The sequence below is a fragment of the Pleurodeles waltl genome, chromosome 4_2, assembly GCF_031143425.1.
Source record: "Pleurodeles waltl isolate 20211129_DDA chromosome 4_2, aPleWal1.hap1.20221129, whole genome shotgun sequence".
NCBI classification, from domain to species: domain Eukaryota; kingdom Metazoa; phylum Chordata; class Amphibia; order Caudata; family Salamandridae; genus Pleurodeles; species Pleurodeles waltl.
Genome location: NC_090443.1, coordinates 1,054,799,491 through 1,054,871,208, shown reverse-complemented (window position 1 = coordinate 1,054,871,208; position 71,718 = coordinate 1,054,799,491). Strand labels below are relative to the sequence as shown.

The 71,718-nt window shown below is 49.5% G+C and overlaps 1 protein-coding gene across 1 annotated transcript; it reads right to left on the bottom strand.

Moving 5' to 3' along the window:
• Nucleotides 1-32,289: 32,289 nt before the first annotated feature.
• Nucleotides 32,290-67,113, bottom strand: TMX2 (thioredoxin related transmembrane protein 2). The gene is made up of 8 exons (XM_069233066.1): nucleotides 66,853-67,113; nucleotides 60,539-60,599; nucleotides 52,437-52,550; nucleotides 49,805-49,881; nucleotides 42,639-42,745; nucleotides 40,764-40,829; nucleotides 39,705-39,834; nucleotides 32,290-33,786 (listed from the first exon to the last, which is right to left on the bottom strand). Exons 1-8 carry the CDS (start codon nucleotides 67,039-67,041, stop codon nucleotides 33,643-33,645), a joined length of 888 nt encoding a protein of 295 aa, XP_069089167.1. The 5' UTR covers nucleotides 67,042-67,113; the 3' UTR covers nucleotides 32,290-33,642.
• Between the last annotated feature and the right edge of the window lie 4,605 nt (nucleotides 67,114-71,718).

Here is a 71,718-nt window from a genome sequence, read left to right as displayed (position 1 = left end):
CTGTCTCCTGTTCCTCAGCCTATCCCATCCACACCATCTGACCAGCCTGCACACACCTCAACACCCAAGGGCAGCTCATCCAGACAAAAGCACCACAGATCCCACAAACACTCACCCAAGCAATACCCAGATGCAGACATTCCAACAGTCACTACCACCCCTGTGTCCCCCTCCTCCTCGTCTCCCTCCTCCCTCCCTGTGACGTCTACACTCACACCTGCATGCACACCAACATCAGCCAGTGCTTCCATCACCACCACACCCTCCTGTACAGTCCGCACGCGTGCAGTCACCACCCCCACTGCCATTTACACGTCCCCTGTGTCCTCTCCCACTGTGTCTGTCACCACCTCTTCCAAGACACACAAACGCAGGCAGCCACCCACCCAACAGACATCCACCTCATGACAGCCTACAGCACCTGCACCTTCACCCAATGACAGCACACCTGACTCTCCTACAACCACATCCTCTTCCTCCACTCCCATCACCACTTCTCCTACCCTTTACCTTGGCCCTAAAAAACTTTTCCTGGCTAATCTTGACCTCTTTCCCTCCGATGACCTACCCCCTCCATCTGCAAAGAGTCCCAAGAGCACCACAGCCACCACCAGCCCAGCTTCGGGTGTCACTGTTGTGCATGGGTTCTGGAGTCCACCCTTTGCCAGCAGTGACACCTCCAACAGCAGCAAGGACACATCCAGACCCCCCCCGGCAAGAGGACCAGGAAACACAAGGGCCGCCGTGCGAGGACTGACACGGCTGCCCCCAAGGAGCAGAGTTCGCCCACTTCACCAGCCACAACATCTAGGGGAGGCAAGGGCCCGAGAACCCCATCTAAGGAGCGTAAGGGCAGCAGGGCGGAGAAGTCAGCCAGCAGGAGCGCGGAGCAGGTGGGCCCCACATGCCACATCCCAGCTGTAGAGGAGGACACCAAAGGGCCCAGGACTCCGTCACCGAAGGGTCCAAAAACATCACGGTCGGAGGGCGACTGAGCAGGGAGTCCAGCCCAGGTCTGGCTCCCTTGAACCTACTGGATGTGCACCGCTGAACAGGGCCCGCCGTGCAGAAGAGCACCGCTGAACAGGGCCCCGCCGAGAAGATAGGCACCGCTGAACAGGGCCCGCCGTGCAGAAGAGCACCGCTGAACAGGGCCCGCCGTGCAGAAGAGCACCGCTGAACAGGGCCCCGCCGTGCAGAAGAGCACCTCTGAACAGGGCCCCGCCGTGAAGATAGGCACCGCTGAACAGGGCCCGCCGTGCAGAAGAGCACCGCTCCACTGGGCCCAGCCTTCTCAAGCACCGCTCCGCTGGGCCCTTCCTGTCATGCACCGCTCCGCTGGGCCCCGCCGTCTCAAGCACCGCTCCTCTGGGCCCCGCCGTCTCAAGCACCGCTCCGCTGGGCCCTTCCTGTCATGCACCGCTCCGCTGGGCCCTTCCTGTCAAGCACCGCTCCGCTGGGCCCCGCCGTCTCAAGCACCGCTCCGCTGGGCCCCGCCGTCTCAAGCACCGCTCTGCTGGGCCCTTCCTGTCATGCACCGCTCTGCTGGGCCCTTCCTGTCATGCACCGCTCCGCTGGGCCCCGCCGTCTCATGCACCGCTCCGCTGGGCCCTTCCTGTCATGCACCGCTCCGCTGGGCCCTTCCTGTCAAGCACCGCTCCGCTGGGCCCCGCCGTCTCAAGCACCGCTCCGCTGGGCCCCGCCGTCTCAAGCACCGCTCCGCTGGGCCCTTCCTGTCAAGCACCGCTCCGCTGGGCCCGTCCTGTCAAGCACTGTTTATGGTTCACTGTGCCCACCATGCCTCCTCCTTGACCAGTGGAGACTGTCATCCACCTGATGGACTGTGGCTTTGCACTCCCCAGGATGGCAGAGTGGGCAACCCACCCACTGTAGAGACTTGAGAGACTGTGGCTTTGCACTCCCCAGGATGGCAGAGTGGGCAACCTACCCACTGTAGAGACTTGAGAGACTGTGGCTTTGCACTCCCCAGGATGGCAGGGTGGGCAACCCACCCACTGTAGAGACTTGAGAGACTGTGGCTTTGCACTCCCCAGGATGGCAGAGTGGGCAACCCACCCACTGTATAGACTTGAGAGACTGTGGCTTTGCACTCCCCAGGATGGCAGAGTGGGAAACCCACCCACTGTAGAGACTTCAGAGACTGTGGCTTTGCACTCCCCAGGATGGCACAGTGGGCATGGTGGCCCCTTCGTGGATCTGGCGTCGTGGACTCATGTGGCTGTGGTGCCCCCCCCTTCCCTTCCCCCTGAGGTGCCTGTAGTTTTTTCATCAGATGCCCCTGCAGTGTTCTCTCCAAAGGACTCAGGTCTCCTGTGTGGGCTTTGCCCTTGTGTCGCTACACTGTAACCCACGGACTGTTCTATTTAACTTTGATGTAGAGGACTAATTGCCTCGGTTCTCCATGGCAGTGTGTATAGTATTATTTTGTTATGGATATTTTGCATAGTTGACCGATACATATCAGAGTCTATTTTTTATATAAATTTTTCTTCACAATTTAATTATGTCTTTGCATTTTTCAGGGGGGTTTGGGTGGTGTCACTGTGCATTGTTGCTCTGCATTGGTGTGTACATAGTTTGGGGGGGTGGGGGTCGCATATGTGTGTGCCCGTAACCTTTCCTCCTCCCCCCTCCCGTGTGTCGTAGGTGCAGTACTCACCGTTGTCGTCTGCGCCAGCGTTCGTACTCGTGGTAGATGAGAAGGTAGACGAGAGCAGGTAGGATGTTTAATTCGGGTTCCATGCTGTCCTCCGTACTCGTGGAGTGTGTTTTGGTGAGCGTTTTCCCGTCCGTAGTCTGTTTCCGCCGTGTTTTTATCGGCGGGGCTCCCGCCCCGGAAAAGGTGGCGGATTGGTGAGTTGTAATACTGTGGGCGGTACATTGTCTGCCGCCTGGCTGTTGGCGGTGACCGCCGCGCTGTTTGTACCGCCGTGGCGGTCGGAGTGTTAATGTGGCGGGCTGTGTTGGCGGTTCCCGCCAGGGTCAGAATTCCATTTTTTGGACCGCCGGCCTGTTGGTGGGTTGGCCGCTGCTTTATCACCGACCGCCAGGGTTAGAATCACCCCCTTAGTCTTCTGGTGGTTCTTCTTTTGCACCTTCATCCACGTTAGCTGGGGCTCCTGTTCTCCCTGGACTCTTCAGTGCTTCTTGGAGTTGGTCCCCTTCTTCCACAGGTCTTCAGGTCTGGAAATCCATTGTTGGTATCTTGCAGTCTCTTCTGGTTCTTGCATTATCTTCTATCGCGACTTCTTGTGTGTTTCAGGAAACTTACTGGGATTTACTCCTGTATTCCTGGGCTCTGGGGTGGGTTCTATTACTTACCTTTGGTTACACAGTTCACTTGTCGAGGTAGGAGAGCAACTTTCGCATTCCAATATTTTAGTATATGGTTTGTGTTCCCCCTAGGCCCATTGCAACCTATTGCGATTTTCACAATTTGCACTGTTTTCTGTTTACTTACCTGTTTTTGGATTCTAGTGTATATACTGTGTATATTACGTACCTCCTAAAGGAGTATAGTCTCTAAGGTATTTTTGGCATTTGTGTCACCAAAATAAAGTACCTTTATTTTTGGTAACATTGAGTATTGTCTTTCTTGTGTGTGAGTACTGTGTGACTGAAGTGATATTGCATGAGCTTTGCATGTCTCCTAGTTAGGCCTTGGCTGCTCATCCACACTACCTCTAGAGAGCCTGGCTTCTAGACACGGACTACATAAACTAATAAGGGATAACTGGACCTGGTATAAGTTGTAAGTACCTTTGGTACCTACTACAAACCAGGCCAGCCTCCTACAGCACCCCTCTCAGGGTGCCATGCCCACCAACCACTGCCTGTGGTATAGGTAAGTCTCCCCTCTAGCAAGCCCTCAAGTCCTAAGGCAGGGTGCACTATACCACAGGTAAGGGCACTGCTGCATGAGCAATATACTCCTACAGTGTCTAGGTCCACTGTTAGACATTGTAGGTGCAGGGTAGCCATAAAGAGTACATGGGCTGGGAGTTTGTATGAACTCCACAGCTCCATAATGCCTTCACTGAATACTGGGAAGTTTGGTCTCAAACGTATCAGCACAATAAACCCACACTGATGCCAGTGTTGGAATTATTGGAAAATGCACCCAGAGGGCATCTTAGAGATGCCCCCTGTATGTTGGCCAAACTGCTAGTGGAGGACTGACCAGTCTGTGCCAGCCTGCCACTCCCAGACCAGTTTCTGACAACATGGGGTGAGAGCCTTTGTGCTCTCTGTGGCCTGAAACAAAGCCTGCACTGGGTGGAGGAGCTTCACACCTCCCCCCTGCAGGAACCGTAACCCCTGTCGGTGAGCCTCAAAGGCTCAGGCCTCTTGTTACAGTGTCCCAGGACACTCCAGCTAGTGGAGTTGCCCACGCCCCTGCCAAAGCCCCACTTTTGGCGGCAGGTCTGGCGGGAAAATTAGGGAAAGCAAGGAAGAGTGACCACCTCAGCTGGGGCCACCCCTAAGGTGTCCAGAGCTGAGGTGACCCCCATCCCTGCACAATCCTCCATCTTGGTTTGGAGGACAGGGGCCAATAGGAATAGGTCTTTGTCCCCATCCCCAAAGAGAGTGGACACAGGAAGAGTGTAGCCACCCTCAGATCCAGTAACCATCGGCTACAGCCCGTGACCCCTGTAATGCCCCTAAATCCACGATTTAGGGCTCCCCTGAACCTAACATGTCGGATTCCTGGCGACCTCACAAGAAGAAAGAAGAAGGACTGCTAAGCTGAACCCAAGCAGAGAAGACGGAAGACGCAAAATGACTTGGCCCCAGCTCTACCGTCCTGCCTCCAGTTTCTAAAGCCCTCCTAAAAGAAGGCAATGTATCCTGCAGGACCAGCGACCTCTGAAAAGCCTCCAGAGGACTGCTGCATCACAGAGGACCAAGAACTCCTGTTGACAGCGGCTCTGTCCAAGAAGAAACTCCATCCAAGGACTCCAGAACCGCCCCAGATCCACAAGTCCTGCCCACTGTGCACCCGACGCCCCTGGCCGTGTCCAGGTGGCCCAACTGCCTAGAGATGGTCCCCAGGCGATTCTGAGCAGGTGCCCACCCTGGGTTGACCCTTCCTGTCCAACACAACGATACCTGCAGCCTGAATCCGGAGGAACCCCTGACCGCAACAGAACCGGACGAAGATGCCAAAAGGTACCCCTGCACCAACAGACCCCTGGCCTTTTGGAATTCAACCTTTGGTGCAGTAACGTCCAGCAGGCAGCCCTGCTCCTTGCCCAGCCTTTGGTTTCCTGGAACCGACCCCCTGGACTTCACCTGCAGCATCTTTGCGACCTCCCGGGGTCTCCCTATAGGAAAGCAATGGGAGCCTAATACTGTGTTTGCACCCTGCATCCGGCCGCCCCCGCCCTGCTGAGGGTGTGTGTTTGGTGCTGACCTGTGCCCCCTCACACCCCCTCTGGTGCTCCTCTAAACACCCCAGGTCTGCCCTCCGAAGACGCGGGTACTTACCTGCAAGCAGGCCTGATTCTGAGTGCCCCCAGTGTCCATTGGAGCCCACGTTAAATCAACCTCATCTTTGACCTCTACACCTGGCCGGCCCATGTTGCTGGTGGTGGGTGTTTGGGGTTAACTTGAACCCCAACCTGTGGACTTCCTAACACCCGGAGACTGGAACGGTAAGTCTTGTACTTACCTCGAAACTGTGCTAACTTTTCTTCCCACCTAGAACTGTTTCTGAAAATTGCACTGTCAACTTTTAAAACAGATTATTACTATCTATTTGTAACCCGTATAACTTGCCAATTCTAAACAAAGTGGTATTGATACATATGTTGGATACTTACTTGCACATGTACTTACCTGCAACTTGAATCTTGTGGTTCTCGAAGTAAAGTAATACAATATATGTTTGCTATATAAAAAACATTGGCCTGGAATTAGTCATTGAGTGTGTGCTTCACTTATTGCCTTTGTGTGTACAACAAATGCTTTGCACTACACTCTGATAAGCCTCTGGGGAACCCCTGGACTCTGTGCACACTATATCTCATTTTGATATAGTATATGCAGAGCCAGCTTCCTCCAGAGCACCCCACGAGTGACACACAGGTGCTGGACACAGAGTCACAAAGAGGCCTTACCAGCACAACAAAACCGAAGTCCCATGTCGCAGGAGCTGCAGGACAAAGGCTGATCTTCACATTGCAGAGTGCTGGAGGCGAGGGCTTCTGGGAGCCTGAAGGTCTCCCATAGGAAGAGTCAAAAAGTCTTGGCAAGTGCAACAGTAGCGGTGCATAGGGGTGTCAGCCCAGTGGCAGGAGACGGGGCAGACAGTCTCCCAATTTGGATAGAAGACAAGCAGGACCCAGTGGAGGCCACAGACTTACTACCTCTGTTGCAGGATGTTCGGATGTCCATGGACATCCGACCCCGCCAGCTCGGTCGACGTTGTCTTGAGGTGCCTGCGGTTGCAGGGGAGTGAATAGTTCACTGTAAGGGAGATTCCTTCATGCTTCCTGGTGCAAACAAAGCCCTTGTGACCCTGGAGGATGCACAGCCTTGGATGTTGCAGAATCCGGAGAAACAATGTTGCAGTGGGTGCCTTCCCACCAGAAGCAGACTTGTTCGGTTCCAACGAAGACCAGCAACGGTTCCAGAGGCGAGGCGCACAGTATGTCTTGAAGAGTCTTGCTCGAAGAATCTGGGCACCGACCTGCGAGGGAGCCCTTAAGTAACCCTAAAAGGGGGTTGGACACTCTCTGCAGTGACCCACCTATCAGAGGGGTCAGGGATATAATCTACCTGGCCTGACAAGTCAAATACTCCCAGGGGCCTCTGCACATCCTATTTTCAAGATGGTAGAATCTAGTGGCCACCTGGCAGAGCTCTGTGCAACTCCTTAAGGGAGGAGCTGGGCAGGGGGGTGGTCACTCCACTGTGCTTTGTGTAGTTTCGTGCCATAGTGGGAACCGGGGGTTCCTTAACTGCTGCAAATCGGTTTATGCAAGGAGGGCACCAAATGTGTCCTTCAAAGCAGTCTGGTGGTGCTCAGAGGTCATCCCACCCCAGCTCTTAGACACCTAGGGCTTGATTTATACTTTTTTAGCGCTGCATTTGCATCATTTTCTGATGCTTAAATGACGCAAAAGCGGTGCAAACTTACAAAATTCTATTATTTTTTGTAAATTTGCACTGCTTTCGCGTTAAAAAATTACACAAATGCGGCGCTAAAAAAGTATAAATCAGGCTCCTAATACACACGGAGAGGTAGTCACATCTCTTCCTTGCAGGAAATCCTTTGTTCTGCTCCTCCGGCCTGAGCCTGGTTCACCAGCAGGAGGGCAGAACAGTGTCTGTGGTCAGCAGCAGCGTGGGCTAAAAGCTAGACCCCTAAGGAACCTCCAGAATACATGGTATCATGCAACTAACATTGGAATTGGTGTAGTTGCATGATTCCAACATTTTTGATACCAAACATGCCTAGGTTCAGAGAAGCTATCATGTAGTTGGCCACTGTCCACTAAATACCTTAAGATGGCTTCCCCGCTCTTACAGAGTCCAGGAATTGGCCTGGAGTCTGTAGGGGCACCCTGCTCAAGCAGCGGTACCCTCACACTTAGAGACACGCACCCTGCCCTTGGGCTGAAGGACCTACTAAAGGGTTACTTATAATGTCTAAGTGCAGGGGTCAGGTTTGGCAGTGGAAGGGTGCATGCACCCTATCACGCAGGCTGTCATGGCAGGCCTGCAGTCACAGTTTGCATGGGCTCCCATGGGTGGCATAATATATGCTGCAGCTCATGGGGGACCCCTGGTGTACCAAGGCCCTGTGTACCTAGATACCATCTACTAGGGACTTACAGTATGTGAATTGTGGGTGTGTAAAGTTACCAACAACCTACATTTAGGGAAGAGAGCACTGGCACTGGAGTCCTGGTTAGCAGGATCCCTGTGCACTACAGTCCAAAACATACTAACACCAGGCAAGAAAGTGGGGGTACGACAACCAGAACCCAGCTTACTACACTGAGCATAAAAAGGGCACCCCTGGCACCCAGAACTCAGATCTCGATTGACTTAGAAGAAAGACTGAAGAAGGACTGCCCTGCGGCATCTTAGGACCAGCAAACAGAGGATGCACCGACGAGGACTGCACCTGGTGGCTAGCGGAGAGGGACTGTGCCTGCCGTGTCCTGCTCAAGGAGAAGCTGTCTCCAGAGCCCAGTCAAGCCAAGAGACTCCAAGGGCCAGCTGACTGGCCTCTTGTTCGCAGCAGAGGAATAACAACTGAAGAAGCCTGCTGGGGCAAGTTGGCCACCCAAAGTCTTCAACCCCCTACCACCGCGCAGCACCAAGGGCCAAGCCCCGACGTAGAGTTGCACCAGAGTTTGTTGAACCCAGGAGTGCTGTCGGAGAGTTGCTGGGACCCTCCAAAAGGAGGTAATTGACCCAAGAATGATTTGCCTGTGACTGTGACAACCGGCGACTGGACTTCGGCCAGACCAGACAGGACGGCGTCAACCCTTCAACCAGGACCCCCTCACCCTCTTCGTGGACCAAGGTATCTCTGCAGGAAGAACCCCATCAACTGCGTTACATCCACAGCATCCTTGGAGCATCTTCAGCATCCTTCATCCCTTGCATCAGGACCACTCCATAGGAATCTATTGCAACATGGATAAAGTGCCTGAAACTGCTGAAGGACTGTTTCATTTTTGAATGAACTTGCTGGTTCTCTTGGCTCATCGGAGATGGTTGCCCCAAGTGCTTCCAACCAACTGCATTGACACTTACATTTTCTTGGAAACATTTTCTAAGCATCCAATTCGTTGACTCTACCAAGGCTTGTTCACTTTTGAGTAAAATTGCTTTAGTATTGCTAGTAAAATCAATATCTATGGAACCTCCTGGTGGATCTTTTTTGTTCTAGTGTCTAAATTCGTATAAAAATACAGTCTCTTTTTATAAATTGGTGTTGGAATTCTTGAGTGTTGTGTCAATTTCTTCAAATGCGTTGGTGTTGTTTAAATGCTTAACTCTTATTCCTCTGTGTAAGCGTTGCTGCTCGGAGCCACAGCTACCTAGGATTGAGCTGAGAGTTTTACAGACAAAGCCTACTAGACCTAAAGGGGTTGTACAGCCAGATCATGTAATACACCCCATTTCTTCACAATACAAAATATTCTGGTCTTTACATACATGTGCCCAAGCTCTTTTGGGAGGTATGTCTGCAAACTCAGAAAGAAAAACGGGTTTCCACAGACATAGCTGTATCTCATGCATTCCTGATCCTTTCTTTTTATAAGGCTATTCACTATCTCTCCAATTCTTATTCTTTTCCTGCCTTTCGTGTTCCCTTTTTCTCTTTCCCTTCTTGTTTCTTCTTCGGTCGATTCCTCCATTCTCCTTTCCTCTTGTTCCTTGCAAGCTTATCTCAACTTCTCCCTCTTTATCTCCCATGTCTTCTTTCCTCAGCCCTAGCTTTTAGCTTTCTGTAGTGCTAACTGCATGTTCAAGGTCTCAGTCAGACTTATCCCTCCTGAGAGAATGATTCCAGTAGTTGGAGACATTGGTACTCTTGAAATCCAAGAGGGAATCGTCTTGGGGAAATACTGGAAAGCTGATGTGGGGACACACTTTGGGTGAGTCTGGGGAAACCCGAGCTAAGGGGCTAAGAAAGCCTCACCCCACAGAACTCCCATACTTGGGTTCCTATGAGGTACACTCGCCAGAATGGATCAATTTCTTTGCTACCATCCACTCTCTCCAAACACAGATGCCCCAACTGTTCCAAAGATAGGGTGTCAAGGTTTACTCCCACCAGTCTAATATTTGCCATTCAGCTGTGAAGATAATGATGCTTTTACGATGAGCTTGTTGTTCTGTGCTAGATAGCTGAAACTGGCACTTCCAGATCTCCCTCCGCTTGCTGCAGCTGTCCAACCCTATTGGGGTCAACAAGACATAAAGGGGCTGCAGGCCCCCAACCATGCGAACAGAGATCCTTTGCCCCTGTTCCTGTAGCCTATCCGTCTATGTCTTTGCAAAATTTGCAAAGCACACGTTTTCTGCTCGTGACTCTCGAAATAGCACAGGCGAGCAGCCAAAGACTTCATATGGGGTAGTGCGTGGAATAAAAACACACTTTAACAGTAGTGTTACACAGTACAATTAGGGGAACACAACATAGAGTTAAAATCCACCACTGGCTGGAGCTCGCTCAATCATCCTCAAGGCACATGTGCCTTGTTAAGTGGCTTTTAACTGAGATAGTCATAGAGAAAGGCCTAGTTAATGCAGCCGGCATCAGCGTGCAATTCAGTCTTTCTTCTCACACAGTTCTCAAGCCCCCACAGTTGCCCGCATCAGGACGTTGCAGTCTGCAGGGGAAGGGGTGCGGGATGGGTGAATGCAGCGGTCCTCTTCCTGTCGCAGCAGCTTCTCAGCCATCACGGCTGCGGACGCTCTTGGGACTTGAAGACTTTGGGTATTTCCGTTGAACAGCTCCCTCTAGTAGCTTTTGTCCTCAGCAGTTGTGGACCATCCTAGGCCAGGTCCAGATGAGACACAGATATGACAGGAGCATTCTCCAGGCCGCTCTCGACCACGTGGATGGGTTCGGCAGGTATGGCCTCCTGGCCGACCAGGGCACTCATCTCAGCGTTGAAGCATTCGGGCTCCAATGTAGGCAACAGCAGTACCAGTCACCCAGCCATCGCAGGTCGCGATCTTGCTCAATTTCTGTGGGTGGCTTAATGAGGTCAGAGTAAAGAACAATTTAGGCAGACAGGGGAACCCTTGTACACATGTATCACCACTCGGCAGTCCCTCAGCCTGGTGATTCACCACATCAGAAGCACACTGGATTCTCCTCTTTGACAGTTTCTCCTCCTGTAAAGCCATGCAGAATCCTCTCTCTCAGCAGGCAGGCAGCGTCTATGCGGTAGGCAGACCCTTACCCACTCCAGCTGTAAATGCAGACTTCAGGTGATGTCCTCTCAAATGTGGTAGACTGTGTCAGGTGCTAGCCGGCGCCTACAGGGCCGATTGGGAGATTGTAGTCATTAAGGACTACACTTCCCATGAAGCCCAGCGCGGTAGAGATCGCGTAAAAGTCGGCGCACCCTGGAAAGGGTGTGCGTTATTTGTGCTAATGAGGCAGGTCGGAGCCTCAACGAAGTAGGAGCGGACGGCGTTCCCCAGGGGGGAATTCATCGGCGGCCCGAAAAGAGGAATGAGATTCAGCATGGCCCCCTCCTGGAAACTGACCTTTTACCGGCAGAAGGAGTTCCGAGCTGCTCCTCCTTTCGAATTCCAAGTACTAAGAAGGTGGTAAGCGGCAAGCTTGCTACTTGCCGGAGGCTATCGCCTTTCTTTATTTCTGCATTCCTTACGGCCAGGTTGGGGGTGACTGTCATAAATTGGAACACTTTACTTTTTGAGGTACCATAATAAAGGAACGGCGATCTTATGAGACATAATCTTTTGGCTTTTTGTTGGCGGCGATTCAGAATGAGATTTACTGTTTGCAGGATTCCAAACAGCCGGGACAAATAATTATTGTCAACATTCACTGAGATATGAACGAAGTACTTCTTCAAAGATACGTGACATTAACGAAAGGCTTAGTGGGTTAACTGAATCATAGGAAGAAGTACAAAATAGATTTTCTTCACCTTATTCTTTCTCCTCATGTTCGTTTCGTTATACGTACTGTAGTATTGTTTAGGAGGAAGGGCGGTGAGACCCTTAGGTGATTATTCGTGGCCGTAGGTGGCTTGGGGCATCCATTGGTGATGCTGATGGAACATAGTCAGGCTTTGGACTAGTTCTGCCCTTATGAGTTATGGGCAGTCCAGGTCGTTTTGGTTTTAGTGAGACCTTATGAGAATAGACAGACAATGTGATAATTAACACTGTGTATTTTTCTTTACAGTTATCCCGTCCCTGCTGATCCTTCCCCTTCCTTCCCTCGCTTGATTACTCCAATGCACTGTGGTTTTTTATCAGTGACTTGGTGGTGTCAGGAGGTGGACCTTGTTTGCATCACACCGAGTCTGAGGAGTACCTACACCGTGACAGAATAACGCACCCACGAATAATACTCCTCCTGCTCGGTGTAATGCAAAGATGGCATCTATGGATGATGTATTACAGGCGTTAGTGTTAGTGCAGCAAGAGTTGGCAGATTCTAGGGTGGAGGCAGCGGCACTAAGGGACAAGGTAGAAAGGCTTACTAGGAATCCCTTCGATGCCTCAGCATCTACACCGCAGATAACCGTGAACGTCTCCCCTCCAATTCCTTTGGCCAGTCCGGAACGGTTTTCAGGGGACCCCAGGAAAGTTCAGGCTTTTTTAACGCAGTTGTCTCTTCAATTCTCATGTAGACCGGCGTCTTTTCCCTCTAACCTTTCCAGGGTAATGTTCGCTATTTCTTATCTCTCGGGAGATGCAGCCAACTGGGCAGTGCCGTTAGTTAGAAACGATGACCCATTATTATCGGATTGGAATGCCTTTCGGTCGGCCTTTGAGAAGGTGTTTGATCACAGAACAACCACCTTTAGTGCTGATAGAGAACTGCTGGAACTGAGACAGGGGAGGTCTGACCTGGTTACTTATCTTACCACCTTCAATAGACTGGTAGCGGAATCAGAGTGGCCAGAGGAGAAGAGAATGTCTCTCTATTATCAAGGATTAAGAGACGACATGAAGGATATCCTAGCCCAAATAGATCCACAGCCTTCCACGTGTACTGAACTTGTGAACCTTACCTTGAGATTGAATCATCGGCTAGCAGAGAGAAGGGGAGAGCGTAGAGCGGGTGATAGGCGGCCGGTCATTCCAGAAAGAGAGGGGCGACCAGTTCCTAATTCCCCTGATTTATGCGGGGAACCTATGGAAGTGGGAGCCGTTAGGGCACCTCTGTCAAAGGCCGAAAAAGAGAGTAGGAGGGTACAGGGGTTGTGCATGTATTGTGGCAGGAAGGGTCATTATGTGAGAGAATGTCCCCAAAAACCAAGAAAAAGGTTCTCCTACTCCCCCACTCAAAAGGCCGCGGTGACGTCAGGGAAGATATCAGAGAAAGAGGATTTGCCCTTTATAGAACCCCTATCGGGGTTCCGGTTGACTTCTTTAACCCTCTTGCCACCAGAAGAAAAGGCGTCACACCTGTTGTTATCCGTAGAGCTGGTGTCCCAAGATCGAAACCATCCTGTATGGGCAATGATAGACTCAGGAGCCACGGGAAATTTCATAGATGAAGGGGTGGTTAAGAGACTGGGACTTCTGAGAATTCCAAGAAAGAACCCCGAAATTGTGTTGGCAGTTGACGGTACACCACTGAAGTCTGGACCCCTTACTGAACAAACTGAGGATGTGGGGTTGGTTTTCAGTGGAGTATCTCCGGCACGCAGAGAAATAATCAGGCTAGATATAATAGAGGCTCCTCAGTATGAAATAATTTTGGGAAAGCCCTGGCTAAGAAAGAGCAATCCTGTTATCGATTGGCAAGCCAAGACGGTTAGTTTTCAGTCCGTGAGGAGTGAGAAAGTCGGTTCCTTATATGATAACCCCCCCGCGTTAGCGTTGGCTCAAGGGTTACAGTTGGCCACAGTGGTGGAGAAAGCGGTGATATTGCCCTCTGTTTACGCCAAGTTCAAGGATTTGTTCGACGAAGGTCAGGCGGAGACATTGCCACCCCATCGTATATACGATTGCAAGATAGATCTGATTCCGGAAGCACTCCTTCCTTCTTGTAGGGTATATGCTCTATCAGACCCAGAAACCAAACATTTGCGAAGATATCTGGACCGTTTCCTGGAAATCGGGTTCATTAGACCATCTTGTTCTCCGGCAGCTTCTCCACTCTTTTTCATAGCTAAAGCGAATAAAGAGTTGAGAACCTGTATCGATTATAGAATGCTGAACAAGAACACGATAAGGAATAGATACCCTCTTCCCCTCATTCCTGTATTATTGGAACAGGTGAAAGAGGCAACTATCTATACAAGGTTGGATCTGAAGGGGGCTTACCATCTGGTCAGAATCCGTGAAGGGGATGAATGGAAGACGGCGTTTAAGACCCGTTATGGCCTGTTTGAATACTTGGTAATGCCGTTCGGGTTGTGTAACGCCCCGGCGGCTTTCCAATACTTTCTGAACGATGTTCTCAAAGAATACGTAGACCACTTTGTGATCGTTTATATAGATGACATATTGGTGTATTCTACCTCCTTAGAGCGGCACATGGAACATGTTTCCCTAGTACTCCAAGCATTGCAACAGCACCATCTTTATTGCAAACTGAGCAAATGCGAGTTCCATGTACAGAAGGTTGAGTTCTTGGGGGTGGATTTAAGCCCGGAAGGGTTCTGCATGTCGACAAGAAAAATACAGGCGGTTCAAGAGTGGCCAGTGCCCACTAGTGTGAGAGACGTGCAATGCTTCCTGGGGTTTTCCAATTACTATAGAAGATTCATCTGTCATTTTTCCCACATTGTGTCACCTATAACAAGGTTGCTAAGAAAGGGAGTGTCTTTTGTTTGGTCAGAGGAGGCAGAGGAGGCCTTCTGCTTCTTAAAACAGGCCTTCTGCTCAGCGCCTATACTTCAGCATCCACAGCCAGAAGTACCTTTTATAGTCGAAGCAGATGCCTCGGATATAGCCATTGGGGCTGTGTTATCCCAAAGAAACAAGACCTCAGGACAGCTTCATCCGGTGGCGTTTTTATCTAAGAAGCTATCTGCTGCGGAACTCAATTATACGGTGGCAGAAAAAGAACTACTAGCCATCAAGAAGGCATTTCAGGAATGGAGACACTATCTCTGGGGGGCCCAACACCCGGTCACGGTATATACTGATCACCGAAACCTGCAGTATATGAAGGAGGCTAGACAGCTTACCCAGCGGCAAATGAGGTGGATGCTGTTCTTTTCAGAATATGAGTTTGTAGTAACCTTCCGTCCTGGGGTCGACAATCGCAAGGCAGATTCACTGTCTAGACAAAGGGACGCGAGGAACGTCACTTCAAGACCTGATGAAGCAATCATCCAACCGGAAAAAGTGCTTTGTGCCCTTCATATATCTCACTTCCTAGAAAAGGTCTCTAAGCATAAGTCTGCTGCTCAGTGGAAGGAGTGGGCCGAAGTAAGTCAGGACCGTACCCTTAAGCACGGAATACCGTTGCAAGGTAATCGTTTGTATTTACCAACACCTGAACTTCGAATGCAAGCCTTCAATTGGTGTCATGATGCGGTAACAGCTGGTCATCCGGGGTACACCAAAACTGCGCAAATAGTTCAACGACATTTCAGGTGGAAAGGTTGGGCTAAGGACGTTGCGACATGGGTAGCTCGGTGTGAGATATGTGCTCGATCCAAGGGAGAAAACGCGAAGAGCCAGGGCAAGCTGATGCCTTTGCCCACTCCGGAAAAACCATGGCAAACCATCAGCGTGGATTTTGTGGTAGGATTGCCAATGGATCAGGGGTACAATGCTATCATGGTGGTAATTGATAGTCTTACCAAGATGGGTCACTTTCTCCCTTGTAGAAACCTACCTACAGCAAGTCAGACCGCCCATCTAATTCTGTCTCAAGTGGTGCGGTTACATGGTTTACCAAGAACCATTATTTCAGACAGAGGCCCCCAGTTCGTTGCTAGGTTTTGGCGCATGTGGTGCAAGGTTCTGCGCATTGAATCCGCCCTATCCACCAGTTTTCACCCACAAACCGATGGCCAGACGGAGCGTCTCAACCAAACCCTGAAGAAATATCTGAGGTGCTATGCAAAAGACGCGCAGGAATCGTGGGTGTCATTGCTATGGCTGGCCGAACTATCGTACAACAATGCTTGGCATAGCTCGATAAGGGAGTCTCCTTTTCGTGCTAACACAGGGTTCCACGCGGAGATGTTGCCCATAATCATACCTCGGGATGTCACGGATCAACCTACTGTCCATGCTATGGTTAAGAACCTACAATCCATGCAAAAGAAAATACGACTTAATTTGGATAAAGCCAAGGAACAGTATAAGAAATGGGGTGATGTACATCGGCGTGAGGGGCCGGTGTACCAGCCAGGGGACCGAGTGTGGCTTTCCACCAAGTATATACGTTTTAAGATGCGTAGCATCTTTCATCCTCGTTACATTGGTCCTTATGAGGTGGTACGCAAGATAAACCCTGTGGCTTACCGTCTCAACTTACCTGCTTCCTTAAGAATCCATCCGGTGTTTCATTGCAGCCTTTTGAAGCCAGCTCTGTCCGCGACCCGGCGGGCGGTGCCTCCGGTGGTTAGAGACGGACAGCTGGAGTATGAGGTGCGCAAAGTGTTGGATTCCAAACTACGGGGGGGTAAGTTATGGTACTTGGTGTCGTGGAAAGGGTATGAGGCCGAGGAGGATTCATGGGAGCCGGAAGGCAATGTTCATGCCCCTAGGGCGGTGCAACGGTTTCATGCTTGTCATCCCACTAAACCTGGCCCTAGGAGGCGCTTTGGAGGTGGGCGTACTGTCAGGTGCTAGCCGGCGCCTACAGGGCCGATTGGGAGATTGTAGTCATTAAGGACTACACTTCCCATGAAGCCCAGCGCGGTAGAGATCGCGTAAAAGTCGGCGCACCCTGGAAAGGGTGTGCGTTATTTGTGCTAATGAGGCAGGTCGGAGCCTCAACGAAGTAGGAGCGGACGGCGTTCCCCAGGGGGGAATTCATCGGCGGCCCGAAAAGAGGAATGAGATTCAGCATGGCCCCCTCCTGGAAACTGACCTTTTACCGGCAGAAGGAGTTCCGAGCTGCTCCTCCTTTCGAATTCCAAGTACTAAGAAGGTGGTAAGCGGCAAGCTTGCTACTTGCCGGAGGCTATCGCCTTTCTTTATTTCTGCATTCCTTACGGCCAGGTTGGGGGTGACTGTCATAAATTGGAACACTTTACTTTTTGAGGTACCATAATAAAGGAACGGCGATCTTATGAGACATAATCTTTTGGCTTTTTGTTGGCGGCGATTCAGAATGAGATTTACTGTTTGCAGGATTCCAAACAGCCGGGACAAATAATTATTGTCAACATTCACTGAGATATGAACGAAGTACTTCTTCAAAGATACGTGACATTAACGAAAGGCTTAGTGGGTTAACTGAATCATAGGAAGAAGTACAAAATAGATTTTCTTCACCTTATTCTTTCTCCTCATGTTCGTTTCGTTATACGTACTGTAGTATTGTTTAGGAGGAAGGGCGGTGAGACCCTTAGGTGATTATTCGTGGCCGTAGGTGGCTTGGGGCATCCATTGGTGATGCTGATGGAACATAGTCAGGCTTTGGACTAGTTCTGCCCTTATGAGTTATGGGCAGTCCAGGTCGTTTTGGTTTTAGTGAGACCTTATGAGAATAGACAGACAATGTGATAATTAACACTGTGTATTTTTCTTTACAGTTATCCCGTCCCTGCTGATCCTTCCCCTTCCTTCCCTCGCTTGATTACTCCAATGCACTGTGGTTTTTTATCAGTGACTTGGTGGTGTCAGGAGGTGGACCTTGTTTGCATCACACCGAGTCTGAGGAGTACCTACACCGTGACAGACTGACTGTCTTGTAGTCACCAGCCCTGGTCACATAACACCCCCTGAGTACTCCACAAAGCATTCCCCTTCCTGGGCGAAATAAAAATAAAACGAGGGGTGACTTGGATCCCTCCTTTATACACATTTTCCAGACTGGAGATATTGATTCAGTGTCTAACATGTCAGAATCTGTTTGTATTAGTTTTCAATTATATGCTCTTCAAATACAGACTCTGTGCAAGGTGATGGCTCTCACAGGAGGTAGTAACGAAGCTAGTTTCACACCCAGAGTGTCCAAAACAAGGGCACATGTATCTGCACCAGTAATCAGCCTTCCTAAAGCAGTAATCACGGGCAGACAAAAGGACAGGCCCTGCCTAGAAACATCCTTAACTTAAATAACAAACAGCATTCTCGCTCCTCACCCCTACTGTCTAACAAATGGCAGTGCTTATGAAGAACTAACCAGCAACCCTTTGCTAACAAAGTCCTCATTCAATTTCTTGGGAGCCCTGTCTCCATGCTCCTTCACACTTTCTGTGACGCACAGGAAAAAGGCATGGTCACATTAATAATTCACAAAAACCTTGTACGTTGCTACTACCTCTCTGTGTGATTCACTTGGGGTATGGGTAGTATCCTACACCCACTATGAGGACACACTCAGTGCACCCCATCCTGGTCACTGAAGAGGTTCTGGACCTCGCTTCACCAGGAACAGTCCTAGACCTTTGCACACATGTGGGTTAATTCTAGAGCTTTGTTTGGGCACGTGTGTTCCAGCTTAGGCCTGTGCACTTTCCTCTAGTTACACGCTCTATTCTCATTTATTCAGTTTAAACCATTTTAGCAAGGATGTTTTATTTTTCTAATCAGCTGCTATTCTGTGAACGCATTGTTTGTTGCTTTCAGTGCACATCTCACAGTGACCTCTGCTTAAGGTTGCCCAGTGTGGTACAAGATATTCCATCTAAATATTGCTGCCACAAGAGTGCGTAGAGAGCGTTGGCATTTAGGCACATGATCATGTCAGGCCTATTTCTAAGAAGTCAACAAGTTTATAAAAATAAAATAAAAAACACAGGCCAGAAAAAGATTAGGGATGTCATTCCAGCCAGAAGGCCATCTTACACTGCATGACATTTCATTGCTCCGTTGCTGACTTAGCCAAATCTACAGCCAGCTAAGGAGACAGGGGGCAGAACCCTACTTTCAGGTATGGGGGCGGGTGTTCCTTCCATGGGCTGAGAATGGGCAGAGAAAAGGGATAACACTGCCAAGCTCTCGCATACATGCTAAGAAGTTGGGGGGTAGGAATTTCTAGACACACATTATTTGCAATATGCTGGGGTTGTTCGTTTTCTTTTAATTTATTGTACCTGATTGGCTATGTCTTATCGCTCTAATAATCGCAGCTCATGTATTTTATCATAGATTGCAATCTTTTTAATAAATGTATTGAAAACTGTCCTGCATGTTTTCTTTGTCTATGTTGAGTGTGAGACTTGTGCTAACAAGAGAAAGGGGTAAGATCTGCCGAGCACGACTTCCCTAAGGAGTCACAGTGTCATGCGTCAGGCTGCCACAAATCACCTCTGCTTTCTAGGTTTGGGTGAAGTGCTGCTAGCTCGCCAAAAGGCTTAGGCCAACAGCTACCAGAGGGTGTGGGATTGACTCAGTTACCCACAAGCGTTGGTGCTGCCACCTGAATCCAGCAGTCTTGTTCCCATAACAAGAGTCGTACGACACACATGCTAGATTAGCATGAGCCTCAACAACACTAAAGGAGGATACCGTTTTCACATGAAGTTGGGCGTACATGCAGGGGACATTAACGTTCCAATAATCTACCTCCCTTATTCCAAGGTGAATTATGAGGGCTAGGTTCAACAAAGACATCTGCTCCTGTCTTCCATTTTGTAGGAATCAAAAGCCCCATGATCTCTTTCCTTTAAAGTAGGCTTTTCAAAGCAAAAGCTGCAGCCAAGTAGACATCAGGCCAGTTTGCAGGAGTCTGTGAACAGCGTGTTGTCAGATTTTGTGTTGAGGCCAATCGTTAGATGCTATGTTGAATAGCATACGGTAAACTCTGTCTGAAGGATTGCTCACGGGCTGAGATACAGCTATGGCTTGAGGCCAATCTTTATTCCAGGGTCAGGTGTTTGGCAGAAGTCAAAGTGGAGATTTGCAGAGTTCTTTAACTCAACTTATACACATTGATGGGTGAGTCCCCACAGGGTCAGACTTCCGACAAATACTTATGTGTTTTGCATAGCTTAAAAAGGTTATTTACCAAGCCATAACCTCTCCCCCATGGTCCCCAAAGTCACGATTATACAACCAGAGTCTGCATGCATTGTTGGTTGGGGAACAACTTGGCCTCTTGTGCTGCTCAGAAACCAACTCCTGGTGTATTTCTCTTGCCTTTTCAATGACTTAGAATTGAAACTGTCCTTGGTCTTGCACAGGGATATGGAATTTCCTCTCCCCCCTGAAGGGGAAAAAAGTAATCTAAGGTGAAAGATAAATCTGGCTGCTTTGTAGGCCTGGGGTGATCTATGTGTGTGACCAGCTGTGCCAAGCTAGAAGCCAAAAACAATTCCAGCCCTGAGGTTAGCTGGCAGGCCACGGTCTGAATCTAAAATAGATATATATGCTGCAGAGAGGCAGAAATGGCAAGAGAAAGAAAGAACATGGAGAAACTAAGCCGGCGAATTGGGAAAATAAAATATAACAAGGTCGACAAAGGTGGGAAGGAGGTGAAAAGAACAAATTGAGAGGATGAAAGCAACGGAAAGATGGAGAACACAGAAAGGAGAACAATGAGAAGAATATAAAGAAGGAAGAAGTGAGGCAGAAACAGAGTTTTGGGGTCAATAAGGAAACCAAAAACTTGCGCATGAGAGAAAGATACTTAAAGCCTGAGGAAATCTGAAAAATACAGGAGAATGGAATTAAGAAACAGAACTGCTTGAGAGAGGGAGAGGTGGAGATGAGAAAAGGAACTGGAAGATTGCTGGGCCTGGCACAGGCGGCCCTCGGCATGCTCTAGGCATTCCACACATGCTGGTCCTTGGCATACTGTGGGCATTCCACACTTTAGAATGGCACAGTATGTGTTCTTTGAATTATGGAGGCCCTCTGTGGAGGTCATTCTAGGCATTATGGAGGGGCCTTGGCATAAGGTTGCCTTCTTTGGCATAGTGTGGCATTACATGGAGGACATGTCTGGAACAGTGTTGGCCCGCGCCACTATTTGATTTTCTACTATTATACGCCTCTGGTCATTATTACAGTTATCCCAGGCACAGTGACGGCTTTTCTTGGAATATCATGGTTATCTGCAGGTTCCAATGGGCATACTGGGGTGTGACCTTGAAATATCAGTACATGAAGCAGATATATCCATGTGGGGCAGTGGTACCCACAAGTTTTACAAAAATGGCAAGCTGGCGTTCAGAGTCTAAGCTCCATGATTTACTAAAGTTGAAAACCTGATATTTAGGGGCTAAAAAGACAACTTAAATTTTTTTAGGAGGATTGAATTTATTTATTAAAAAGGGGTGTTTTTCAGAAAATGTGAAGCTGATTTTTAGGGACATTATTTTCCTTTTTGAAAAATATATGATAGCTTTAGAAACCGCTTTAGCGGACTCTAACAGCCATTAAAGGCCCGCTCCCGCATTAAAGGCCAGAGCCAAAGGCGAGGGCCTTTAACAAGGGAGGGGGCCTTTAATGGCCGGTTGAGCCCACTAAGGCAAGTTAAAAGGCTATTAGAACATTCTGCCACTAGAGGGTAGAATGTTCTAATAAATAAAATCCCCTCGGGCTCCAAGAGGCTTTGTTCACAGCTGTTGCTGTGAACAAAGAGAACATTGAAATGTTGACGTTCCGGGCTTTTACCGGCTAGTAAAAGCCAGGGGCACTCCATTGTCTGCAATGGAGATCCGAACGTTCCAATGTTCTAATTAAAATTGAAATGTGAGGGATCATTTATGCCGATTTGCTGCTATGACTTTGATTTCAGAATTCCAAAGAAGGCATTGCATTTTAGAATATTATTGTCAGTATATCTCTGAGGAGTCAGACCCTGTAAGACTGTTATGACAAAATGGTTTCTTGCCTGTAATAGTAGTTTTGCAGCTTGAAGAATCTTCTGGATTCACATGCTGTGCATTATTCCACCATCTAGTAGTTGGGTCTGGAATTTCCCCATTGGAGCTGTAGTCCTTCTTCTTTTTTTTGTTGGGCGTTGACGGATCCACCTTCAAGTGCCTTATCCAGTCTCCTGTGACGTCAAACGCCCTCTCCTTACGCTCTTCTTGTGGTCGCCATCTTCCGATTCTTTTTTTTCCCTCCTCCCACCTTCTAAGGGAGGTGGATTGGCCGCTTGTGAATTTGTGAATCCAGACAATTCTTCCAGCTGCAAAACTACTATTACAGGTAAGAAACCATTTCATTTTGCAGCATGATTTTTTTTTCCTGGATTCACATGCTGTGCATCGATTTTGTAACATTTTTTCTCATTGTGGGAATGTCTATACAATAATGTTTTGTGAGCATATGAATAGATGACCAGGTAGTTGCCATGCAGATACCCTGTACTGGAATATTTCCTACAACAGCGATAGTTGCTCCTTTCTTCTGTGCTGAATGTGATTTTGGCATGTTGAATAGTTGTACTCCTGCTTTTGCGTGAAATATTTGGATTATTATTATTATTATTATTTTTTAAATCTATCTGGCAACAGTTCCCTTAGTCACTGGTTTGCCTGGGTAATGGTTTGCGAAGAAAATATATATTTGTTTTGTTTTCCTAAATGTCTTTGTTCTTCCAATGTAGTACGATTGTTCTTCTTCCATCTAGTGTGTGCAGCGCCATCTCAGCTATATTTTTAGATTCTTGGAAAAAACTTGGAATTGAATGGTTTGATTATTATGAAATTGTGAAATAACCTATGGAAGGAAATGAGGGTCTGTCCTCAAGAGCACCCAGTGTTTATGTATTTGTAAGTATGGTCCTTGTATTGTATCTGCCTGTAGTTCACTTACTCCGCGGAGAGATGTCATTGCCACTAGAAAGACAGCTGTAAATGTGAGCATTGTAATGTTACCTGGTGCAGAGGTTCAGAAGGGCAAGTCATGAGTTGTGTTAAAACTAAAGTAAGGTTCCATCGTGGTGCTGGCACCTGCCTGGGTGGAGCGATCTTCTGTGCTCCTTCTAGGAAGCGTCTTATGACTGGTGATGTAAAGAAGGTTTGTAGGAAGCTGGGTCTGTATTTGCTACATCAAAGTGAGCTATAGTGCCCACAGTGGTTCCCCAGAGACTAAAACTAGATAATACTAATGCTCTCTTTTGTGGTAGTGTGGTCGAGCAGTAGACTTATCAGAGGGGAGTGCAACGCATGTGTTGTACACACACAGGCAAGGAATGAGGCAAACACTCAATGACTAACTCCAGGCCACTGTATTTGTATAGGAAAAATATATTTTGTTACTTTATTTCTAGAACCAAAAGATTCTTGTTGCAGGTAAGTACAGTTGTAAGTATGTATCAAGCATATGTATAAAATGTACTTTGAGTTTGGTAAATAAAACCGTTTACAGGCCAGTAACACTTTTCACTTTCAAATTTTCAGAACAGTCCGGGGGGTGAGTACAGCTAAAGTGGTCACTACTCCCGGTTTTGCCTAATTTTCGCTCCAGACTTGCCACCAAAAGTGGGACTTTGTCCAGCAGGTGGGGGGGGGGGGGGGGGGGGGCATCTCCACTAGCTGGAGTGCCCTGGGGCACTGTAACAGGAGGCCACATGTTACAGTTCCTGCAGAGGAGAGGTGGGAAGCACCTCCACCCAGAAAAGGCTTTGTTTCTGGCCAGAGAGATCTCAAAGGCCCTCACCCCGTGGGGTCAGAAACTCGTCTGTTAGTGGGAGGCTGGCACAGACTGGTCAGTCTAACACTAAAGGGTTGGTTAAGGTACAGGGGGTATCTCTAAGATGCCCTCTGTGTGCATTTTACAATAAATCCAACACTGGCATCAGTGTGGGTTTATTGTGCTGAGAAGTTTGATACCAAGCTTCCGAGTGGAGCCGTGGAGTTTGTAATGACAAACTCACAGCCCATGTACTTAATATGGCCACACTGTACTTACAATGTCTAAGAATGGACTTAGACACTGTAGGGGCATTTTGCTCATGCAACTATACCCTCACCTGTGGTATAGTGCACCCTGCCTTAGGGCTGTAAAGCCTGCTAGAGGGGTGACTTACCTATGCCACAGGCAGTGGTTGGTGGGCATGGCAGCCTGAGGGGGATTCCATGTCGACTTTACCCTTTTCTCCCCACCAACACACACAAGCTGTGAGGCAGTGTGCATGTGCTGAGGGGGGGGGGGGGGGGGGGGGGTCCTTAGGGTGACATAATACATGCTGCAGCCCTTAGAGACCTTCCCTGGCCACAGGGCCCTTGGTACCAGGGGTACCATTTACAAGAAACTTATTGGAGTGCCAGGGCTGTGCCAATTGTAGAGACAAAGTTACAGTTTTAGGGAACGAACACTGGTGCTGGGGCCTGGTTAGCAGGGTCCCAGCACACTTCCAATCATAAGTAGCATCAACAAAAGGCAAAACGTTAGGGGGTAACCATGCCAACAGAGGCATTTTCCTACAGTAGAGTTTGAGGCAGTTCACATGGATCCCCCTTTTTGATGTCCTGCTAGTGCCCAAGTCTACCAAGTAGGTGATCGCACTCTTATTTTCCAGGATATGGTAAGGGCCACTCCATTTCTCCTGAAGTGCCCAGGGAGCCACAGGCTCCAGAACCCAGACCTTCTGCTCTGACAGGAACTCCACTGGTGCAGCCATTTGGTCATACCACTGCTTCTGGAGCTGTTGGCTGGCCTCATGGTTTTTGGAAGCCTTTTCCATGTACTCAGCCATCCTAGAGCGCAGGCCAAGCACATAGTCCACCACATCTTGCTTATGCTCTTGGAGAGGTCTCTCCCAACCTTCCTTCACAAGTGCCAGTGGTCCCCTTACAGGGTGGCCAAACAGAAGTTCAAAGGGGGAAAACCCTACTCCCTTCTAAGGCACCTCTCTGTAGGTGAAAAGCAGACGTGGCAAGAGGACATCCCATCTCCTTTTGAGTTTTTCAGGGAGCCCCATGATCATGCCTTATAATGTCTTTTTCAACAAGTCCATTGGTTTGCGGATTGTATGGTGAACTTTTAAGTCACCCCACACTCATTCCACGTGTGTTTCAAGTAAGCTGACATGAAGTTGGCACCTCTGTCAGGAAACCACCACCTTAGAAATCCCTACCCTGGTAAAGATACCAACAAGGGCCCTGGGTACTGCAGGAGCTGTAGTAGACCTAAGAGGAATTGCTTTAGGATACCTGGTAGCATGATCCACTACTACTAGTATATATTGGTTCCCTGAGGCTGGTTCAAGTGGACCCACTATGTCCACACCAACACTTTTAAAGGGAACCCCAACCAGTGGTAGTGGAATTAGGGGGGGGGCCTTTGGGTGGCCACCTGCCTTACCATTGGCTTGGCCGGTGACACAGCAGCTGCAAAACTCCTTCACCTTTTGAGACATGTTGGGCCAGCAGGACCACTTGCACTTCTGAAGGAACATTAGGAGAGACTTCTCCATGATACCCGACAAGCCTATTCCGTGTTTTGGGGATGTCATGTGATAAAGTGAGGATGAATTTTCTAAACTGCTGAGGCACTACCACTCTCCTGGTTGCACCAGGTTTGGGGTCTCTGGCCTCAGTGTGAAGGAGTCCCTCCTCCCAATAGACCCTGCGGGAGCAACTGACATCTCCCTTCTCCTGTGCAGCTGCTTGCTGCCCCAGGCCTTCAAGAGTGGGGCAGGTTCTCTGTCCCTGGCACAGCTGGTCCTTAGAGGGTCCCCCCTGGGCCTATGAGCTCTACTTGATAAGGATCAAGCTCCATGGGCTCAGTTCCCTCAGAGGATGCCAAGCCCTCTCCCTGAGAAGAGGAGACCTGTGTATTTTGTTGTTCAGAAGCTGGTCCCCCAGTCTTCCGGTCTGTTCTCTTGGAAAGTTGGGCCATTATTCCATTCTCCAACACTTCTTGTTTACCCTGTGCTAGGCTCTGTGAACTAGTTTTCACACACATCATCTGAGGAGTCCCAGCATGGCTGCATGGGTTTCGAGTTCTACCTCAGCCAAGCTGAGGACTCCAGATCATTCCCTAGCAGACACTCAGCTAGGATTGCAGAAGAGACCACTACCTGTTTCAGGTCAGTAACCCCTCCCCATTCTAAAGTCACCTTTGCCATGGGATGGACTTTAGTCACATTGTCAGCATTGATATGTGATTGTCCAGCCAGGTACTGTCCTGGGGAAAATAGTTTTTATGTCACCATGGTGACACTGGCACCTGTATCCCTCAGGGCTTCTACCTTAGTCCCATTAATCAAAGGATGCTGCCTGTATTTTTGCATGTTACACGGCCAGACAGCAAGTGTGCCTACATCCACCCACCCTCAGAGACTGTAGTAGCCTCAGTGTGAATCCTGATTTGCTCTGGGCACTGTTGATCCCACCTGGAGACTGACTATACCAGTACTAACGGGAGCAGTGCTAGGGGGATTCTTTTTGGGACAGGCTAAGTCTCCAGTTTGATGCCCATGCTGTTTACAGTTGAAACATCAGGCCTTCTTTTGATCAACGTTTTTAACCCTTGCACTCATGTGAAGAGGCTCGGGCCCGCCCTCCTGTAAAGATTTTTGGGGCCCTTGAGAAGACTCTTTACTTTTATTCTTAGGTGTCTCACCACCCTTCCCTTTGGGAGGCTTTGTAACCCCTTTCTTTTGGCCACCCCCAGTGGAAGTCTTGGTCACCCTAGTCTTGACCCAATGGTCTGCCTTCTTTCCAATTTCTTGGGGAGAAATTGGACCTAGGTCTCCCAGATATTGATGCAACTTGTCACTGAAGCAGTTACTTAAAAGATGTTCTTTCACAAATAAATGCTAAAGCCCATCATAGTCATACACTCTACTGCAAGTTATCCAACCATCTAGTGTTTTCACTGAGTAGTCTACAAAATCAACCCAGGACTGACTTGAGGATCTGTAAGTCCCCCTGAACCTAATCCTGTACTCCTCAGTGGTGAATCCAAAACCCTCAATCAGGGTCGCCTTCATGTGGTCAGAGGATTCAGCATCTGCACCAGTGAATGTGAGGAGCCTATCCATACACTTACCAGTGGAGAGTTCCCAAAGGAGAGCTCCCCAAGGAGACTTTTTCAATTTTCTGGTTCCACAAGACCTCTGAAAGGCTATGAACCACTTGGTGATGTCATCACCTTCCTCATACTTTGGGGATTTTGAAGGTAGCAGAGTGCTCTCTGTCCTCAGTTGTTTTATTGCTCCCACCATTAATGGGTGCTTAGCCCATTTCTTCTCTCTCCCATTCTATAGCCAGAAGCGGTCTCTCCAAGGCTAACCTTTTAGCCATCATTGCTAAAATGAGGTCCTCTTTATTGAGGCTGCCCTCAATGTTACCAGACTCCCTGTGGGAGATCCAGATCCTGTGAGCACTATCCTTGGAGACAGGGACCTTTGGGCCCTGGCCTCCCTAGTTAGGATAGGAGGGGAGAGTTCTTCCTCCTGAGCTCTAACTTCTTCTTCCTCTAGGAAAGATCTTCCTCCTCAGCCGGGTGTTCCCTTGTATACTCCGCCAAAAGCTCCTGGAGCTTAGTCTTGGTAGGGTTGGAACTAGTTTTAATTTGTTTGAGCCTGCAGAAGGACCTTAACTCTCTCATCCAAGATGGAGGTAGGGGGTGAGGTTGAGCTCCACAACCATGTCCTCTGAGCTGCTAATTTTGGGCCAGATGTAGCAAAGGTTTTTACCCATTCTGTGTCAATGGGAAAAAGTGTTCGTACATATGGCCCTTTGTTACTAAAGTTGGGGATTACTAAGGTTAGCACAGTTTTGAGGTAAGTATTTGATTTACAGTTCCAACCTCCGGGGGTTAGGATGTCCACCGGTCAGGGTTTAAGATGACCCCAAACATACACTACCAGCAATACGGGGCTGGTTGGGTGCAGAGGTCAAAGTTGGTACGTACCCACGAATTCGGGGTGGGGGCAGACCTGGGGGTTTAGGTGAGCAACAGGGGGCAACAGGTTTGCATCAAACACACACCCTCAGGGGCACAGGGTCGGCCGGGTGCAGGGTGCAAACACATGTCAGGCTCCCAAAACTTTTCAATGGGGGGGACTCAGGGGTCACAAAAATGCTGCAAGCGGAGTCCAGGGAGTCAGTTCCAGAAAACCACAGGCTGGACAAAGAGGAGGGCCACCTGCTGAACGTTGCTAGACTGTCAGTCGGATTCCCCAAGGCCAGGGGGCTAAAAGTGCAGGTGTTCCTTTGGGCGTCGGGTATCTCCATCCAGTTCTCTTCCGGTCAAGGGGGTCCTCTGGATTTAGGCTGCAGGCGTCGTCGTGTTGGGCAGGAAGAGTCAACCCAGGGTCGGAATCGCCTGGGGACCTGCTCTGGACCAGTGGGCCACCTGGCCAAGGGCTGTGGGCGTCGGGTGCAGAGTGGGCAACACTTACCATAAAGGTCATTAAAGAAAGACATATCACACATACATGTCACCATTGCGCAATATTCAGTGTATAGAACTGGAGGGTCCCTTATGCGACAACTAGAATCGTAAGGGGGAGGTAATAATATTAACTGTGATGCTAACCCTAGCTTCCCTGTGCATTATTCATTGTCATCAAAGTAGGGATACCCTTGTGTCATCTTGTGTCAGCACACCACCCAATAGCAGAAACCAAATCAGGTTTTTGGCAGGGCCCTCCCTCGTTCTGCGTAACAGCAGAGTGGCAACATCGCAATCCGATTACAGGCCCCCAGCGTACCTGTGTCAGATCTCTGCACAGTATGCCCTTGATGTGTTGACAACGGCCACTGGTTAGGCAGAGAACAAGAGAGGCCTCTGGTGTCCCTGCTGTGCCGTGCAACAGCAGCCCACTTGCATAAATAGAATGCGGCAAGCTACAGCGGTGTGCGGGCCAGCGGGAACCCCTCTGGACTGGGCAGGAAGCCTTAGGCAATCTTAGGCAGCAGTATCAACAGGCTTCACCTGCCCTCCCCACGCAGGCATGGGCTGCAACCAAGCCTGTAGCATATCCATTGCCCGTGTGGCAGCAGTAATGTTAGGGGAGCACGGCACGACAGGATTAATGCTAGATAATGGGGTTGTTGTGTGGAGCCTCCTAAGAGTGCGCCCGCCATCTTGGCCCAGTTAGCTACACCCCCCCCCTTCTTGTAGAGTTGTCATTTTGAATTTTTGTGCCTGGATTTATTTGTTTATGAGCCTTAGATCAAGAATTGCTCACAGGCTTCTGGTTTTGAAATTAGGAAATATGTTGAGTAATTTCCCCTGTTGCTTTCCTTCTGTGTAACTTTTTCTATTGCCTCCTTTGACAAATGATCCTCTGTTTCTTTGATTAGTCTTCATGTTTCTTCCTTTGAGTGTCTTTTTATCTTTGGACCTTTCATTGGAGGCGTCTTTATTAATTCTATGCAATATCTGAATTTTATCATATTTAAAATCCAAATTACCTGATGTTCTCTTCCTTCACTCGTGAAGGCAGTATTTGATTATCCCTCCCACAGGTGTTGTGTGTGAGAGGTTTTCTTGAGCTGTGCAGTCATTGTGAGGAGGAAGTTGTTCCTCCCTTGTGTGGTTGAGCTCTCCCACATGCACGTCCGCAAAAGGACTGTCTTGTTTGTGCCACTGTCGAGATGACAACTGTGCCTGGGGGGGGTCCTTTGGAACCCTTGGTGGGAAACTCCCTCTGCCTGATGGTCTTTTGCTCCCTGGAGTTCCTCTTCTTACATTTCCTCTGAATTGTAGGGCACCCACTGATTTAGTCGTGTCATAATTGATTTCAATTTGTTGCAGGGTGTCCTCGACTGCACTACCAAATAATTGCTTTCCACTGAATGGTGCATTTATAACGTTAGCTTGAACCTCTGGCTTGAAACCAGATACTCTTAGCCAAGCATGTCTTCAAAGAGTAGTTACTTCCATCATCTGGCATCTTGCTGTGTCAGCAGTATCCAATGAAGATCTTACACATGTATTGGCAATATTTTTGCCTTCCTCTGTAATTGAAGCTGCCCTTCTGGGATACTGTTCTGGCGGATGTTTCATCAGTTCTGCCATTTCCTCCCACTGGTGATATGCGTACCTCTTAAGGAGGGCATTTAAGTTGACAATCCTCCACTTGTTAGCCGCACCCCTTTCAAACTTCGTGGTCCCGATGTTGCTGGGATGTTAGCCCCTTTCCTGGCAGTAGCAGCAATAATAGAGTCTGCTGGCACTGTACCCTTTATGTAAGTGGGGTCTTTGGAAGAGTGCTTGTATATTCACTCTGCCCGCGGTGTTAAAGCCCTGCATGTTGCAGACCCTTTAACAGCTTCTCTCCCCTGGTCAAGGATGCTAGGGAGCATGGGCAAGAATTGATTTCTTGTTTGGAATGGCAAAAGAGTTTCCAAAAGGAAGCACAGTTGTGTTTCCTCTTCCTCAGGCTGGACGCCATATTTATCAGCCGCTCTGTATTATCTGACCACACATGGTCGCGAGAGGTGTGTCCACCGCCTCCTCTGGAGAGTCTCTTTCGACATCCTGCCATCGAGTTTCTGTGTACTAAGATCCCTCATATTCCAGGAGTACCCCATGCTTTCTTCCCCTTCCTCCTCGAGGAACAATTGCTGTTCTTATTCTTCCTCTTCTTGGGGGTCTGAAGTTAAGAGTGGTTCTAACTCCTCAACCTCTTTCTCTCAATGCTCCCCTTGTGAAGGAGGCTTATGTGGGTTCCTGAATTCCCGAAGCGAGGCCTCAAAATCTTTTTTCTTTTGTAATAAGGCGGCCATTTCAGCCTCGAGACGCCTTTTCTTAATTTTGGCAGCTCCGTCTTCAACGCTTGTCAATTTGCTTTTAAACATCGAAAAGCCTTTCAAACCCTTCGACGTCGAAATGTCGGACTTCGATCCTCTCTCGGCGGCTTAGTCTTTTCTTGTTCCTCCTGCGGTATCCCTATGTTGGGACCCGAGGGGATATTTTGATTGTCTTGGCTTGGGCCAGCGATATTCTCGGTGCCAAGGCACTCTATGTTGTTTTTGACTTTGCAGTCAAGGGTCCCCCCCCGTTTTTTCGGGGTTACCTGCTGTGTCTTCTCGCTCATTTTTTTTGTGCTCAACATCAACTATCCTTAGCTCCATGTCCGAGCTTTCTCCTGCTGCGATAGTCATCTTCATCACTTGAGAGTTGCAGATCTTTCGGGTAAGGTGTCGGATTTTGGTCCTGCATGGCGTAGTGTGCCTGTGCCTGCTTCAGTCTTCACTTTGGTGTTTGAGTGGTAGACAAAGGTTACACACCTGGTGCTGGTCCTTTTTAGCAAACCTGTGATGGCAGTTGGTGTGGAATTTGATGGAGCTTTCTCCATCACCCGGAACACCAAGTCTGGGGATCCCTCTGATGGTACTGGGAGTACCTGTACCTTCTTCGACGATCCTCTGTGTATTTCTTTTCGAAATCCTCTGCGAACTTCGGAATTTTTCAAACCTTTTCCAGCTTGGGGATCCTTCAGCTCTGCATCCAGACCCAACAACGAAAAAAAAAGAATCCGCAGACGGTTACTGTTTGAACTCAAGAAATGCTTTCTTACAATGCTCCCTGTAGAGGTATTTCGTTCCTATCTACCCAGTGCTGTATCAACAAGCGTGCTTATCCAATATGTTAATTCACCTGGCACAGCTTGTTGCTTGTAATTACTTTGTTGTAAAACCCAATAAGAACATTTACAAAAATGTTTTGAGGGAAACTGGACTAAAAATGTTCAGTCCTGTTTTTAATCAAGTTCTCCTGATGTAGGAGGAATCCTCTGGCCTACACTCTGGAGAGAATCAGACATGTCTGCAACACCATAAAATGTGTTTGAATATTTCACGAAAGTGTGTTCTGAACTGCGTTTATAACTAGTTGTAGTAAAATGCACCATTTGGTCCCATTTCTTCATCTTAGCTTTTGGACCAAACCCACAATCGTCTGTGCAGGAGAAAGCGGTATTTGCCTCAGTTTATTCCATATATTGCTTTGCGGCAATCCTCTGAGCTTTTGTGGGAATGGGCAAGTTCATTGCCAGTTAGGATATGGTTCATAGTAGTTCCCTTGTGTTGCTGCCCATCTGGTCCTGTTCGGAGGCATTTATCTGCTCTTTTTCGTTTAAAGCAGTGGTAGGCAGGATTAAGTCAGTCCCAGTGCTCACTTCAATCTAGTTACCAATTCTGAATGGCTTCATTTTAAAGGGAAAAGGGCATTTCATTGATATCACCCTCACGTATGCACTTTAAAGAAGGTCTGTGCTCTAAGATCCCACACAAGCCAAGATATTTTATCTTTATGACTATCAAGCAAGATCCCAGGAGTCAGGATTACTTAAAAAAAATCTAACCGGTTCCCCTTTAATATTGAGCAGCAAACACTTCATCTGACCACTCAGCTGTTTAAGGGTCCATTGACACGAGAGCTGACGTAGAGCCACACTGTGGTTGTTTAGAGGCTGAACTGGCTGCGAGAGCAGCTACATCAAGGGGTGCAGATGTGAAGCTAGAGTCTTCACCATCCAAGGGGAACATCAGGTCACCAAGAGAGAAAGAAAGAATCTGAGAGACTGGAGACATTCATCCATGATTTAATGAAGTCCTCTGAGGGAGCAGTGTGACAGCAGACAGATAAATTATTGCTTCTACATGCAACCATCTCAGTATCACACCCTTTCAGTTCTCCCTTCCACCCCTCAACAATGCTGTGATCGGCACAGCAGCACCGATACCATCAGAGCCAAGGGGATACTGCGGCCCATCAGAAATAACCCCACAATGATGGCCATGGCAGTTCTGTAGGATAGAGACAAGAGTGCGAGGCCATAAGAGGGGAACTAGTAACAATCTCAAGCACGTCATTAAACTCCTCACCAATCGCTGTCGACTTGCAGGACAGCCCTCCACAGTCCAAGCAGCTCAAGCAACCTGCCCAAAGGTGCAAGACTCCCAGTTCTGCTGTGCCTGTCTCCTGCAGTAAGGAAGAGTGGACCTAGGGGAGGGAAAACCATCCCAGGGGCTGCTCCTAGCTAGGGGTGAAGCAAGAACGGCTACAGGAAGGCTCAATAAATAAAACATACAAAGTGGCAGAGCAAGCCGACGCATTCGGAGAGAAGGGCAGTAGAGGGCAGATGCCCAGGAAAAAACAGAGGCAGGACAGGGAATGTTCATCTGGCTGCTCAATTGTTTAATGCATTTGTAAGTTGCTCTGAAGAGTCTTCACACTTGTAATTTGCTTCCTGTCTCCCCGCTCTCTCCAAACCTCACTGCCCTCTTCATTCATATTGGACAAATAAAGAATTTTCTTCATTTCCAGTGTAACATGGGGCTGCTCATGGCACAGGTCACCCACCTAGACTGGCAAAAAAGAATTAATGACAAGAACTGTATTTACAGAAAGTGAAGAGAACAGAATCTAAAACACAAAAAACTCCAGCTTCTGACCCGGCTGCCGCTCCCTCAGACACACAGTGCCTTACCCCCGCAGCCCCGTCCAATACATACTCCTTTCCCTACTACACATATGCCAGGCACTGGAAGAAAACAACATTTCCAATCTGAACTCAGTCCCATTTCAGGTGGCGGAATGAGCCTTTCTGCAAGGAGGACACGGAGGAGAATGCCATGCCACCCAGAGGGAGGTGTAAAACAGAGGGCTCCTGGACATGGGTAAGGACTCATGATGGAAACCATCTGCGCCTCGCTATGTGCACGTCAGTCTTGTAGGGACAGGGCAGAGACATCAGTTCAAACTAACAGGTGAGGAAGCAGAACATAAATAGAACACAAACGGCTGTCTATCCCACCACCAGGCAGTGCAATAATCAGCAGGCCCCTCGCCTCTACCCACCAGGGAGGGAGGAGAGGCCTCCATGATACAGAAGAGGTGACGAGCTATGGGAGGAAGGGGATGGTCCAACTGGAAACTTCACTTGTCTTTCTTGCTTTCGTCGGAGGGGTTCTCGTCAGCTTGGGCTACGGGCTCCTCCTCTTCCACAATCTCTCGTTGCTTCGGCAGCTTCTTAGATTTCTGGTACATCTCGTTCAGGTTGAACTCCCGGATCACGTTCTCCTGATGGAAGAGTAGAGCACAAGCAGTCAATGGTATACAGCCATTCATCTGAATATAATAATTTATGTGATATAGTGTAATATAACTTCCTGCCTCCTCCGAAAATACCACGCACCCCAATCATGCCCACCCGTAGCCATCAATGGGTCTCCTCTGCCATCCAGTCAGCATCACCTCTAACAATCTGCCCTCTCAATGCCCCCCCCCCCCCAAACACTGTCCCCAAACTGTCCCTCGCTCAGCATGCATTTTCACTGCCCGCTGCCCTCCACCAGACCTGCTCAGAGTCTTACAGCTGCCAGTCAGCACCTCCCTGTAGGAAGCTGGCCTGGTGTGTGGTGGGTACCTAAGGTACTTACACCTTATACCAGGTTCAGGGCTTCGTATTAGTGAAGTGCAGGCAGTGCCTAGAAGCCAGGCTCTCCAGAGGTAGCTGTGGATGAGCAGCCAAGGCTTATCTAGGAGACATGTAAAGCTCATGCAAAACTACTGTAGTCACACAGCACTTACACACATGAAAGAACCACACAGTGTTACAAAAATAAAGGTACTTTATTTTAGTGACACAATTACCAAAACTACTAGATAGGCAACTATCCAGTAGGAGGTAAGTAAACACACTGAGTATGTACACTAGTAATCAGAAATAGGCATACATGGCAATAGAAAACAGTGCAATAGCGACCCTAGGGGGAGCCCAAACCATATACTAAAAAAATTGAATGGCAATGCAGGACCCCCACGCAGGTAAGTGGAATCTGTAGAGGGGTGCTGGAGAACCTAGGAACCCCAAAATATAAGTACCACAGTGCCCCCCTGCGACCAGGAAGAAAGGAGTAAGTTACTGTTTTGTCCCCAAACTACCAAAAGGCCTGAAAATAAGGATCATGTGTAGGAAGTTGGCTCTGTATCTACTATTTCAAAGTAAGAAATAGTATGCACAGAGTCCAAGAGTTCCCCTTAGAGGTAAGATAGTGGCAAAAAGAGATAAATCTAATGCTCTATTTTGTGGTAGTGTGGTCGAGCAGTAGGCTTATCAGAGGAGTAGTGTTAAGCATTTGTTGTACACACACAGGCAATAAATGAGGAACACACACTCAGAGACAATTCCAGGCCAATAGGTTTTTGTATAGAAAAATATCTTTTCTTGGTTTATTTTAAGAACCACAGGTTCAAGATTTACAAACAATACTTTAAATGAAAGGTACTTCACTTAGGAACTTTAGGAACTTTGAATTAGCAAAATAGCATATACAGTTTTCACACAAATGGCAATAAGCTATTTTAAAACTAGACAGTGCAATTTTTAACAGTTCCTGGGGGAGGTAAGTGATTGTTAGTTTTGCAGGTAAGTAAACCACCTACGGGGTTCAAGTTTGGGTCCAAGGAAGCCCACCGTTGGGGGTTCAGGGCAACCCCAAAGTTACCACACCAGCAGCTCAGGGCCGGTCAGGTGCAGAGGTCAAAGTGGTGCCCAAAACACAGTCTTCAATGGAGAAGGGGGGGCCCCGGTTCCAATCTGCCAGCAGGTAAGTACCCGCGTCTTTGGAGGGCAGACCAGGGGGGGTTTTGTAGGGCACCGGTGGGGACACAAGTCGACACAAAAAGTACACCCTCAGCAGCACGGGGGCGGCCGGGTGCAGTGTGCAAACAGGCGTCGGGTTCGCAATAGGATTCAATGGGAGACCAAGGGGTCTCTTCAGCGATGCAGGCAGGCAAGGAGGGGGGGAGGGCGCGCTCCTCGGGGTAGCCACCACCTGGGCAAGGGAGAGGGCCACCTGGGGGTCGCTCCTGCACTGGAGGTCGGATCCTTCAGGTCCTGGGGGCTGCGGGTGCAGTGTCTTTACCAGGCGTCGGGTCTTTGAAGCAGGCAGTCGCGGTCAGGGGGAGCCTCAGGATTCCCTCTGCAGGCGTCGCTGTGGGGGTTCAGGGGGTCAACTCTGGCTACTCACGGTCTCGTAGTCGCCGGGGAGTCCTCCCTGTGGTGTTTGTTCTCCACAAGTCGAGCCGGGGGTGTCGGGTGCAGAGTGCAAAGTCTCACGCTTCTGACGTGTGTTGTTTCAAAGTTGCTTCTTTGTTGCAAAGTTGCAGTCTTTGGTCAACAGAGCCGCTGTCCTCAGGAGTTCTTGGTCCTTCTAGATGCAGGGTAGTCCTCTGAGGCTTCAGAGGTTGCTGGACCCTGGGAATGCGTCGCTGGAGCAGTGTCTTTAGAAGTGGGGAGACAGGCCGGTAGAGCTGGGGCCAAAGCAGTTGGTGTCTCCGTCTTCTCTGCAGGTTTTTCAGTTCAGCAGTCCTCTTCTTCTTAGGCTGCAGGAATCTATCTTGCTGCGTTCTGGGAGCCCCTAAATACTCGATTTAGGGGTGTGTTTAGGTCTGGGGGCTTAGTAGCCAATGGCTACTAGCCCTGAGGGTGCCAGGGTTGTGCCAATTGTGGAGACAATGGTACATTTTCGGTGAAAGAACGCTGGTGCTGGGGCCTGGTTAGCAGGGTCCCAGCACACTTCTCAGTCAAGTCAGCATCAGTATCAGGCAAAAAGTGGGGGGTAATTGCAACAGGGAGCCATTTCCTTACATCATGCAATACCAAGAGAAGACTGCAAGAAACCTGAAGACGGAAGACCTGAAACAGAAGGGGACAAAGTCCAGAAAGTTGGACAACTGTTCGAGAGGACCAATGGGACCACCACCCGTGATGCAGGATCCACGCAGCTCAGGATAAGGATCCACGGAGCCTGTTGTTGTTGCAGTTGGTGCCTGTGGATGCAGGGGAGTGAATCCTTCTTCCTTCTTGTGCAGACTGAAGACTTGCCACCCTCAAGAGGATGCACAGGGGGAAATGTTGCAGAAGATAGAAGAAGCCAGAGAAACAATGTTGCAGGGTGAAGTCATCGCTGGAGCTGCAGATTTGTCGGTTCCTGTAAAGTCCAATGGCGGTTCAAGTGGCCAGAAGTCGAAGTAGACATTGCAGAGGAGTCCTGCAAGTGGAATCTGAGGACCACCCAAGAGGGAGACCTAAATAGCCCTGGAAGGGGGGATTGGTCACCTAGCCAGGTGGCCACGTATCTGGAGGGGGCTCTGACATCACCTGCTTGACCTGGCCACTCAGATGCTCCCAGAGTCCTCTGCCCACATTGGAATCAAGATGGCAGAATCAAGGGACTCTCTGGAGGAGCTCTGGGCCTACAATAGGGGTGACTCTCAGTGACCTATAGTGAAAAGGGTGCATGCACCCTTTCATGCAGGCTGCAATGGCAGGCCTGAAGATACACTTTGCATGAGCTCCCCATCGGTTGCATAATACATGCTGCAGCCCATTGGGGACCCCTGGTGTCCCAATACCCAGGGTACCACACACTAGGGACTTATAAGGGGGCACCAGTGTGCCAAATGATGGGTGTTTGTGGTCCAAGCAACCAAGTTTAAAGTGAGAGAGCACAGTCACTGGGGCCCTGGTTAGCAGGATCCCAGTGAACACAGTCAAAACATACTGACAACAGGCAAAAGATGGGGGTAAACAAGCTAGAAAGAGGGTACTTGCCTACACTCCCGTTTCCATGTCAGCCACTAGCCAATGCCAGTAAACAACTTCCGGTAGCTTTTGAAATTCATTTGACCTCTCCCTGTTCCACAAAGAATCTTCCTCTCTCAGCCACACTGCTCATGCAATGGTTTCTCCTCATACACACATTACACAGCACAAACGGATGTCTGGGGTGCCCCTCTCATATGCACATCATACAGCACATACAGATGTCTGGGCTGCTCCCCTCTTACGCACATACGGATGTCTGTGGCGTTTCCCTTATACACACATGCAGATGTCTGGGGTGCTGCCCCATACACACATCATACATCACATATGGATGTCTGGGGTGTTCCCTCATATGCACATCATACAGCACATATGGATGTCTGGGGTGCTCCTCTCACACGCACATCTTACTGCACATACAGATGTCTGGGGTGCTCCCCTCTTACACACATACGGATGTCTGTGGCGTTTCCCTTATACACACATGCAGATGTCTGGGGTGCTGCCCCATACACACATCACATATGGATGTCTGGGGTGTTCCCTCATATGCACATCATACAGCACATATGGATGTCTGGGGTGCTCCCCTCATACACACATACAGATGTCTGGGGTGCTCATCTCGTACGCACATCACACGGCACAAATGGATGTCTGAGGCGTTTCCTCATAAGCACATCCTACAGCACATACAGATGCCAAGGGTGCTCCCCCCGTACCTATATATGGATGTTGGGTGTTCCCCTACTTGGAGTGCTGGGATGTGTTTTTCAAGGATCAATCACTTGTGCGGAGGGTTGCTTTGCTAAGTGGAGTCATGTTTCCTGTCTCATAAGTTAGAATAGGGGGCAGGATCTTTTGAGGAAAAGAAATTCTCCCTGCACAAAGTCTTCAGTTGCTTTCTGAACCCCAGAGTGCAGCCTGTACTATCTGCTGGGGGTCCAGAAAGGCTCAACAGGCTGTACTTTCTGCTTGGGGTCTAGGGAAGCTTGGAAGCCTGTAGTATCAGCCAGAGGTCCAGAGAAGCTTGGCAGCTTGTAGCATCTGCTGGGGGTCCAGGGAAGCTGATCAGCCTGTACCATCTGCTGAGGACACAGGGAAGCTCAGCAGCCTGTACCATCTGATGGGGGTCCAGGGAAGCTCAGCAGCCTGTACCATCTGCTGGGGGTCCAGGGAAGCTCAGCAGCCTGTACCATCTGCTGGGGGGCCAGGGAAGCTTGTCAACCTGTACCATCTGCTGGGGGTCCAGAAAGGCTCAACAGGCTGTACCATCTGCGAGGACCCAGGAAGCTCAGCAGGCTGCCACTGTGAACTACCTTGGACTAACTCCTGTTTGCTGTGTTTGAACTTGGCCCCATGGATTGTTCTGCAGCTGCCAGGGCACAGTGACTTCGAAGGTGTATTTTCTGGACACTACTGTAAGAATCAGCATGTGTTGACCGATAGCAGAACACCACCCGCCAAAGTTAGCCAGATCAAGCAAATAGGCAGTTATGGATTCCACAAGGTGGTGGGCAGGGAGAGGGCTCTTGGAGGCTTTTCAGGCACAACATGTCCACATCTGGGCCTAGGGCATGTTGCAGCAATGGATTTAGTACCAAAAGGAAGGGAAGGAGCTGGCGGCTGCAGGTCCAGTAAAGCAGACCTGTCACAGTGTCCAGAGAGGATTAGTCAAAAGTGTTGTGCTCACAATAGTCGGACAACTTTAGCCGATTGCTGCACCACTCATTTCACAGGCGAGGTGGGCAAGGCTTCAATGAAGAATACTATAGTGGAGAAGTTACACTTGTTTGAGGCTCCCACACAAGTCCTTGGTAATGATCGCCTTGGCCCCCCCCACCTCTTAACTACTTAACGGTCTCATGTCCAGACCACACCACTGGTGTCCATCTTATCTGGAGAGGAGTCTTCGATGCCTGTGGAATGAGGTCACACAGAGAATGGTGCTTTAGCTCACGGTAGCAAATCATATGTAAATGTAATCATTACATATTACTTGTCACTCGTTCTGTACGTGGGCCTGAAGTTTCCCCACTTATTATGGGCACTTATCTCCATAAGGGCTCTACAGGTTTAGAATTGTCACGGATTCTCAATGAGTGACACACACGCTCGGTGTGCTGTAAGCGGTGTCCTCTCACTCTTCTGAATCCCCCCTCAACAAGTTCTTTGGCAGACATCCTGTCTATTAGAAGGGCCTGAAACCATGTTGAGGGTTGTTCTCTAGTCACTGGTGGGGATTGTTCATGCAGGATGCCACTGTGGTGACCACGCACTCTTCAGAAACATCAGATAGAAGCAGGAAACACTAAACTACACCGCCACAGTGTGCTCAAGTCTTTGCCCAATGATAATACCACCACCTGGAGATATTACGCCATACCTCCGAGAAGCTCCAGGACACTGCCCTTCCCTTCTTGTCGACTTGTGGCCTCCGCAGCACCTCCTTCCCACCCTGAAATAAAATCAGCGAGGGAAGCTGCTTCGCGAGAGGAGACGTGCTGACACGATACCTGAAAAACCAAAAGGCAAAGGGAGGCTCAGACGAAAGAAAGCACATAGGGCCAGAAGGTGAAAAGACCTATGAGAAAGAAAAGGCAGCGGAAACTAGAAGAACATGCTGGAAACCTAGGAGAAAGGAACGTGTAATCTGCAATGTGAAACAGAACAAGAAAGAGGGTATGGGTCGCTGGTGGCTGGGTGGATGTGTCCACACACTGACTGAATGAAAAGCATGCGTATGGGGGACTTCCACAAGCTAGTTGTCTGAGGCTCAGTGACTGCCGGATGGGTCTATTGCTGCTTGGGGTCGTGATGGGGTCTGGTTGGACAGCATAATTTAGCTATAATAAAGAATGCCCCATCCCGAATCCACTTCAGTGATTTGATGTTAACTCAGGGTAGCAGAGAATGCTGTAAGATTAACATAACATAGCAGGACACATAATGAAGACAGGGAAGAAAGGAGATACAGCAAAGAGAATATAAAGAGGAGAGAAAATAGAGAATACATGAAAAGATGTGAGTTTAGGAGAGGAGAATAAAAACTGGTGGAGAAACAAAGAAGTGATAAAGACAATGATGATGAGGAGAAAGAAGAGATGACTTAGGAAAGATCTACAGAAGATGCGAGTGAGAAAAGCAGAGACAAAGAAGATAAAGAGAAGAGAAACCACACTAGCACGGAGAGACAAGGGGAGTGGGAAGAAGTACAGAAGATCTAGGAAAGGAATGTGAGACCAGACAGAGGACAGACACAGCAGAGAAGATGGGAAGAGATAGTGAGAAAACATAAGTGGGAGGGAAACAGAAAAAAGGGTAGAATGTGAGACCACAGATAGAAAGATGGGCAAAAAGAAGGGTGAGAAAAGGAGGCCCTTGTAGGGAGAGGAACAGAGGAGAAATAATAAGGGAAAATACACAGAGCAGCGCAACCAATTACCTGGTGCTCACATCCGAGTAGCGCCCAATGTCCACTTTCCCAAACTTCAGGCCAGCAGAGTTGTACCTGAGAAGAAGACGACATTGCTGAAGTTGGGCCTACTTTTCTCCTCACCTTTCCAAGCAACACTGAAGAGGGGCTTTCCGGGAAATATATGCTAAATTCAATGTTCCACATCCACTCAAGGAAAAGACTCCAGAAACTTTGAATACTTTTGACCCAAGAAATAAGAGACCCACCAGTAACGGCCTACAAACAACACAGCGTGCTTACAATAAAGAAGACGTTTGACAGCCAATGAGTATGGAAATCAGGACACAGAGTTGCTGACATTTTACATCCAACCGATAGCTGACATGGCTACAATCATTATGGCTCCACAAGACAAAGAGCTAGTGGTAGGAGTATGCAATGCACATGAATCTGCAGCATTACATGCCACAAACAGATGCTTACAGGGTAACATAACCCTTCTCCACTTCGGCCAATGAGGGCGGAAACCGGTTTGCATATAAGCCTCTTCCATACATTCTCAACACCCTGACTTGTCCCGCGTCCTGGTCTACAAGGACTCAAAGAGTGGTCAGCTGTCAGCACCATACCGATGCGCAGAGGAGGCCCGGCTCAGCAGGTCCTGTGACAGCTTGGGATATGTAGAGGCAAGAAAGGCAGGTATGAACTGTCTGCTCCACAGAGGTGGCTGGGGCAGGTGTAAGTTTAAGTATGATAGATCGACACACTGGGCTGTGAGGAGACACTACTAGGTTCTGACAGATGTAAACACACCTAGATCTCTCACACCAGCCTGGCTAACTTGACACAGTGGTTGAAAGCCTTTGAGGCAGGTGGGGTGTCACAGAAGTCAGCATACAGTATATCACATGTCCTATGAGGAACTTCTATATGTTCTCAAGAGTCAAACCTAGACCTCAGAACCCCTTGTTCTAGAGCCACACATCTGCTGGAGTAGGTCTACTGTACTGTATATAAAAGAGGACATATTTAAAGGCCTTTACACTACATTCTTTCCCTTCACTGGTTCATGTTTATCATTATTCCCTCTTAGTTGGAGGAGTTCTTGATTAAGGAAGACATTCTTCAATATGAATGAGGAGACATCACACTCCCTTTCAACCTGGGAGAAGGAGGGCACTCTACTTCAGAGAGTGCAAGGAACATCCCATTACAGCATTGCCTCGAACCACTGGGAGGAAGAAACACAACAGCATAACACACACTTCTGGTCCGAGGGAAGGGCAAACCCTGCAGAATAACAGAGTAAATACACAGAGGGATCAAGGAAGATCTGGGTCAAAGACAGAAGCGAAGCCGAAAGGACAACACAACTTTCTCGTCCGAGGAAAGACGCAACATCACAGGACATCATCACCTGCTCCCCGCGTCTGAAGAAAGACGTAACACTGCAGGACAGCAATGCCACTTTACTGAGGGGAAAGGGGCGTCTTAAGGCAGCTATGGGAAACGTGGCATTACAGGGCACGACTGCCAATAAAGGGAGAGGGGAGACACCAGAGGCCTGCACGCTACAGGTTCTGGAAGAAAAATACCTGATGACAGATGTAACTTCAGGGATATGGAAAACCATGGCCTTGGGTTCAGAGGGGAAGTAACAGCACATTCTTCTGTCTGAGGGAAGCAGCCAAATCTCAGGATAGGTTCTCACTACCCTATCAGGAGCAACCTAGGCAGAAATTCCTTCTCTGGGGAAAGGCGATGCAAACCTTTTTTCAGATGACAAGGTGACATAAATCGTTAATGCCAAGGAGGGGATGTGACTTCACAGGAGAGCACTTGCCACAGGGGGAGGAAGTTAGAGGCAGTCCATACTTGGTCCACACAAGCAGCAGAACTTACTTTAGAGAGAGGTCAGCAAACACAGGTGCGAAGGACTGACATTCAGAGGACCAGTTTGCAAAGAACTCCACAAGCCACGTCACCCGCCGATCTTTATCAATCTCTTCCTGCCGCAGGGAGAAACAAAACTAAATTAGATACAGACACCACTGAATGCTTCACAGAATAACCTTGTGTAAGGTAGAGAGGTATGCAGGAACATCTCAAAATGGATCAATGGAACAAGTAACATGGTGGAAGAGATCAGTCCATGGATGGGAAGGAGACAAAAGAGGTGATTCTCGGTGCCGCTCCTGAACGCAACAGGAATAGAGTAAGTCTATTGCGTAATGAAAGGTCACCCCACAGGCTTGGGGCAAATGAGGGTAAGCCCGGCCCTGCAGGAGTTACAAGCTGTAAGAATGTCAGCATAGAAGGTGATTTTAGGAGTGAGTTAGTCGGGTTTCTAGGAGCGGACTGTTCCGAGGATCATTTGGCAGCTTCGTATGGGGATTTGTGTTGGGAGAGGGAGCAGTGCCGATGATTTATGGTTCAGAGCCTTCACGGTTGTGTTGGAACAAACTATGTGGTTAAGTACAAATGTACTATTCTTAACTCCAAGCCTAGGTATGTTAAGTGTATTTACCACCAAGGAGCATCGAGGCGAAGTTAAGAATGCTGAATCTATGCTGACCTTCGTGCGGTTACAGCAGTCGATATTTAGGCCACAATACTTTGTAAGGTCAATAATAAGAGCTCAATATTCTGGTAGAAAACCTACTCTGCTGCTGCATGAACTGCCGCCTTTAAAAGGGCGAGCTCCTGGAGACCAGCTAGATAAGTGCCCATCAATGTTAGCTAGGACAAGGTTTTTGACCAGAAGTTGTTTTGGAATACGGAAAGGTTGCTACCACCGTTGTTGCCTGTAGAGTAATTTTTATGCGGAGCTGCATGATTTGCACAGGATCAGTATGAAGCCTAGAGATCATCCACAGGGGATGGAGCCTCACAATTTCATGTTATTGAGCTGTTCATGCATCTAAGTTTAGTGTGCCACCACTGAGGTAGACAAATGCATTCTTTGCTTAGTTCACTTTAACTGATATGGTAAACATCTAAGTTGTTGGTCACCAGACTAGACCTAAATGTGTGGACCCAAAAAACAAGACCCCTTTCAGAACCGGATATGGAAAGTCAGATTTGAAAGTGTCCTCTCCAGGACTAGTTAATATTAGAAACAAGAAAAGACCATATCATCTTTATAACCAACTCAAACTGAGTTGGGAATTCACATTTTCTCTCTAGAACCATCTATGAAGGAGCAGAAAAGAAATCTGATCTCCGTGGGAACTAAAAAAATATCATCGCCTCTTAAGAAAAACACTGCAAAGAGGACTTAAATGAGCACATTCATTCTATAAACAGCTCAGGGGTCAGAAAAGACCATGATCGCATTACAGCCTGCGCAGGAGCTTAGGACCTCACTCAACCATCAAACCCAGGCCTTCTCCGGAACCAGCTCAGAGCGGAGAAATGGCTCAGATCGTGAGTCTACTCACAGGAACGGGAGCTGAGCACGTTGTTCCCATGTTGGATGGCGGCCACAGGTAACTTATTTTACTATTTGTGTGTTACGCAATCCCAGCAGTACATTTCAAGCTGTAACAGTTGCAGTGGCCACCGCATACTTGTCACATGTTAATTATCATTTTGCCATCAAAAGGAGTCTTAAATAGGTGTTGCTGCAACAGGAGGCAGAACCCCTGCAGTATTGATCTGTCTAGAAGGAGTATCTGCTGCCTCCGGCTGCTGAAGTTTCTTCTGATGTGGCTCTTGGGTTGCAGCATTTCTTCTCTCTCCTCCCGCTGCGAGTGCCATGTTAGCAAAGCATGAGGGTTTGCAGCGTGCCTGTTCACACCTTCTACTGCGTCTCTCCTTCCAGCAGAGTAGCTGTTCTTGCTCCTCGTCTGCACCATTGACTATTTCTTGTATACAAGCGTGCTTGCGAGCTGGGTGTGCTTCTGCAGCCCTTTGTCTATAGAGGGTCCTGTGGAGCAAGTTTGTTATGTTTCATCCCCCCGTAGGCACCGCGGATCTAGCTTTGCCGGGATCTTTAATGTCCTCTTGTGTATTACTAAACACTGTGTGAACTGATCATACCAAGGTACTCATTTGTGTTCTCCGTGCACTACGAAGTCTCTATGTAGGAAGCATCATCCTGACCCTCCTCTTGCATGGTTAAGCTCATGATTCAAACAGACAAATGTATTTGACACGTGTCACAAGTACACTATTACATTATCATCAGATGAGGTCTTTTCTGGAGGTGAAGCTTTAACAGCAAAAAATTTCTGATGTCGGAGTCAACACCGAACATAGCCCTGAAGTTGGTCACCCTTTTGATGTCGATCTTCCAGGTGTAGTCATTTGCTTGAGGCTCCCACCCTTTTTGACCAAAGCTGCTTTCGAGTGTAATCCTCTTGAGGTGGGCTTTCAGCTAACACCCGTCTCCATCAATGCTTGAATCTTCTGTGGTGGATGTTTTGGTGTCCTAGGTGCAGTGTCAGTCTGGAGAGGTGCAAGTTTCCCTGGGTGGGGCAGGGAGGAACATTCTCCAGAGTCAAAATCTTCTTTATGAAAGGGGATCAGCACCTTTCCCCTTCGTCTACGTTTATGAATTAGACAGCTCTGTCTCTTCTTGCACCTAAATTTACTGCAGATCTTCTCTTTTTCGTTCACTTCATTTTTGGACTCTTGTAGGTTGTGGTGACTGAATAGGAACCGGCAGATGACTGTGTATGGTTTCTAGTTTTCCCTTCGGCCTCTTATGGCTAGGGCATTTAGGAGCAACATATGATGTAAGGGACTCATCAAGCAATTTGTTTGTGGTTGCCCATGAGGGAGTATCAATGCAGACAGGCTTCCAAAAAAATGGCGGTGCCAACGTTTTAATGTATTTTAGACGCAGAGAGCTGAACTTGGCATCCAAGGTCGTTCAGTGATAATAGTAGAGTCTTTCAGGTCGAGGCAGTACTTCTTTCTGAAGAGTTATGTATTGAGATTAAAAACCCTGCAGTCTCTGTACTACATGTTGGGGTAATCCCACGGTAGACTAAAGTTACACATCCTATGTAAAGAAGGTTGCACTATGGGCAGAGCCCAAAGGGTGTCTTGTCCAGAACTTATATTAAAAAAACATGGTCAAAAGGCATAGAGAAAGTCTTGTTTTTAGGTAATTGTAGAAAACCTTAATATACATCTGTCCAACCTCTATGGAAAAAATGACTGCAGTATCGGCTCAATCTTCAGCATCTTTTCAATCTTTGATTACTTTAGATGTTCTATGGTGTAGGAAAGGGCCATTATTCTGGCATATTTATCCACACTTTGTGTGATGTCAGTGTACTTGGACTGTAGTTCAATGGGATCCTGCTAACCAGGACCCCAGTGACAGTGCTCTCACCCCTATATTTTGTTGTTGGTTGCCTTTCCTACCCACAATTGGCATACAGGTGCACCCATGTGAGTCCCTGGTATATGGTACCTAGGTACCCAGGGCATTGGTCCACCACAGGCTGCAGCATGTACTATGCCACCCATAGCAGTCCATGCAAACTGTGACTGCAGGCCAACTATTGCAGCCTTCCTGAAAGGGTGCATGCACCCTTTCACTGCTAAACCTAATCACTGCACTTAGACCCTATAAGTAACCCCTCTGGTAGGCCCTTCAGCCAAAGGGCAGGGTCCATGTCTAAGTGTGAGGGTACCCCTGCATGAGCAGGGCACCCCTACAGACCCCAGGCCAATACCTGGACTCTGCAAGTGCGGGGAAGCCATCTTAAGGTATGTAGTGGGTACTGGTCAACACAAGTGGTCCAACTACATGATGGCTACCCCGAACCCAGGCATGTTTGGTACCAAAGATGTTGAAATCATGCAACTACACAGATTCCAGTGTTAGCTGCATGATAACATGTACTCTGGGGGTTCCCTAGGGGATCCCCCAGTTCTGCCTGTGCAGCCTTACGGTGTCTAGCTGACAGCCCGAGCTGCTGCTGACCCCAGACACTGTTCTGTCCTCCTGCTGGTGAGCCAGGGTCAGGTCGGAGGAGCAGAGCAAAGGATTTCCTGAAAGGAAGAGGTGTGACCACCTCTCCCTGTGTATTAGGTGTCTAAGGGTGGGGTGGGCTGGCCTCTGAGCGCCACCAGACTGCTTTGAAGGGACATTTGGCGCCCTCCTTTCATAATCCAGTTTGCACCAGTTCAGGAACACCCAGTTCCCCTTCTGGCGTGAAACTACACAAAGGACAGGGAAGTGACCACCTCCCCTGTCCAGCCCCTCCCTAGGGAGGTGCCAGAGCTCTGCCAGGTGGCCACTTGACTTTGCCATCTTGAAAATAAGATGCGCAGAGGCCCTTTGGAGCATCTGGTTAGTTAGGCCAGGCAGGTGATGTTCCAGACCCCCTCTGATAGGTAGGTCACTGCAGAGAGTGACCAAACCAATTTTAGAGTTATTTAAGGGCTCCCTCGCAGGTTTGTCCTCAGATTCGTCAAGAAAGACTCTACACGGAACTCTCTGCAAGCCATCTCCTGCTCCTGGCCTCTGGAACTACCGCTGGTCTTCCCCTGGAACGGAACAAGTCTGCTTCTGGTGGGAAGGCTCCCACTGCAACATTGTTTCTCCGGATCCTGCAACATCCAAGGCTGTGCATCCTCCAGGGTCACAAGGACTCTGTTTGCACCTGGAAGCAAGAAGGAATCTCCCTTGGAGTGAAGGAGTCGCTCCCCTGTAACCACATGCACCTTAAGGCATCATCGACCAGTTGGTGGGGTCTGCCGTCTCTGGACATCCGAAGATCCTGCAACACAGGTGGCGATTCTGTGGCCTCCTCTGGGTCCTACTTGTCTTCTATCCAAGTTGGGAGACTGTGGGCCCTCGCCTCGACCAGTGGACTGGCTCCCCTGTGCACTATGGCTGTTTTATTTGCCAAGGCTTGGTGACTCTTCCTCTGGGAGATCTTCAGCCTTGAAGTAGCCTCGGCCCCAGCACTCTGCAAACCAAAGATCAACTCCTGTGACGTGGGACTTCTGTTTTGCTGGGCTGGTAAGGCCTCCTTGTGACTCCCTGTCTGGCGCCTGTTAGTCACTCGTGGGGGCTCCATCGATTTCTGTTGGCCTTCCTGTGTGCTGAGGGCAAACTCTGACTCCCCCTCCAGGGCAGAGCCTCCTGCCCCTTGCTAGTCCCTACAATTCTGCTAACTTTTCTTCTGCTTCTATTTGCACTTGCCAGTGCTTGTTGGTGACTTGGCTGGTCACTGGCCCTCCTGGAATCCAGCGACCCTCGAGGGACAGCTCGTAGGCAACTTCTGGGATGTTCATCGACTCCTGGACCCCGCAGCTGGGTTTCCTCTTCTACCGACTTGCAGGAACTTCATCTTCAGGAGGGTGGGCATTGCCACCTGCACCACCTGGGCACCTCCTTGGGTGCTGGACTGTGTCCCCTTCTTTTGCAGGTCCTCCTTGTCTGGAATCCGTCCCTAGGTTCCACCGGCCAGGTCCATGGGCTGTGACAGCAGCTGGGCAATCTGAGGCATCGACAGTCTTCTGAGTTCCTTGTCCCCTCTGCATCCGCGTCCCCAGGGGTATGTACTCTGTCCTCTGGGTATCCTGGGGTAAAGGGACTCTCCATACATCCTCTCGCCTGCTGGTTCCCTCTGGGTTCGCTGGGAAGGGTCCTGAATTCCACAAACTCCAACCACTACTCTCTGTGTTAGTCTGTGGGACAACTGGGTGGGTAACTACCTTACATCTGGTTGCTGGGGTCACTTACTGTACTTACCTCTGGTGCTTCTAACTGCCCCAGCCTCTAGCTAACTACCACACTTACCTTGGCTGGAGCCACTATTTCACATTCCACTTTTCTTAGTATATGGTTTGCCACCCCCCATCCCCCACCCCCATAGGGCCCTGTATATCTCTATGCTATTTCTGCTGGTTATTTTATGCGTATATTGTATGTAATATCTCCAAGGGAGATATACCTATGCTAGTCTAGTAGTAGTGCTGTAATAAAATATCCTTTATTTTTGCAACACCTGTGTGGTCCTTTCTTGTAAGTTGCTGTCTGACTTCTGTGGGATTGCAAGTGCTTTACCTTCCTCCTTTATAAGCTTTAGCTGCTCGCCTCAGCTACCCCTAGAGAGCTTCTGCTATCGGGATGCCTGTTCGCTATCACTAAGGGTTGTCTGGACTCAGTATAGGGTGCCATACCATAGGTGTACACCATAAATTGAGCCAGCCTCCAGCATAAGGCGCTATTTATGTTCATTGGTCTGAAAGTGTTGGGTATCAATCTGTTCTAAGTACTGTTCAGGAAATGTTAAACTAGAGGAGAAAGTCCCAGTGTTCCCAAGGTTACAAAGCAGAACCAGAAGATGGTGATTACGATGTGGGGCCCGGCGGATTTACAGTCGACATCATTGTGAGACACACACATCGCCTACGGTCAGTATACAACAGTGACGGTGAAATAACGCACAGCATCTTCATTTGGAGCAGGGAACCTGCCATGTCAAGAGTATGCGAGAGATGTAATCTTGCTAAATGCAATCACAACCTTATTCTTTGTCCCATTATAAGGGCTCAGATGATGGAAAGAAATCATCAGACTAAGACAGAGATGTTAACAATTGCCCAGCTACAGAAACTAATCCAGTGGAGACCCTCCTACGAGCAGCACTTGCTAGGGGAAGAATATCAAGGAGGGGGCAAGACAAACGGCATCACCTCGGACTATGGATGACTTTCTTGCCTGTTCTAAATAGTCGCGCACACAGTTCAAATGAAGCAGTGCTATGTTTTAAAATATCCTTGGGAGCCTGGCCATGTTTTACTGGCAACCTTTACCACAAGGGTTCACAGTCATGTACCCTGACGTTTTGAGCTCATCACAGATTAGAGGAACCATCGAAGCGGACATGAATCTTATCTCATGGATCTGGAACCGACCTTGTGATGACGTAAGCAAAAGGCGCTGGTGAAAACATGGTCAATTCTAAAAGATTTTGAAGTTTGAAAGTTAGTGGATAAATGCTCAGAATCCAGATCTTCATTGCACAAGCCACTACAAAAGATGCAGCCTAACACAGGCAAGAGGTCCCCACATGGAGGCGCAGTTCAGCACTTACATCGATGGTCTTGTCGTTGAAATATTTGATATATTCTGGTCCCATGTAGAGAGGGGGTGTACATGTCATCAAGAACACTGTAAACAGCAAGAAAAAACACAAAAGAAAGCACTGGTAAAAAGACTATTCAACACTCAATAAAAGTGGGGTGAAAAGGATTATAAGCACAAGGCACAGAGCTCACTTCTCATCTGCAATAAACAATCACTTTAAAGACGGAATCAACACAGAGCAAGATGGCTGCATCCTTCAAACAGGACCTGAGAATCATCAATCACAGAACAGAGAGAAGAGAGGAGTCCTCTCACAGACTGAACAGTTACGGAGTACAAGAGGGGCTGCGGTCGTCATCTGCACTTCAGAGACTTGACTATCACTGAATACAAGAGGGGCTGCGGTCGGTATCTGCACTTCAGAGACTTGACTATCACTGAATACAAGAGGGGCTGCGGTCGGTATCTGCACTTCAGAGACTTGACTATCACTGAATACAAGAGGGGCTGCGGTCAGTATCTGCACTTCAGAGACTTGACTATCACTGAATACAAGAGGCACTGCGGTCGGTATCTGCACTTCAGAGTCTTGACTATCACTGAATACAAAAGGGGCTGCGGTCTATCACTGAATCCAAGAGGGACTGCGGTCTATCACAGACTGTCACTGAATACAAGAGGGGCTGCGGTCGTCATCAGCAAGTCAGAGACTTGACTATCGCTGAATACAAGAGGGGCTGCGGTCGGTATCTGCACTTCAGAGACTTGACTATCACTGAATACAAGAGGCACTGCGGTCGGTATCTGCACTTCAGAGACTTGACTATCACTGAATACAAGAGGCACTGCGGTCTATCACTGAATCCAAGAGGGACTGCGGTCTATCACTGAATCCAAGAGGGACTGCGGTCTATCACAGACGGTCACTGAATACAAGAGGGGCTGTGGTCGGTATCTGCACTTCAGAGACTTGACTATCACTGAATACAAGAGGCACTGGGGTCGGTATCTGCACGTCAGAGACTTGACTATCACTGAATACAAAAGGGGCTGCGGTCTATCACTGAATCCAAGAGGGACTGCGGTCTATCACAGACTGTCACTGAATACAAGAGGGGCTGCGGTCGGTATCTGCACTTCAGAGACTTGACTATCACTGAATACAAGAGGGGCTGAGGTCTATCACTGAATCCGAGAGGGACTGCGGTCAATCACAGACTGTCACTGAATACAAGAGGGGCTCCGGTCGTCATCAGCACTTCAGATCTTGACTATCGCTGAGGACAACAGGGGCTGTGGTCTGCTTCTGCACATCAGGACTAGACTATCACTGAATAGAAGGGGACACCAGGACCTTTAAAAAAATGCCCTACCTAGCTGCCCCGTTACAGAATACAAGGATGGGGGAGAAGCATGGGAGGGACCCTAACATACTCAACATGGACCTTACAAATTGAACCATCAAGGAATACAAAGCAGCAGAGTCACAAGCTTCAAAAAGAGTGTAACACTGAATGCGAGGTAAAGGCTACAAACGTGTAGATCGGGGGGTGACCCATAACTACATCATCACGCAATGCAGGAGGTGGTCAGGAAGGGTTATGACAGATTGAACCATCGCTGAATGAAGAGGGTGAAATCTAGAACAACCGCCTTTCATGTTATCACTGAAAAGGGGAGCCAAGGACTTGGGAACAAAAGCTTCACACACTGAACATCTCCAGTCAGAAGATGGGTAGAACAGGCCTTCAACAAAAACCCTAGGGACTGAGCATTCACTGAGTACAATAGAAGGGGATGAGTGGTGACTAAAACCATAAAAGTGAGTCTGGGAGACTGAACCATAACTAATTACATGAGGTGTTCAAGTATTGCACAAGGACCTTGCACAATGAACCATTAATGCATACCAGCAAGACAAAGTTTTTAAAACCAGATCTACCAGCACAAGCCATCATCACCGAGTACAAAATGGATCCAAGGCCTTCAGAAAGTTTATGGCAGACTGAATACAAGGCAGGCTGAGATCTTGAATATGCATCTTGTGGGCTCAGCCATCAATGAAATCAAAATAGGGGAGGAGGAGGCCTTTGGAAAGAGTACAACAGACTGAACCATAACTGAATGCAAAAAGGTAGTTTGTAAAAAGATTCTTGCCTGGGCTTACCAAGAAACAGACAGACATTTACCAGCCCTGGGTGACTTTTTACCTACACACAGCAAGATAACGAAGGTGACCCTTAGCACGAGAAAGGCAGATCTTTACCTAATCTAAGCTTTACCTAGATAGAGGGTGAGACAGGATGATTCTGACGCAAGCTACGCCTGAGACAGAAGGCGACCCTTCCAGAAGACAGTGAAATAGAGGGAGACTCTTACCTAGAGACATGGTGAGGCAGTGAGACCTTGCCTAGCTATGCAGTGAAATAAAAAGTGATCATTACCTAGGCACACAGGTCATCTAGAGGAAGGAAGCCTTGCCTACACTTGGGGTGCAAAGTGGGGGTTCTTTGCCTGGGCTCAGAGTGAAACAGAAATGGAGAACCTTTTTCAGACATGGAGGGACACAAGAAAAACATTCAAGAAGAGAGAGTGGGCTGAGGTTCAGAAAGAGGACTCTAGAGTGGAGGAAGCCTTACCTAGGCACAGCGTGAGATAGAGCAGTCCCATTCGGATGTCCAGGCGGAAGAAAAGAATCGCGTTGGCCACTTTACTAAACATAAAGATGTTCCCCATGTGCTGCTCAATGGTGACTGTGAAAGACAAAAACATTGAGGTGTGAACAAAAGAGCAGACCAAAAGGGAGAGAGAGGAAGGATGATGCAGAAACAGGGTGAGAAAATAAAAACAAAAAAAATGAGAAACCAAAAAGTTGAGATCACGAACATTAAGATAAAACAGAAAGGGGTACGTGAGGAAAGACTGTAGGAAACTGGCCAGTCTTGTCAGGGTCTTGCACAGTCCTTTGCTAAAGTTTACCTGTTGGTTTAGGGAATAACCAGTTACTTATCTCTTCTCTCCTGGTCACCCTGGTACTTACCTTTTGGGGTTCATGGTTCCTCCAGCTCTACTCGACTGATGCCTCTTCCTTGGGTGGGGGCTGCCTTTCATATTCTACCTTTTATAGTATATGGTTTTGCCCTCACTTTTCACTATTGCTATTACCAGTTTCTATTGCTTTCTATGCAATTCACTGGACTACTGATGTGTATATAATAGTGTATTTACTTACCTCCAGTTGGGGTATTGTCTATATAGTATTTTGATATTTGTGTTACTACAATAAAGTACCTTTATTTTTGTAACACTGAGTGTTTTCTTTCATGTGTGCGAGTACTGTGTGACTATGGTGGTTTTACATGTGCTTTGCATGTCTCCTAGATAAGCCTTGGCTGCTCATCCACAGCTACCCTAGAGAGCCTGGCTTCTAGACACTGTCTACACTACACTAATAAGGGGATACCTGGACCTGGTATAAGATGATAATACCATAGGTACTCACAACACATCAGGCCAGCTTCCTACATCCCGCAGAACAGGAAAATTTGTTTAATTAATTGTTACAGCCACAAGAGCAGTTACAGGACAGGGGTCCGAGGACGGTCTCTCGGAGTACATCAGTTTGAAACACATTTTATACCATTCTCAAGGACCATAAAACTATTAAATGAGAGCAGTTGTCATGGAGCCATGAATGTAAATACCAGCGAGAGAATGCGGGTGGGCCTCGACCGGGGACACAATGTGGGCCAGTGAGTTCTCATCCAGCTGTCCGGCCTGAGGGGCGTGTAGTCAACTTGTGTGCTGTGTGTGTTGCATCCCGCTGGATCTTAATCCAAGTTCTCGTGTGTGCGTGTTTGGCTGTCGGCTAAATGTTATTCCACCTGTGACCTGTCAGTTATTTACCTTCAAGACCTGGTCTCTGGGCTTGCCTGACCAAATACCTTCATGCTGGGGTCGACAGAGAGTTCACAAAGGGGGAATCTATCAGTGGCGATGCGATTTCGTTTGAGTATGAAAATGTATTGTTCGCATACTGTAAGGAAATGCCTCCTTGGCATGGTTACCCCCTGACTTTTTGCCTTTGCTGATGCTAAGTTTGGATTTGAAAGTGTGCTGAGGCCTGCTAACCAGGCCCCAGCACCAGTGTTCTTTCCCTAACCTGTACTTTTGTTTCCACAATTGGCACACCCTGGCACCCAGGTAAGTCCCTTGTTACTGGTACCCCTGGTACCAAGGGCCCTGATGCCAGGGAAGGTCTCTAAGGGCTGCAGCATGTCTTATGCCACCCTGGGGACCCCTCACTCAGCACAGACACACTGCTTGCCAGCTTGTGTGTGCTAGTGGGGATAAAACGACTAAGTCGACATGGCACTCCCCTCAGGGTGCCATGCCAACCTCACACTGCCTATGCAGTATAGATAAGTCACCCCTCTAGCAGGCCTTACAGCACTAAGGCAGGCTGCACTATACCATAGGTGAGGGCATAAGTGCATGAGCACTGTGCCCCTACAGTGTCTAAGCAAAACCTTAGACATTGTAAGTGCAGGGTAGCCATAAGAGTATATGGTCTGGGAGTCTGTCATGCACGAACTCCACAGCACCATAATGGCTACACTGAAAACTGTGAAGTTTGGTATACAACTTCTCAGCACAATAAATGCACACTGATGCCAGTGTACAGTTTATTGTAACATACACCCCAGAGGGCACCTTAGAGGTGCCCCCTGAAACCTTGACCGACTATCCGTGTAGGCTGACTAGTTTCAGCAGCCTGCCACACACCAGACATGTTGCTGGCCACATGGGGAGAGTGCCTTTGTCACTCTGTGGTTAGTAACAAAGCCTGTACTGGGTGGAGATGCTTATCACCTCCCCCTGCAGGAATTGTAACACCTGGCGGTGAGTCTCAAAGGCTCACCCCCTTTGTTACAGCACCCCAGGGCACTCCAGCTAGTGGAGTTGCCCGCCCCCTCCGTCCACGGCCCCACTTTTGGCGGCAAGGCCGGAGGAGATAATGAGAAAAACAAGGAGGAGTCACTGGCCAGTCAGGACAGCCCCTAAGGTGTCCTGAGCTGAGGTGACCAACTTTTAGAAATCCTCCATCTTGCAGATGGAGGATTCCCCCAATAGGATTAGGGATGTACCCCCCTCCCCTCAGGGAGTAGGCACAAAGAGGGTGTAGCCAACCTCAGGGCTAGTAGCCATTGGCTACTAACCCCCCCAGACCTAAACACACCCCTAAATTCAGTATTTAGGGGCTCCCCAGAACCTAGGAACTCAGATTCCTGCAACCTAAGAAGAAGAGAACTGCTGAGCTGAAAAACCCTGCAGAGAAGACGGAGACACCAACTGCTTTAGCCCCAGCTCTACCGGCCTGTCTCCCCACTTCTAAAGACACTGCTCCAGCGACGCTTTCCAACGGGACCAGCGACCTCTGAAGCCTCAGAGGACTGCCCTGCATCTAGAAGGACCAAGAACTCCTGAGGACAGCGCCTCTGTTCACCAAAGACTGCAACTTTGCAACAAAGAGGCAACTTTGAAACAACACGCGTTTCCCTCCGGAAGCATGAGACTTGGCACTCCGCACCCGACGCCCCCGGCTCGACTTGTGGAGAACAATCACTTCAGGGAGGACTCCCCGGCGACTGCGAGACTGTGAGTAGCCAGAGTTGAACCCCCTGAGCCCCCACAGCGACGCCTGCAGAGAGAATCCCGATGCTCCCCCTGACCGCGACTGCCTGCTTCAAAGACCCGACACCCGGTAGAGGCACTGCATCCGCAGCCCCCAGGACCTGAAGGATCCGACCTCCAGTGCAGGAGCGACCCCCAGGTGGCCCTCTCCCTTGCCCAGGTGGTGGCTACCCCGAGGAGCCCCCCCCGCCTGCATCGCTGAATAGACCCCTTGGTCTCCCATTGAATCCTATTGAGAACCCGACGCTTGTTTGCACACTGCACCCGGCCACCCCCGTGCCGCTGAGGGTGTACTTTCTGTGCAGACTTGTGTCCCCCCCGGTGCCCTACAAAACCCCCCTGGTCTGGTCAGACGCGGGTACTTACCTGCTGGCAGACTAGAACCGGGGCACCCCCTTCTCCATTGAAGTCTATGCGTTTTGGGCACCACTTTGACCTCTGCACCTGACTGGCCCTGAGCTGCTGGTGTGGTAACTTTGGGGTTGCTCTGAACCCTCAACGGTGAGCTACCTTGGACCCAAACTTGAACCCCGTAGGTGGTTTACTTACCTGCAAAAACTAACAGACACTTACCTCCCCCAGGAACTGTTGAAAATTGCACTGTCTAGTTTTAAAATAGCTATTTGTCATTTATGTGAAAACTGTATATGCTATTTTGCTAATTCAAAGTTCCTAAAGTACCTACCTGAAATACCTTTCATTTGAAGTATTACTTGTAAATCTTGAACCTGTGGTTCTTAAAATAAACTAAGAAAAGATATTTTTCTATACTAAAACCTATTGGCCTGGAATTGTCTCTGAGTGTGTGTTCCTCATTTATTGCCTGTGTATGTACAACAAATGCTTAACACTACCCTCTGATAAGCCTACTGCTCGACCACACTACCACAAAATAGAGCATTAGAATTATCTCTTTTTGCCACTATCTTACCTCTAAGGGGAACCCTTGGACTCTGTGCATACTATTCCTTACTTTGAAATAGCGCATACAGAGCCAACTTCCTACACATACAAAAACAGATTATCGTGCACATCGTCAGTTATCAATTCAATATAAACAGATGGATTGCTGAATGAAGGTGTGTCTAAATTAATGGACGATTAATGAGTGTGCAAGGGCATGGATGGATGAATCTGAATGCATCAATGAACGCTTGTATATGAGTGCACAGATGAATGGCTGAGTAAATGGGGGGAGTGTATTAATGAACTGCCACCATTACATATGTTCATATTTGTACCATCACTCATTATTTCTAACTGCCTGATCACTCTGGAATGCTCAGTGCCCCTCATTTAATCTTGAATGCAAATTCATAAACCTTGATTTACTATCCAGATTTGCACCGTTTTATATAAATCTTGACCACATTTGCACTATTGCTTATTAATCCATACCTCATGTTCAGATTTGCCCCATCATTCAGTGCCTGTCCAGATCACTGACAAATCTTCCATAGATAATCAGATTTTCAAAGTGCCTAAGTAGCAATCTGTGTCTGCTGACCTTTGCACTAACACTCAGACATCCTGCCTGCGTGCCCAGATTTGCACCATCACACATTAATCCATAGTGGTTGTCCAGCCTGCCAGCTGCTCAGCAATCCTTGTTGGTTTTCTACATCTCTGTGGCACACCTATGCCATGTTTGGCTCCAAATTCCAGATTTTGCACCAACAGTCAGCAGTGCTCGGAGAACGCCGATACTTGCACCTCACAGAAATCTTCAGCACCTTCAGAACCTCGGTTTTTGCTCAACCTAGTCCAACTTTGTCTTATCACAAGGATCCCATACGGTGGGCAGGGCCAGTAATACAAACTGCATGTTTATCAAGGGACAGAGGCCGCCACCTTGTGATCAAGGGCACCATGCACCCTCTGCTGTCGGCTCTGTGTGATGGACATGCATGCTCCTCACTCAAGGTTCGCTGGCTGATGGCTCCTGAACTGTGCATTCATCCAGTGCTGACCTATGTTAGGAACATCCACAGCAGATGCCTGTGCACCGCTGCTCTTGCACTGAGGATATGGGGACAACTAAGAGTGTAACCCCTGAGTGAGGAGATCTGCAACCTAGGCTTCGGTGTGACTGGCGATGGTGGCTTTGTGCTATAGCACAGAGGCACTGGCTTTCTACCTGTAACCTGGTGGTAGGAACTCCTCTTGGTGCACCCCAGTAAGGGCCTCCTCGGTTTCTTTAGATAGGGTCCATCGCATTCATTATGTGCGCCAGATCTGCATTACGTGCATGTGAGAGGCACGAGTTACAGGTGGCCTGGTGACCTGTGTGGTATATTGGGCATCAGTGTGCAAGTGCTACAAACAGTGATCTCCTTTCTGTGAGCTGACAGAGTCCATCTTGGACACACCAGTCTGCAAATACGCGCTTCCTTCCCCCATTCTGAATCCGAGGTCCTGGAGGGTGGAGAGGTATCCAGCCAGTTCCTTCTGTCCAGAACAGCTTTCACCTATGCTACACCACACTTCCCATTCTCCGTGTTGAGTCGGTGTCCAATTATAGCAACAGGAAAAGATGCAGGGTCTGTCTGAAGCCAATACACATAACATCAACAACAACGTGACCTAGGCTTCCTGTGTACTGGGTTCATTAGTCTGTGATATGAGGCCTGGGAGAGGGGCATGATGCTTCTACAGGATTGCAGGAGGACTTTGAACTGCTGCAGACCCTCTGGCTGCCTGTGGCATCCCACCATGGAGCAGCAGACAGATATTGCATGAGGTCATCGAGGTCTCCTGTGCAACAGTGTAGGAAGCGAGAACAAGAGGTCTAGCAGTGGACATTGCACAGATGGCATTCTTCCAACAATCTAGGCCTAAGTCTGGGAAGCAGCCTTGCTGTGCCGTGGAGAGGACAGCATGTCTGCCTGCACAAGGGGCACACCTGCCCTTGTTAACACGAGCCAACAGGATCCATGGGGCAAGCAACAGAAGGTCCTGCTGGATGCAGAACCCGCTTGAGGACATCTGAACAGAGAGACTGCGCCCAAGAGCCAGGAGGCTGTCACAACCCCAGCAAGAAATACAAATGCAGGGAAGAGCCTCATCTGGGTCAGCTGCCGCCGCATCAACTGTTGTTGATCTGAGAAGTTCATCGGAGGTCCAACTGCCCCAGACCTTCAAAGTGGCTTCATCCCGCTTTACCCAGCTCCAGAAGAACTAGGAGGCTTTGGTCTTCACACCACCAGCAAGAGGTCCAGCAATGTAGGTTTCAGGTTGCCATGATTCAGCTGGAATTGTCATCAAAGCCATTATGGCTCTGTAGACAATCTATCACAGTCAGGGCCTCAACATAAAGACTGATCCTGGGCAGAGTAATGACTCCTCTGGCTGTTACCACATCTGGAAAATCTGAACTGTAGTTTTTGAAATACAGATGCCTAAAGGAACAGGCTTTGGCAAAGCCCATAGTTTTGCCTACGGTTTTGTCAATGGCCAGTGGTGACTGTCTCATACCATTTTTCCCCTTAAGCTATGTTGTTGCTGTGCGATATATGTAAAAAAACAGCATAGAGGTTGAAGGGGGCAAGCAACAAGAGGGAGGAGGGTGGTTGGTGGGGAAACAAACAGAGGGGGTTGAGAGGTTGGAGGGGGTGGCAGAAGCACCAACGGGCAGCAGGAGGCAGCAGCAGGAAGGAGGAGGCGTGATCAGAAGAAGCAAGGAAACGAGAGTGACATGGAACCCAACCAATGGTAAATATTGGTACATAGTTGGCGGGCTCCAAGCCCCTTTTTAAGTTATTTTTTATTATTTTTTTTCATTCTAGGCGAATCCTAAAAAGGCACTCTTGGACAAACTTAGCGAGTACCAAATCACTAATCTATCCGTCCTGCTGAAAAATCAGGATTACAAGTCTGGACCGGTGACTGCGGACACTTGACTGTCACTAGGTGAGTGCTTGTATTAAGAACATCACCACTGTATTTGGTAGTATTCTAATAGCTTGGGTAGTGGGTTTGTGGATAAACATTTTTAGGGGCGACACCTTCATACTGTCCTTGAGCTATATTTGGGTTTGGAGCACTTTATTCTGACCTTGGTATGAGTGTAGCATCCAGGAATTTTCTAGGACCAGAGATGGGTCCAGAGACCTTGCATCTGTACCCTGAGCCACCTTTCAGACCCTTGGGCTGGAGCTCAGCTCTTCCGAAAAAACTCCAGGATCTAGGCATTCCCGAAGATCCCGCGATCACCCAGTTCAAGCCCTGTAGGGTAACACTGGCCAGAGTACTAGCACCTAGAGCAAAGGTTCTGTAGTACTGTAAGGGTTCATATCTCTCCCCAGGAGGTGCTGGAATCATCTGTTTTGTGCGCACCTTGTTTTTAACTGAACTATTTACTAACATGCTAATAACATTGTTTTTCTAAAGTAAAGCTGCCACTTAACATCGATACTTGAGGATATTATTTACAGAGTCTTGAGTTTCTAACCCCTCCGCCCCTTGGAATCATGTCCTCACTGCTCATCACTGCTACGGCTGACAGCCCCAAAGGAGTATCCTGGGTATCCAAGTGGACTGAGCGAGTACTGTGGATCAGTGGTGAAGCCAGTATATGGATCAGACGCTGCCCAGTACCCACAGCCTGTCCTGGGTCTCACGACAAGGCCTTGCGCCATCAAACATGCTTTTGGTTTTAAAGTAGAGGGTGAAGGGGGTCCAAGCTGTGTCTGGCAGTAGGAAGGAACAGTGTAGGCAGGCAGGACATGGATGACCCGTGCCTGTGCTTGCATCCACCACGAGGACTGAGAAGTAGACAGCTCACAGACAAGACAGGCAAACCACAAAGAAACAGCCAAAAATGTGGGAGGGAGAATGATGGAGGAAAAATAGAAAAATGTGATGTGATGGGGAAAAGGAAACCAGATGGAGAGGAACGCTAAATTAGCACGCGATATACTGGGAGCAAACGTCCCGAAAAGACTGTACAAGCCAACACTGGTATGGTAAAAAAAAGAGAGAGCAAATCAGAGACAGCAGAACATGAGAAAGAGCTCCAAGGAGATGAGAGAACATGCACTGGGCTTACTGGAGCGCCGGTTCTTCATCATGACGATGGCGCTGAGGAACATCAGTATCTCCACCTCCCTCTGAAAGAGATGGACAAGGCGGTCACAGGAGGGTCAGCCATGAGAACCTGCAGCGAGGGAACCCCCGACACAGAGACAAGGCCCAGAGAGCATGTGCCAACTGGGAAACAGAGATAATGATGGTGCTTTATGTGACCACAGGTAAGCGGGAGTAAATCAATCATGCGCTTTACGCTCTCATCACTTAAGCATCCACACACCAAGAACTCTTCACGTCTTAAGGTTTTCCTGTTCCTCACATTGCATTTCCACTGGGTTGTCAGTTTTGTTGCCATTTTTCCTCACATTGGTCTCCCTGGATAATGTCCCCTCACCCCAGCTGCGGCAGGAGAGGCGGAGAACAGAAAGTTTCACATTCAGCTTACATCTTTTAGGAGAGGACATTTGCAGCCTTCATAGATGGTTTTACCTTTAAATGTGTACATGTGGTATCTGCCTCTGTGGACTTGTGTTTTGTTTTACAAGTATTCTGTGTTTTTGTGTAGCGTTAAGGCTCTTAACTGACAACGATAAGGCTGATAGCATCCTGCAGTATAATGGGCACAGATCACCAGTCCACATAAGGAGGCTTGGAGGCAGGAGTACAGCAGCAGGAAGCCGGGGGTGGATTGGGACAGGAGTACAGCTGCAGGTAGCCGGGGCTGGACTGGGGCAGGAGTACAGCAGCAGGAAGCCGGGGGTGGATTGGGACAGGAGTACAGCTGCAGGTAGCCGGGGCTGGATTGGGGCAGGAGTACAACAGCAGGTAGCCGGGGCTGGATTGGGGCAGGAGTACAACAGCAGGTAGCCGGGGCTGGACTGGGGCAGGAGTACAGCAGCAGGTAGCCGGGGCTGGACTGGGGCAGGAGTACAGCAGCAGGTAGCCGGGGCTGGACTGGGGCAGGAGTACAGCAGCAGGAAGCCGGGGCTGGACTGGGGCAGGAGTACAGCAGCAGGAAGCCGGGGCTGGACTGGGGCAGGAGTACAGCAGCAGGAAGCCGGGGCTGGACTGGGGCAGGAGTACAGCAGCAGGAAGCCGGGGCTGGACTGGGGCAGGAGTACAGCAGCAGGAAGCCGGGGCTGGACTGGGGCAGGAGTACAGCAGCAGGAAGCCGGGGGTGGACTGGGACAGGAGTACAGCTGCAGGAAGCCGGGGGTGGATTGGGACAGGAGTACAGCTGCAGGAAGCCGGGGGTGGATTGGGACAGGAGTACAGCTGCAGGTAGCCGGGGCTGGATTGGGGCAGGAGTACAACGGCAGGTAGCCGGGGCTGGATTGGGGCAGGAGTACAACGGCAGGTAGCCGGGCTGGATTGGGGCAGGAGTACAGCGGCAGGTAGCCGGGGGTGGACTGGGACAGGAGTACAGCAGCAGGTAGCCGGGGGTGGACTGGGACAGGAGTACAGCTGCAGGTAGCCAGGGGGTGGACTGGGGCAGGAGTACAGCTGCAGGTAGCCAGGGGGTGGACTGGGGCAGGAGTACAGCTGCAGGAGTACAGCTGCAGGTAGCCGGGGCTGGATTGGGGCAGGAGTACAGCTGCAGGTAGCCGGGGCTGGATTGGGGCAGGAGTACAGCTGCAGGTAACCGTGGCTGGATCGGGGCAGGAGTACAGCTGCAGGTAACCGTGGCTGGATCGGGGCAGGAGTACAGCTGCAGGTAACCGTGGCTGGATCGGGGCAGGAGTACAGCTGCAGGTAGCCGTGGGTGGATCGGGGCAGGAGTACAGCTGCAGGTAGCCGTGGGTGGATCGGGGCAGGAGTACAGCTGCAGGTAGCCGGAGGGTGGACTGGGGCAGGAGTACAGCTACAGGTAGCCAGAGGGTGGACTGGGGCAGGAGTACAGCTACAGGTAGCCGGGGGGTGGACTGGGGCAGGAGTACAGCTACAGGTAGCCGGGGGGTGGACTGGGGCAGGAGTACAGCTGCAGGTAGCCGGGGGTGGACTGGGGCAGGAGTACAGCTACAGGTAGCCGCAGGGAGCTGGGGGTGGATTGGGGCAGGAGTACAGCTGCAGGTAGCCGGGGGTGGATTGGGGCAGGAGTACAGCTGCAGGTAGCCGGGGGTGGATTGGGGCAGGAGTACAGCTGCAGGTAGCCGGGGGTGGATTGGGGCAGGAGTACAGCTGCAGGTAGCCGGGGGTGGATTGGGGCAGGAGTACAGCTGCAGGTAGCCGGGGGTGGATTGGGGCAGGAGTACAGCTGCAGGTAGCCGGGGGTGGATTGGGGCAGGAGTACAGCTGCATGTAGCCGGGGGTGGATTGGGGCAGGAGTACAGCTGCAGGTAGCCGGGGGTGGATTGGGGCAGGAGTACAGCTGCAGGTAGCCGGGGGTGGATTGGGGCAGGAGTACAGCTGCAGGTAGCCGGGGGTGGATTGGGGCAGGAGTACAGCTACAGGTAGCCGGGGGATGGACTGGGACAGGAGTACAGCTACTGGTAGCCGGGGGATGGACTGGGACAGGAGTACAGCTACTGGTAGCCGGGGGTGGATTGGGGCGGGAGTACAGCTGCAGGTAGCCAGGGGTGGATTGGGGCGGGAGTACAGCTGCAGGTAGCCGGGGTGTGGACTGGGGCAGGAGTACAGCTGCAGGTAGCCGTGGGGTGGATTGGGGCAGGAGTACAGCTGCAGGTAGCCGGGGGTGGCAGATAGCCGGGGGTGGATTGGGGAGGAGTACAGCTGCAGGTAGCCGGGGTGGATTGGGGCAGGAGTACAGCTACAGGTAGCCGGGGGGTGGACTGGGGCAGGAGTACAGCTACAGGTAGCCGGGGGGTGGACTGGGGCAGGAGTACAGCTACAGGTAGCCGGGGGGTGGACTGGGGCAGGAGTACAGCTACAGGTAGCCGGGGGGTGGACTGGGGCAGGAGTACAGCTACAGGTAGCCGGGGGGTGGACTGGGGCAGGAGTACAGCTACAGGTAGCCGGGGGGTGGACTGGGGCAGGAGTACAGCTACAGGTAGCCGGGGGGTGGACTGGGGCAGGAGTACAGCTACAGGTAGCCGGGGGTGGACTGGGGCAGGAGTACAGCTACTGGTAGCCGGGGGGTGGATTGGGACAGGAGTACAGCTACTGGTAGCCGGGGGGTGGATTGGGACAGGAATACAGCTACAGGTAGCCGGGGTGTGGACTGGGGCAGGAGTACAGCTGCAGGTAGCCGGGGGGTGGACTGGGGCAGGAGTACAGCTGCAGGTAGCCGGGGGGTGGACTGGGGCAGGAGTACAGCTGCAGGTAGCCGGGGGGTGGACTGGGGCAGGAGTACAGCTGCAGGTAGCCGGGGGGTGGACTGGGGCAGGAGTACAGCTGCAGGTAGCCGGGGGTGGACTGCGGCAGGAGTACAGCTGCAGGTAGCCGGGGGGTGGACTGGGGCAGGAGTACAGCTGCAGGTAGCCGGGGGTGGACTGGGGCAGGAGTACAGCTGCAGATAGCCGTGGGGTCTTTTGGGGCAGGAGTACAGCTGCAGGTAGCCGGGGGGTGGACTGGGGCAGGAGTACAGCTACAGGTAGCCGTAGGGGTGGACTGGGGCAGGAGTATAGCTGCAGGTAGCCGGGGTGGATTGGGGCAGGAGTACAGCTGCAGGTAGCCGTGGGTGGATTGGGGCAGGAGTATAGCTGCAGGTAGCCGGGGGTGGATTGGGGCAGGAGTACAGCTGCAGGTAGCCGGGGGGTGGACTGGGGCAGGAGTACAGCTACAGGTAGCCGGGGGGTGGACTGGGGCAGGAGTACAGCTGCGGGTAGCCGGGGGGTGGACTGGGGCAGGAGTACAGCTGCGGGTAGCCGGGGGGTGGACTGGGGCAGGAGTACAGCTACAGGTAGCCGGGGGGGTTGGACTGGGGCAGGAGTACAGCTACAGGTAGCCGGGGGGTTGACTGGGGCAGGAGTACAGCTGCAGGTAGCCGTGGGGTCTTTTGGGGCAGGAGTACAGCTGCAGGTAGCCGTGGGGTCTTTTGGGGCAGGAGTACAGCTGCAGGTAGCCGGGGGGTGGACTGGGGCAGGAGTACAGCTGCAGGTAGCCGGGGGGTGGACTGGGGCAGGAGTACAGCTGCAGGTAGCCGGGGGGTGGACTGGGGCAGGAGTACAGCTGCAGGTAGCCGGGGTGGACTGAGGCAGGAGTACAGCAGCAGGTAGCCGGGGCTGGATCGGGGCAGAGGAAAGAGGTTATCAGGGGTCACAGGCATGGTATGGCAGGTTTGTGTGAATAACTGCAGTCAAAGCCGGAGTGTAGTCACCATGGATCATGATATGCATGTTAACCACCAAGGGGCGAAAGGCTAGTCAAGGAGTTACTGCCATGGTAAGTGAAGCTGACAGGGGTTGCTGCTATGGGTATGAGAGGGTATTGAAGGTTAGGAAGGATATCCTAGGCCATCAGTACAGTCTGTTTGTTTTGATGCCACCAAAACACCTTCAGACTTTGGGATTTCATTTAACGGACCAGTAGACTGCGAGATTTGTAGTCTCAGATCAGTGAACTGATACAGCTAGAAACATTGAATGGTGAAATGGAACTCCCTGGGCTGGAAGAGCTGTATCTAGTGTGGAGGCACTTGGTTAGCCTGGTAATAAGGTCATCTGCCAGGTCTAGTTATGGGGGTCAGGAGTAGGTGTCATCTGTTAGCCTTGTTTATAAGGGGTCAGAAACAGATGCCATCTGGTAACCCTGATTATAAGAGGGTCACAAGCAGATGTCATCTGGTAACCCCAGTTATAATGAGTCAAAGCAGGTGTCATCTAGTAAACCTGGTTGTAAGGGATCATAAGTAGGTGTCACCTGGTAAACCTGGTTATCACGGATCACAAGCAGGTGTCATCCGGTAAACCTGTTTATAAGGGGTCACCAATAGGCGTCACTTAGTAACTCTAGTTATAAGGCATCACAAGCAGAAGGCATCTCATAAGGCTAGTTATACGGTTATCTGTGGTACACCTACTTATAAAGGGTCACAAACAGGTGTCTTCCGGCAACCCCGGTTATAAGGGGTCACAAATATAAGCCATCTGGTAACCCTGGTTATAAGGGGTCACAAGCAGGTGCCACCTGGTAACCCTTTTTACAAGGGGTCACAAGTAGGTGCCATCTAAGCAGTTGTCATATGATAACTCTGGTTTGAAGGGGTTACAAAACAGGTGTCATCTGGTAAACCTGATTATAGGGAATCATAGGCAGGTGGCACCTGATAAAGCCCGATTATAAGGGGTCATAAACAGCTGTCATCTGGTGACTCTGGTTAAAAGGTCATATGGTAACACTAGTTATAAGGGGTGCCAAACAAGTGTCATCAGGTAACCCTAGATATAAAGTCATATGGTAAAGTTATAAGGTAACCTGGTAACACTAGTTTTAAGGGGTCACAAACAGGTTCCAACAGGTATTCCTGGCTATAAGGGGTCACCAATAGGGGCCATCGGGTAACCCTAGTTCTAACGTCATCTGTTAACTCTAGTTATAGGGGATCACAAACAGGTGGCATCTGGTAACTCTAGTTATAATGGGTCACCAACAGGGGTCATCTGGTAACCCTTTTTATAAGGGGTGACCAACAGATGTCATCTGGTAACACTAGTTATAAGGGATTACAAACAGGTGTCCTCTGGTAACACTAGTTATAATGGGTCCCCAACAGGGGTCATCTGGTAACCCTTTTTATAAGGGGTGACCAACAGATGTCATCTGGTAACACTAGTTATAAGGGATTACAAACAGGTGTCCTCTGGTAACACTAGTTATAATGGGTCACCAACAGGGGTCATCTGGTAACCCTTTTTATAAGGGGTGACCAACAGATGTCATCTGGTAACCCTAGTTACAAAGCCATCTGGTATCACTAATTATAAGGGACCACAATCAGGTGTCACCTGGTAACCCTGGCTATAAGGGGTCACCAACAAGAGTAACCTGGTAACTCGGTTTTTAGGGGTTACCAACAGGGGTCATCTGGTAAACCTGGATATAAAGTCACCTGATGTCACTAGTTACAAGGGATCACAAACAGGGGTCATCTGGTCACCCATGTTATCAGGGGTCACCAACAGAGGTCACGTTATAAGTTGTCACCTGGTAACCCTGGATATGACGTCATCTGGTAAGGTTACAAGGTCACCTCCTGACCCTGGCTACCAGGGGTCACAAGCAGGTGGCATCCAGAAGCCCTGGTTATAGGACTCGCGTGCAGGGAGCGTGAGGTCACCAGAGGGTCGCGTGAGGTCATGACCCACAGCCCTGCCGTTAAGGTCAGGCACGGGCTCCTCTGTCCCTTTAAAGGGCCGTGACGTCACGAGCGCTTACCCAGTCAAAGTCGCAGGAGTTGCCGTCCTCGCGCTGGGTGGGCAGGCCCAGGCACAGCGGCGGCGCCTTCCGCACCAGCGGGAAGGCGAGCGACAGCAGAGCCGAGAAGAGGTAGTAGGGCCGCGCCAGCCACCGCGTGAGCCGCGGGGCCGAGTACAGCAGGGCGAGCAGGGGCGCCAGGACCGCCATGGTTCAGGGTTACTGGACCGGAGCCCGCGTTGACGTCATCACGCAGGGAGCAGCCAATCAAACCCCGGAACGGCAGATTCAGACTGGAGACGTAACGTCAGTCGCCATCGTGGAACAGGATCTTTAAAAGCAACGACTAGACCACCTCCTCGTCAATATGTATGCCCTCCACCTTTTATCCGTTTAGTGCTAGGCCATCGGCGGCCATCTTGAAACAGGCTGCGTTCTTTCCAGTGCTGTGAGGACAGCCATCTTGGAATGGGATCAATGCCACTATTGTACAGGGGCTGTGACAACTTCCTTGGCACCTGACATTTATGTGCAGCAACCACCGCCCCACCTTAGATGCTTCCACAGCAGCAGAAGCTGAACTGGCCTCGTCCCTTTTTATTTACCATCATTATTATTTTTGTCACGACCTATCTCCTTCATTACATTTATTATTTGTTCAGTATTTGTTTTCCAGGTGTACATAGGTGGCACCAACTCGACCTAAAGATATTTGAGCTCTTTACATGAGAAGCAGTTACATTAACATAGCTACCAAGTTTCCTAGGTCCATGCGTGATGTGCTGCTTCAGGCCAGATTTCTTCCTTTGAATTCTGGGACTTGTAGTTCTGTTATATAATTGAATAGGCAATACAACAAGTCTCAGAAATCATGGAGAAAAAAAACCTGACCTGAAGCAGCACATAATGCATGGAGCAGAGAAGCCTGCCAGGACTGTACATAAAGTCACTTTTTCATTTTGTTAAGCATGGGTAGATTACGTAATTTGTCCAGAATCACAGAACATTGAGCTGATGTCAAAACGTGAACCTGGTTTCCCAGTTCTAAAGTCTGCCGGTCTGGCTGTTATGCCACATGCGTTCCCGGCAGGAACTTGGCATGCTAATGGCACAGCTTACATGTTTCATAGGTCAACCAGTCCAATTTTTTTCTGTGCGGTTTTAGACCTGTATTCTTTTTTTATTCCATTATGGAGCTGGACGAACCACTGAAAAGATCAAACCAGACTCCTGGCTCTGGCTCAATCCAAAAGAAGTCAAGCTTTCTTCTAGCTTTTTCTTGCCACCCACACTCAAAACTCGTGCACGAAAAAAAAAAGAGTAAGGGGCTGATTACAAGTTCAGCGGACGGAAACATCCGTCTGCTAAACTCCAGACAAGGAGGTCGCATCGGTGCAGGCGACCTCTCCGCCGGCCCCATTACAACTTTCCCACTGGGATGACTGGTAGAAACTCTGCAGCCCAGTGGTAAAGGTGCGGCAACATTGCTGCAGGCTCATAATAGAGCCAGCGGCAATGCTGCTACACTCAGGGGGCTCCAGCACCCTTGAAATGCGCACTGGCTTGTTAAAAACAATGGGGAGAGGGTGTGGCGTAATGGCCAGAGCTGCCGATGTTGGAGTTGGGGAACCAGGTTCAAGTCTCAGCATCGGCTCAACATACTGTGATTCTGGGCAAATCATTTAATCTACCTGTGCCTACCAATAAATGAATATGTTCTTGTGTAACGTAACATAACGTAACTGGTGCTCATGTAAAGTGCTCCTTCGGGTCCAGTTTGTGCCATATAAAAAAAATCTGCAAAAAAAAAATACAATTACCCATAGTATGATAATGAAGGATTAAAACCATGTCAAACTGGCAAATCAGACAGAAACAAACAGGTAGGGACACAGACAAGGCTGAAGCAAGATGGCAGGTGTGTTACTGTTGGCATAACCTCAATGCACACAGCTACATGCAGACTATTGGTGCCCCTCGCCTGGGCTCAACTCTCCCATGCTAAAGGCTGGGTTGGGTTGGGTTATGTAACAATCTATGTTTTTTGTAAAGCACTCTAACATCTTTGAGTGGTGTCTGTGCTATATAAAAATACACAAATAAATAAATAAAACTTACTACTTAGGTCTTGATTACGAGTCTGGCAGTCCTACGACCGCCAGACTGTTGGCGGTCGGACTGCTGTGGCAGTCCAACCGCCACATTACGAGGTTGGTGGACAGACCTGCCAAGCTACTGCCATCCCCGCCAGAATCTTAGATACCAACGGCGGTGCAGGTTGTAATGAGCCAGGGCGGAGCTGAGCTCAGCACCATACTGCTGATTATCCGCCAGCCTTTTTATGGCGTTTCCACTGCCATGAAAAGGCTGGCAGAGAACAAGTGCACACATGGGCCCCCGTGCACTGCCCATGCTGTAGTTCCCCAGCACCCTTGAAATGCACACTGTCTGCTGTGCCCTTCCTTGCCATCCCTTCATCCTCTGACCCCTGCTGACACACATCAACCAACCAGTATCCACGTGAGGCATCTAAGTTATCAGTGATTTAGGTGAGCTGAGGAAGGTCGGGGATGTTTGTGTCCAGGGGCCGGTCGCTGACCACTGAATACAAAAGGAACCCCCTGCTGCCTCATTTAATTTACCACTGTAAGGAAATGCCTCCTTGGCATGGTTAACCCCTGATTTTTTGCCTTTGCTGATGCTAAGTTTTGATTGAAAGTGTGCTGGGACCCTGCTAACCAGGCCCCAGCACCAGTGTTCTTTCCCTAAATTGTCCCTTTGCTTCCACAATTGGCACAACCATGGCATTCCGATAAGTGCCATGGTTATCAAGGGCCCTGATGCCAGGGAAGGTCTCTAAGGGCTGCAGCATGTCTTATGCCACCCTGGGGACCCCTCACACAGCACATGCACACTGCCTCACAGCTTGTGTGTGCTGGTAGGGAGAAAAAGACTAAGTCGACATGGCACTGCCCTCAGAGTGCCATGCCAACCTCACACTGCCTGTGGCATAGGTAAGTCACCCACCCCTCTAGCAGGTCTTACAGCCCTAAGGTAGGGTGCACCATACCACAGGTGAGGGCATATGTGCATGAGCCCTATCCCCCTACAGTGTCTAAACAAAACCTTAGACATTGTAAGTGTAGGGTAGCGTAAGAGTATATGGTCTGGGAGTTTGTCAAACACAAACTCCATAGTTCCATAATGGCTACACTGAAATCTGGGAAGTTTGGTATCAAACTTCTCAGCACAATAAATGCACACTGATGCCAGTGTGCAATTTATTGTAACATGCACCCAGAGGGCATCTTAGAGATGCCCCCTGAATACCAATCTGACTTCTAGTGTGGGGCTGACCAGTTTCTGCCAGCCTGCCACAACCAGATGAGTTGCTGGCCACATGGGGAGAGTGCCTTTGTCACTCTGTGGCCAGGAACAAAGCCTGCACTGGGTGGAGGTGCTTCACACCTCCCCCTGCAGGAACTGTAATACCTGGCGGTGAGCCTCAAAGGCTCACCCCCTTTGTTACAGTTCCCCAGGACATCCCAGCTAGTGGAGATGCCCACCCCTCCAGCCACTGACCCCACTTTTGGCAGCAAGGCTGGAGGAGATAATAAGAAAAACAAGCAGGAGTCACCCACCAGTCAGGACAGCCCCTAAGGTACCCTGAGCTGAGGTGACCCCTGCCTTTGGAAATCCCCCATCTTAGTTTTGGAGGATTCCCCCAATAGGATTTGGGATGTGCCCCCCTCCCCACAGGGAGGAGGAACAAAGAGGGTGTAGCCACCCTCCAGGACAGTAGCCATTGGCTACTGCCCTCCCAGACCTAAACACCCCCCTAAATTTAGTATTTAGGGGCACCCCAGAACCAGGAAATCAGATTCCTGCAACCTGAACTACAAAGAAGGACTGCTGACCTACAAGCCTGCAGAGACGACAAACGACGACAACTGCTTTGGCCCCAGCCCTACCGGCCTGTCTCCAGAGTCCAAAAACTGCAACCAGCGACGCATACAACAGGGACCAGCGACCTCTGAAGCCTCAGAGGACTGCCATGACCCCCAGGACCAAGAAACTCCTGTGAGCAGCGGCTCTGCTCAACAACAGCTACATCTTTGCAACAAAGAAGTGTAGGAGGCTGGACTGGCTTGTAGTGAGTACCAAGGGGTACTTGCACCTTGCACCAGGCCCAGTTATCCCTTATTAGTGTATAGGGTGTCTAGCAGCTTAGGCTGATAGATAATGGTAGCTTAGCAGAGCAGCTTAGGCTGAACTAGGAGACGTGTGAAGCTACTACGGTACCACTTAGTGTCATATGCACAATATCATAAGAAAACACAATACACAGTTATACTAAAAATAAAGGTACTTTATTTTTATGACAATATGCCAAAGTATCTTAGAGTGTACCCTCAGTGAGAGGATAGGAAATATACACAAGATATATATACACAATAGCAAAAATATGCAGTATAGTCTTAGAAAACAGTGCAAACAATGTATAGTTACAATAGGATGCAATGGGGACACATAGGGATAGGGGCAACACAAACCATACACTCCAAAAGTGGAATGCGAACCACGAATGGACCCCAAACCTATGTGACCTTGTAGAGGGTCGCTGGGACTATTAGAAAATAGTGAGAGTTAGAAAAATAACCCTCCCCAAGACCCTGAAAAGTGAGTGCAAAGTGCACTAAAGTTCCCCAAAGGACAAAGAAGTCGTGATAGAGGAATAATGCAGGAAAGACACAAACCAACAATGCAACAACGGTGGATTTCCAATCTAGGGTACCTGTGGAACAAGGGGACCAAGTCCAAAAGTCACAAGCAAGTCGGAGATGGGCAAATGCCCAGGAAATGCCAGCTGCGGGTGCAAAGAAGCTT

Excerpts from the sequence above, each read along its gene's own strand:
- TMX2 (XM_069233066.1), bottom strand. The coding sequence starts at position 67,041 with ATGGCGGTCCTGGCGCCCCTGCTCGCCCTGCTGTACTCGGCCCCGCGG. Across the intron at positions 52,551-60,538 it reads GATGAAGAACCGGCGCTCCA|TCACCATTGAGCAGCACATG; the intron begins GTAAGCCCAGTG and ends TGTCTTTCACAG. Across the intron at positions 42,746-49,804 it reads TCAACGACAAGACCATCGAT|GAAGAGATTGATAAAGATCG; the intron begins GTAAGTGCTGAA and ends TCCCTGCGGCAG.